This window comes from Lynx rufus, unplaced genomic scaffold, assembly GCF_022079265.1.
Source record: "Lynx rufus isolate CCGP_SWC_20201006 ecotype Redwood Valley unplaced genomic scaffold, mLynRuf1.p SCAF_10, whole genome shotgun sequence".
NCBI lineage: Eukaryota > Metazoa > Chordata > Mammalia > Carnivora > Felidae > Lynx > Lynx rufus.
Genome location: NW_025814824.1, coordinates 54,972,708 through 55,044,796, shown reverse-complemented (window position 1 = coordinate 55,044,796; position 72,089 = coordinate 54,972,708). Strand labels below are relative to the sequence as shown.

The 72,089-nt window shown below is 38.6% G+C and overlaps 3 protein-coding genes across 3 annotated transcripts; 2 read left to right on the top strand and 1 right to left on the bottom strand.

Annotated features, from left to right (window-relative positions):
• Positions 1–46,172: 46,172 nt before the first annotated feature.
• NDUFB6 (NADH:ubiquinone oxidoreductase subunit B6) lies at positions 46,173–58,436 on the top strand. Its single transcript, XM_047065245.1, has 4 exons — positions 46,173–46,463; positions 48,576–48,668; positions 54,826–54,870; positions 58,259–58,436. The coding sequence occupies exons 1-4, from the start codon at positions 46,284–46,286 to the stop codon at positions 58,325–58,327; spliced, it is 387 nt and encodes a 128-aa protein (XP_046921201.1). The 5' UTR covers positions 46,173–46,283; the 3' UTR covers positions 58,328–58,436.
• A 441-nt stretch (positions 58,437–58,877) lies between these two features.
• SMIM27 (small integral membrane protein 27) lies at positions 58,878–59,595 on the bottom strand. Its single transcript, XM_047065255.1, has 2 exons — positions 59,444–59,595; positions 58,878–59,097 (listed from the first exon to the last, which is right to left on the bottom strand). Exons 1-2 carry the CDS (start codon positions 59,486–59,488, stop codon positions 58,975–58,977), a joined length of 168 nt encoding a protein of 55 aa, XP_046921211.1. The 5' UTR covers positions 59,489–59,595; the 3' UTR covers positions 58,878–58,974.
• On the top strand, positions 59,372–71,405 carry TOPORS (TOP1 binding arginine/serine rich protein, E3 ubiquitin ligase). Its single transcript, XM_047065234.1, has 3 exons — positions 59,372–59,489; positions 61,023–61,217; positions 67,853–71,405. Exons 1-3 carry the CDS (start codon positions 59,487–59,489, stop codon positions 70,781–70,783), a joined length of 3,129 nt encoding a protein of 1,042 aa, XP_046921190.1. The 5' UTR covers positions 59,372–59,486; the 3' UTR covers positions 70,784–71,405.
• Positions 71,406–72,089: the final 684 nt, after the last annotated feature.

The following is a 72,089-nucleotide window of genomic DNA, read 5'->3' as shown; positions in this document are numbered from 1 at the left end:
CAGCTTACCCACAATTTCCCAGAACAACTACCTCTCACTTTTCAGAGTTATTTGCCCAAATATTATCATCTTAGAAAGATCTTATTTGACAACTCTTTCCCTCATCCCTGGCATTCCTATATCCTTTATTCTGCCTTATTTTTCTTCTATAACACTTTTCACCACTTGACATATATCTGTTCACTTATTTATTTGTTTATTTTTGGTCTCCCAATTATTTGAGATTCAAGGACTGGCAGACTATATAATTCCAACTTTACCTCCGATTGAAGGAAATTAAAAAAGCTGAAACACACACACACACTTTCATGCATGCATTGGAGACCGAATGAGATAGTAAGAAATTAGAACAAGGAAATGATTCGAGTTCAAAAAGGTGAACCAAAGGAGGACTCACTGGTAGTCAAAAGGAAACTGAAAGGGAGAGCTACACTGAGAACTTGAGAAATGACCCACACTGTATTTTGGAACCCTAGGGCTGACATTTGGCAAACCACTGGAAGCAGCTGAGACATAGAACAAAGGTTTTGAGAACTCAGTTGCATGAAGGTTTGAGGATTGGTATTCTACCGCCTCAAAGACAGAGAGGCCCTACTGTAATATCTGTTCCTCTTGAGACACTCAAAGGCTACAACCTGGAAGCATGGGGTTTTTCCAGCCTGCAAAAAAAACCTCAAAGCTTTGTCCCAGACTGCTAAAATACTCGGGTATTTTGCAGAGAAAAAAGGATAGTTTGTTGGGTCTCAAACTATCACTAAATATAATTTTCATTTGTCCAGCCAACAATCAAATATTATAAGGCAGACGAAGATTCAAGAGAAATGGAAAATACTATAATTCCAGACCACCTCTCCATTTAGCATATGAAAAGATGCTCAACATCATCAGTTATCAGGGACATGCACATTAAAACCAAACAACATATCACTACCCATCAAATAAAAAATTAAAAAAGCAACTTATAACACACAGAGTGCTAGTGAGAAGACAGACCAATTGGAACTCACATGCATCACTGGTAGGGATACAAAATGTATACCCACTTTAAGAAAACAGTTTGGCAGTTATTAAAAAGTTGAACATATACTTACCAGATAACCCGGCAATTCCACTTCTAGATATTTATTTACTCAAGAGAAAATAAGATGTATATCCACACAAAAACCTGTTCATAAATGTTTAAGTGGTTTTATTCATAACTGGAAAAAATCATAAACATTTATCAATTGGCAAATGAATGAACAAATTGCTATGAACACACAATGGATTACTAGTCAGGACTATTTACAAGGAGAATCACTTTTTAAAAAAATGATGTTTTTTGGGGCGCCTGGGTGGCGCAGTCGGTTAAGCGTCTGACTTCAGCCAGGTCACGATCTCACGGTCTGTGAGTTCGAGCCCCGCGTCAGGCTTTGGGCTGATGGCTCGGAGCCTGGAGCCTGTTTCCGATTCTGTGTCTCCCTCTCTCTCTGCCCCTCCCCCGTTCATGCTCTGTCTCTGTCTGTCCCAAAAATAAATAAAAACGTTGAAAAAAAAATTAAAAAAAAATGATGTTTTTTGAAACATAGTTTTAAAAACAATGTTTTTGACCCTTTCAGAACTGGTGTGATATTTCAGTCACCTCTGTGGTTGGCTGATGAAACACAGGAGCTCTTAAGAGGGAGAGGATGATAAACTTTTAACTCGGGGCAGAGCGGGCAGCCCTATCACTTACATTTCTCCCTTCCCTGTGGCCCTCTCAGTACCTCATCTGACTTCATGCTTTTTCCAGATGTTCCTGCTGTCACCTGTGGTTGGGCTCATGGCCCCCTCCCCCGCCCCCCCACCCATGATACAGCCAGACAGCCAAGGATGTTTTCACAGGAAGGGCATTTGCTGTGGACTTAGCTGCTTCACTAATTTGGCCAGTGTTTCACATTACCCACAGAAGGAAAGAGAAATAGACTTGTAGCTTGAGGTCAGGACCTTGTTCTACAGTTCTTGTAGCAACCCAGCATTGCCAAGTGCAGAACCTTATACATGGTGGGTGCGCAATACACATTTGCTTTGTGTACAGATCTGGTTTCTTTTTAAGATACTAACGTTAGTTCCTAGTATCCGCAAGAGTACTGAATGCTATACTAAAATTGCTGTGGCAGGAGCCATACTTAATTCATTGGAAGAGAAACAATAACCGTGATGTCCTCAGTTTTTGAATATTAGCTATGTGATATATTTTTATTCATTCATGTATTCAACAAATATTTATTGAATGCCTACTATGTTCTAGATTCTATGCCAAATTATTTAGATTAATGGGATGTGTATCCAAGAACAAAAATTAATTGTTAATTACAAATTTCAGAGATCTTGGTCTTTGCATACTTTGCTTCCTAGAGAATTTATTTTTTGCTTTCATTGTTTTCCCCTGTAAGGAAGCAGATGTTTTTATGTACAGATGCTCTAGAAGAGTGATGAGCAACTATGTTTTCTGTTCCAGTATACTTGGAGGATTTGGTTCATTTCCATGAGTAACAGTAGATCTCCTGGGGAGAACTTACTACATAAAGGAAGGATTGTTGGGGATGGGAGTGAAGTATCAGAATTCAGGAGAGTTGGGGGCACATGTGCAGCTCCAAATCATCTATCCACCCTCCTTTTGCCACATCATGACCAACAGCTGTTTTAGTATCTGTTTTGTCCAGAAGAGAGATGTTTCCCATTTACTTCCTTTTTCTTAACAAGAAAGATTCTATTGTTTGACTTTCATGTTCTTGCTGCTTCAAGTTTTCATTGAACAGTAACTGTATTCAGGATGTTAAAGATACATAGTTAAGTTTTCTCTATTGGTCTGTTGTTGCTACCTGTAGTTTGTTTCTATCCTCCCTCTCTCCCTCTACCCAGAATACAAGCCCTTCTTTCTTCCTATGTTTTGATGATTTTGATTTTATTTTGTTTTGTTTAGCCTTGAGTATTGACATTGATTTTTAGAAATTATTGGTGGGAATAAGCAGGAATGAAACATTGTTTCATTTGTTTGGAGACTTGCATATGGACAATCAAATCATGTTCAGTTTTACTTGATGCTAAGGGGTGACTTTGAATCATTTGGGATGTTTTGTATTCAGTAAGTATTTCACTTGAAAGATAGTTTCAGTGTTTTTTAATGTTCATTTATTTGTGAGAGAGAGAGAGAGAGAGAGAGGGAGAGAGAGAGGGAGGCAGAGGATGTGAAGCAGGCTTGTGCTGAGAGCAGAGAGTTTGATGTGGGTCTCGAAGTCATGAACTGTGAGATCATAATCTGAGCTGAAGTTGGATGCTTAGCTGACTGAGCCATCCAGGCACCCCCAAAAAATAGTTTCAGTTTTAGTTTCAGTTTCAGTTTAAAATTCATGTGTTTTTATTGCTATTGCTGTTATTAAAAACATGTTTCTTTTTCTAAAATTTTTTTAAAAATTTATTTATTTTGAGAGAGTGAGGGCAGGGGAAGGGCAGAGAGAGAGGGAGAGAGAGAGAATCCCAAACAGGCTCTGTCCACACTATCAGCATAGAGCCCGACATGGGGCTAGAACCCACAGACTGTGAAACCATGACCTGAGCTGAAACCAAGAGTCAGATGCGTGACTGACACACCCAGACACACCTTAAAACATGTTTCTTGTGTATAACTAAGCATAAAAAAGTTGTCACATGTAAATTTAAAATACAAATTGCTTATATTATACATTCATCAGTTAGCCATCCCAAAATATTCGAAAAATAATCTGAAAGTGCTCCAATTTACATATCATAAAGCCAATGTAGTTTTTCATACGTCTTTGCCCTGAGTCGAATAGGATAATTTTAAATCATTTATTTCCATATATAGAAATAAAACCTGACTGAAAAACTATATTCAACCTACACGTGAATATTTATAAACCATGATTTGGAGAGATTAAATTCTATTTATGGATTAATAACTCCACTCTAATGGACAATATTTATATTTTAAATAGAATTTTTCAATAAAGAAAAATTTTGAGAAATAAGGTTGCTGAGAATAACAGAAGAATCCCCAGAAGAATTCTCATGAATTCTTGCTATGAATTCCCATTTGCAAAGCACACACACACGCGCACACACACACACACCAATCGCCTTTTTTTTTTTTTTTTTAATTTTTTTTTTCAACGTTTATTTATTTTTGGGACAGAGAGAGACAGAGCATGAACGGGCGAGGGGCAGAGAGAGAGGGAGACACAGAATCGGAAACAGGCTCCAGGCTCTGAGCCATCAGCCCAGAGCCCGACGCGGGGCTCGAACTCCCGAACCGCGAGATCGTGACCTGGCTGAAGTCGGACGCTTAACCGACTGCGCCACCCAGGCGCCCCCAATCGCCTTTTTTAAAAAACCTAAATAACTGTTTTGCTTAAAGAGTATTTCCATTATTAACTATTACTACCACATGATTTTTAAAAAGTGATCTGTATGTCTTTTGATTTAAACACATATTATTAATTTCCTAAGGGAAACAAAGAAAAAGAGAAGCAATTCTTAATATAATTGTTAAGCACAACAGAACAAGAAGAAAAGGAATCAAGAAAAAGTGGGAATATTATTTCTTCAAGTACAAGAAGTGAGAAAAAAGTGTCTTAAGACACAAAGCCACTCAACCGTGGATTCCAATTTTCAACAGACATCTGAGTAATACGCCGTATCTCGTGTCTGTGATTGTCTTTGTACTGAGTCATTGCAATGTAGTCTGCTACTCATACATTCTGTCAACCACACAGTTACTATGGCCTGGTAACCAGAAAACCAGAGTGGTCAGCCTGTTGGTGTCACCCTGAAGTGGTGGTATGAAGGTGACCTCACTGTGGTCCACTGGGATGTCTTCCACAAGTTCATTTCCAGATTTCTGTGTCTTTTAGATACACAGGAATCGTTTTAAGACTCCTAACTGACCCCATATCATCCTGGTTCTTGGTGTCCATTGGGAAGTGGAGATAATAAGTGGCAAGTTTGGGACATGGGTCATCTTTGGATGAGGGTCTTTGGATCAATAAATGTTCTCTTTAGCCTTTTGGTAAGGCCAGTTGATGTCCTTTCTGTGTCACTTGTCATCAGAGAAGAGATCTTCTGATTAGGACTGTGGAAAACTTTTTGTCAATCTCTTCATTGCCCCCTTGGGGCAACCCTCCTCCAGCATCAGCAATTTGATAGGCATCCTGTGTGTGTGTGTGTGTGTGTGTGTGTGTGTGTGTTTTAAATACTATTAATCAAGTGGTTTCAACTGTAGCTTATCTTTTCATATTTTGCTAATTTTACTTTCTTACTAATTTTACTTTTAAAAAGACATAATGTAAAGAAAACTGTGTAACATAGTAAATATAAGTATATGCAATGTAAGTGGCAGAGTGGCCCCAGGGGAGTTTAGATTCTGATACAATGAATTTAGCTCATGTTCTATCTCAGCCAGGCTTTCAGGCAGGGAGGTGAGATATGGTGAGTGGGAAAGAAAGGAAGTCAACAGACTGCCGTATTATCTCAGGAAATGGGAAGGCAAAAAATGGGTTTCTACATTCTCATTATTTTCTGGGCCCAATATCCCTGGGTAAAATGGAGCCAGTTAATCAGAAGATGTCTGGAAGCACTACTGCTATTCCAGAAACTGCAGCCCAGGAATGTTTAAACTGGAGTGGGTTACTGCCACCAGGTAGCAGCAAACTGTAGTTAGGACTAGATAGGATTTGGGTCCCCAAACTGGACCTTAACTCCAGGTAGGGGTCATTTCATTAACCTCACAGTAAAGGAAACTCACATCTTGGACCACTGAAATTTTTTGGACTTTACTTATAATATTAAGGTCAAGTTTTACAGAATATGTAATATATATATTACATATATATTATATAACATATTATATATATATATATATATATATAGCTTTGCATCTTATTTGGCACCCACTAATATGTCTTGAAAAGCTTTCCATAGTAGTATACGTAGATCAATGGTTTTTAATGGTTGCATTGTATCCCATTACATAAATGTGCCATAATTTATTTGACTCACCTAATGAAAAATAGGATTTTTTCCCCCTGCCTTTGCAGTCGTTTTTGCTATTATTACAAATAATGTTTAATGAGCATTCTTGGATATATATATTCTGACATTTGAAAGTAGATCTGTAGGGCAAATTCCTAGAAATGGGCTAAAGATTATGTACTCAATAGAGCCCACTAACAGAAGGATGAGATTTGAAGCCACAGGAGTTGACTAGAAGAAGCTGTGGTCAGAGCCTCAGGAAGCATTATGTATAAAGTACGGGAAAGAAAGGTACCTGCTGGTAAGTACACATTACATTGAATTGAGAACAAAGTTAGAAATGTTGAGAGAAGTGACAGACCAGAAGTTAATGATATCATGGAAATTGTCTTCTATGGTTTTCACCTACAGGAGTAGAAAATATCTTTTGGGAGGAGCGGGGAGAAAAAAAAGAAAAAAAGAAGACAACTGAGATACTCATTGATTGATAGGGACTTAGTTAAACCAGTTCTGGCATAGAATAGTCATGAAACAGTCACATAAGAGAATATTATTCAGCTATTAAAAGTAGAAAATGTTCACAATATATTAAGCAGAAAAGCCAGGTTTCAGAACTTTAAAAACAGTATGACATCAGGAGAGACTGTTAGCTGCCTGCCAAATAGCCTACTTCTTTGAATCAAGGGACTCTTTTGTTTAGCTAAGCACAATGTCACTCAGCTAAAAGGTGTATTCCCTGCCTGCCTTGCAAGAATGTGGCCATATGACTAAATTCTGGTCAATGAGGTATAATCAGAAGCTTCCTTAAAAAGGACAGTTGTATCCTTATTCCTCACCTTTTCCAATCAGCTGCTTGGAATGTAATGGCTGAAATTTGGACCGTTTTGTACCATGAAGATAAGAATCACACTGTAGGGACAATAGAATGAGAAAATGGAAGGTGTCAGGTTCTTGATGACTATGAAGCCATGATATTAGTTCTGGAATACCTACCTCCTGTTTTGTTTTTATTTTTGTTTTTGTGTTTTTGTTGTTGTTGTTGTTATCTTGTGAGAGAGAAATGAACATTTATTTCGTTCAATTGTATTTTTAAGAGTCTCTGGAAATATGGCCTTTTGTAGCAACATGGATGGAACTGGAGAGTGTTATGCTAAGTGAAATAAGTCATACAGAGAAAGACAGATACCATATGTTTTCACTCCTATGTGGATCCTGAAAAACGTAACAGAAAACCATGCGGGAGGGGAAGGAGAAAAAAATGTTAGAGAGGGAAGGAGGCAAACCATGAGAGACTCTTAAAAACTGAGAATAAACTGAGGGTTGAAGGGGGTGGGAGGGAGGGGAAAGTGGGTGATGGGCATTGAGGAGGGCACCTGTTGGGATGAGCACTGGGTGTTGTATGGAAACCAATTTGACAATAAATTTCATATTAAAAAAAAAGAGTCTCTGCTATATATAGCCAAATCTAATCTTAACTGGTACAGATCCCATTTGTGTTAAAGATTAAATATGTTCACACATGCACACACACTTGTATAGGACAACTATGTGTGTGTGTGTGTGTGTGTGTGTGTGTGTGTGTGTAAACCATATATGCATAAAGTATCTGTAAGTGTATAGAATAAACTGGTAACAGTGTTTATCTCTAGGGGTATGGGATTATAAACAGGAGGTATGAGGGGGCTATTAATTCCTTTGTATTTACATGAATTTTAGCCACAAACATGTATTCAAGAAAAATTAAGATATTTCTATTTTTATGAAGAAAAGAAAATAGCTCTTGACTGGTAACTCCTTAAAATCAAATCACTGGTTGGGCGCCTGGGTGGCGCAGTCGGTTAAGCGTCCGACTTCAGCCAGGTCACGATCTCGCGGTCCGTGAGTTCGAGCCCCGCGTCAGGCTCTGGGCTGATGGCTCGGAGCCTGGAGCCTGTTTCCGATTCTGTGTCTCCCTCTCTCTCTGCCCCTCCCCTGTTCATGCTCTGTCTCTCTCTGTCCCAAAAATAAATAAACGTTGAAAAAAAAATTTTTAAAAATCAAATCACTGGCTGACTTCCTTACCTTTCACTGTCTCCTCGAAGGAGTGCCATTACTATCCTGCCGGTCTCCCATCTACTCTTCAATGCTTCCAGCTTCATCTGGATTGCTTTTTCTCCATTCTGAATACTTGAGGTCTCTTCTAAATATGCGTCAGCCTGCTTCTAATACAGACAGTGTAAGAAGAAGCTCCGTTTAAATTGCTTTGGGCAGTATCAACATTTTAACAGAATTTGTTCTTCCAATCCGTGAGCATGGAAAGTTTTTCAATTTCTTTGCGTCTTCTTCAATTCTTTCATAAGCTTTCTATAGTTTTCAGTGAACAGATCTTTTACCTCTTTGGTTAGGTTTATTCCTTGGTATCTTATGGTTTTTGGTATAATTATAATTGGGATCAATTCCTTGAATATCTCTTTCTGCCTTCATTATTGGTAGATAGAAGTGCAACTGATTTCTGTACAATTATTTTGTATCCTGCAACTTTGCTGAATTCATGTGTCAGCTCTAGCAGTTTTTTGATGGAGTCTTTTGGGTTTTCCATATAGAGTATCATGTCATTTACAAAGAGTGAAAGTTTGCTGATTTGGATGCCTTTTACTTCTTTTTGTTGTCTTATTGGAAGAACAAATATTGTTAAAATGTCAATACTACCCAAAGAATCTACAAATGCAATGCAATCCCTATCAAAATAACACCAGAATTCTTGGGGCACCTGAGTGGCTCAGTCGGTTGTGTCCAACTTCGGCTCAGGGCATGATCTCACAGCACGTGGGTTTGAGCCCCGCATTGGGCTCTGTGCTGACAGCTTCGAGCCTGGAGCCTGCTTCAGATCCTGTGTGTGTGTGTGTGTGTCTCTCTCTGTCCCTCCACTGCTCATGCACTATCTCTCTCAAAAATAAAAAATAAATAACTAAAATTTAAAAAACACCAGCATTCTTCACAGAATGGAACCAGAAAAGACCCCAAATAACCAATGTAATGCTGAAAAAGAAAACCAAAGCTAGTGAGGCACCTGGGTGGCTCAGTCGGTTAAGCCTCCGACTTCAGCTCAGGTCATGATCTCCTGGTTTGTGGGTTTGAGCCCCACCTTGGGGTCTATGCTGACAGCTCAGAGCCTGGAGCCTGCTTCAGATTCTGTGTCTCCCTCTCTCTCTGCCCCTTCCTCACTCACACTCTGTCTCTCAAAAATAAATGAACCATTTAAAAAACAAAAAAGAAAAGAAAACCAAAGCTGGAGACATCACATTCTGGACCTTAAACTATATTACAAAGCTGTAATCATCAAGACAGTATGGTACTGGCACAAAAATAGACACATATATCAATGGAGTAGAATAAAGAACCCAGAAATGGACTCACAAATGTATGGTCAACTAATCTTTGATAAAGCAGAACAGAGTATCCAATGGAAAAAAGACAGTCTCATCAGCAAATGGTGCTTGGAAAACTGAACAGTGACATGCAGAAGAGTGAAACTGGACCACTTTCTTACACCATACACAAAAATAAATTCAAAATGGCTGAAAGACCTAAATGTGAAACTGGAAGCCATCAAAATCCTACAGGAGAAAACAGGCAGCAATCTCTTTGACCTCAGCCACAGCAATTTCTTACTTGACATATTGCTGGAGGCAAGGGATATAAAAGCACAAATGAACCATTGGGACCTCATCAAGATAAAAAGCTTCTGTACAGTGAAGGAAACAACAAAACTAAAAGGCAATCACAGAATGGGAGAAGATATTTGCAAATGATACATTGGATAAAGAGTTAGTATCCAAAATCTATAAAGAACTTATCAAACTCAGCACCCAAAACACAAATAATCCAGTGAAGAAATGAACAGAAGACATGAATAGACACTTCCAAAGAAGCATCCAGATGGCTAACAGACACATGAAAAGATGCTCAATATCATTCATCATCAAGGAAATACAAATCAAAATTGCAATGAGATACCATCTCACACCTTTCAGAATGGCTAAAATTAATAATTCAGGCAACAATAGGTGTTGGCAAGGATGCAGAGAAAGGGAACTCCTCTTGCACTATTGGTGGGAATACAAACTGGTGTAACCATTCTGGAAAACAATAGGGAGTTTCCTCAGAAAATTAAAAGTAGAATTACCCTACAACCCAGCAATTGCATTACTAGGTATTTATCCAAAGGATAAAAAATGTTGATTCAAAGAGGCACATGCACCCCAATGTTTATAGCAGCGCTATCAACAACAGCCAAATTATGGAAAGAGCCCAAATGTCCATCGACTAATGAATGGATAAAGATGATGTGGGGTGTGTGTGTGTGTGTGTGTGTATATATATATATATATATATATATATATATATATAATGAACACTACTTGGTGATGAAAAAAGGATGAGATCTTGCCATTTGCAACAACATGGATGGAACTAGAGGGTATTATACTAAGCAAAATAAGTTAGTCAGAGAAAGACAGATATCATATGATTCCACTCATATGTGGAATTTGAGAAACACAACAGATGAAGATAGGAAAAGGGAAGGAAAAATAAGATAAAAACAGAGAGGGAGCCAAGCTATAATAGACTTTTAAATACAGAGAACAAACTGAAGATTGCTGGAGGGGAGGTGGGTGCGTGGGGTGGGTTAAATGGGTGATGGGCATTTAAGGAGGGCACTTGTTGGGATGAGTAGTGGGTGTCATATGTAAGAGATGAGTCACTCAGTTCTACTCCTGAATTTAAGACTACACTGTATGTTAACTAACTTGAATTTAAATTAAAAATAAAAAAGAAACTCCATTTAATAATGGAATGAATAATTGATTCAGACAGATAAGGCACACACACACACACACACACACACACACAGCTACTTTGACAATAAGAGTTTTCTTCCAAATAAGGCTTCTTTTTATCACCAACACTCAGTTGTTACCATGGCTACGTGTTAATCCCAAAAAGTCAATCCCAAAAAGAAAGGATCCTTCACTTCTCCAGATAACTGGAGTAGGTTTAAGCAAGATTTGGAGAAGAACTTGGAAATGCTTGGAAACATTGGAAGGCCAGAGACTGCTGATCTGAGTATGACAATACCTCAGCCTGCTTGTGTTCAACTTTGTAAATAGCACAAAGAAACAAACACATGCAACATAGAGGTAAGTGACAGGGAACCTGGTACCCTAAAAGAAACCCAGTCAAGGAGCTGGAAGTAGGGTAATGAAAACATTGGTTAATGATATGATACAGATTCAGAATTTAAGTAGAGAAAGATCTTCATAATAAGTTGTTAATTCCAGGGCTGCCTGAGAGGTATGAAATTATTCTGCTTACAATTTCAAACTGTAGATGGCATGTATACATACATAGTTATATCTCTGGGTGCCAATAGATATTTATAAATTGAGAGACAGATGGCTAAGATATCAGAGGCTGAACACTTGAATCCTAGTCCCTACCAAATACCAGTCCCTGCATGATCCCAAGAAGAAATAGCATATATACACAGAGGACAAGCCTGGCAACTGGAGAGTTTTTATTTGACTCTGAGGATGGGTCCCAAGCCCCAGAGAAGAACTCCAGTTAGGCTGAACCACACAGAAGACTCCTTTCAAATACTGTACCTTTTTTTTTTTAATTTATATATTTTTTAAAGTAATATATCATGGAGCAGGGTGTAAAGCAGAAAGTGAAAGTGTCCCATAATTCTAGGCCACAAAGATAAACATTATGGCCAATTTGGTTTGTATCTTCCAGGCATCCCTTTTAATTCCTTCATACAATGTCATTGGAGGGATGTGCATATTTTATTTAACTAGTCCCCTATGCTGATGAGCATTTAGACTGTTATCAATTTTTCTCTGTTATATATAACTCTATAAGAGATATCTTTACACATAGATCATTGTGCTCTTAATGGGTTATTTCCTTAGAAGGAATGCCTAGAAGTGAAATTTGTAGATCATGAGTTTGGAAATTTTATATTTGAATGCATATTGATTGCCAAATTACCTTTCAGAAAGCTCACTTAAACTTCACCCAAAATTAGTTTAACAATGTTGGTTTCCCTATGCTGTGCTTGTAAGAGTAAAGATTTGTGTATATAAATTAGGTATTTTCTTTTTTATGTGAATTGCCAATTCACATGTTGTCAGGCTGTTGTTCTAGTTATCTATTGTTTATCCAATTGTTTAGCAAATTACCCAAAATAAAACAACAACCATCTTATTATATCTTGTGATTTTTGTGGGTTAAGAATTTAAGCAGGACTCAGTCAGATGACTCTTCTCCCATATGATGTTGACTGGAGTCATTTGATGGTATGGAGCTGGCACATGGAGAGGGTTCAGTCTGGCTTTACTCATCTGCTTGGCATTTTGGTGGGGATAGCTGTTAGGGTGCTCAGCTGGGCTCAGTTGGCTTCTCTGTGTAGCCTCAGAGCCTCTATGTGGACTCTGTAGCAAGGTGGTCCAACTTCTTACATGTGGCTCAGGCTCCAAGAAACCAAAATAGAGCTGCTGGTCCTCTCAAAGGCTAGACTCAGAACTGGCGCAGTGTTACTTCCATCCTTCTAACTGGTCAAAGCAGTCACGGGTCATCCTATATTCAAGATGAGGCCAAATAGACCCTTCCTCTCAATAGGAAGAATGTCAAGGAATTTGTGGCTATTTTTAGTTTGTCGCAAATGTCAATGTTAGTATATTTCTTAATATTAAAAAAATCTTCCCATTTCTTGGGGAAATCCTATTTGAAATTCCCTAAATACATTTTAAAGTTTAATTTGTAGCTATTTTACCCAATATTTTTGCATCTATATTGATATGTAAGTTTGGTTTATAATGTCTGTGATTGTTTTAAGTGTTGGTACCAATATAATTTTAGTTTTTAATAATTAATTAAATAAGTCTCCATGCTTTTACAAAAATCTTTGAAGCAATTAACAAAGGATGAGAATCATGTGTTTTTTGAACATTTGAAAGTCTTACCCACAAGGCTACCTGAGGCTAGGAGGTTCTTTTGGAGGGAATTCTCTGATCATTTTTTGAATTTTGTTATTGGTATTCATACTAGATAACTGAATCAGTTATGGTCATTTAATGTTTTGTTTGTCATATTTAAGCCTAAAGCTGTACATTGTGGCTATGTATGTGAACTTGGAAAGTACTCTGAAATACTGTAATGAGGGAAACAAAGTGCTCAAGAAACATGGGAAGGTAGTACCTTCTGTAAAGTTTTGTTGCAGGCACAAAGAGCTAATTTTAAACCTCATCTTAATTTTTTTCATAAAATTCAAGAAGATATAAACTCTTTAAAATTAAAAAAAAAATGAAGGATAAAGTTTATGAGATACTGAGATGACCCAGAAGCCAAGTCAGGGCTCTTAGGAGCATCCTTACTTCTAGCAATAGGAGGGATCAAAACATATTTGTTGGTGAACATGTGAAGAATAAATGGATGAATGAATGATAAGTAATATCTCTTCTCACAGTGTGGTTTGGTCTCACAGACCTCACAGACTTTGGGAATATACTCTGAACACTGCTGTTGTTAGCATGCTTGGCTCACTGTCCTCTGTACCCTCTTAAATTATACATGTTTATTCTCCATGCAAAAGTTCAAAATGATGGACTCTTGGTTTTTCTCTTCCCATTGCTTGCTGCCACTCTCCTGGCTCACCTTTTTCTATCCCTGAGTATTGCACAGGCCATGGCTTGTTTAACCACTTAATTTCCCCAGCAACTATTCAGGTATATCCTCAAATTCTAGATTTTCCCAGGTTACACAGCAAATGAAAAACACATTTAGACTCATGGAAGACTACATCTAGAAGACATTAGGGGACATCTGGTGACACCCATCTCATTCCATTTTGTGGACTGAGAACAAATTCATTTAAGAGTATATTTCAAGAGGCCTGAATGTGGAAGCACCTGGGAGGCTCAGTCAGTTGAGCATCAAACTCTTGATTTCAGCTCGGGTCATGATCCCAGGGTAATGGAATTAAGCCCATGTTGGGCTCCATGTTGAGTGTGGAGACTGCCTGGGGATTCTCTCTCTCTCTGTCTCTCTTTCCTTCTGCTCTCTCCCAGTGCTCTCTCTCTCTAAAAAAGAAAAAAAAAAAAAGGAGGAGGCCTGAACATGGTTATCAGAAAACAAAAGACACCATTTGAGGTAAAGTTATCAGATCTGAAGCAGTCATGCTATGAACATGAATATATGAGAAGTAAAAAGTCATGAACTTGTCAAAAAAAAAGTCACAAACTTGTCAAATAGGAGAATAACTATCAGTAGAATCTGTGTTACACTTTGAAAATCATGAAATTTTAAATGTTCTACTTAACTTATCCAATCCACTATGTGGAATCAAAAAATCCTTTCAGTGAAATTTTCCTTGACAACCTGTAAGATGTGAGCCCTTGGCAAACAGGAGAATAGGTATTTTTATCTCTGGTATCTCCAGTACCTACATTGTCCCTGGACCTAGGTTGGTCCTGCTGAATTAACCCAGTTGAAGATATATGGGTATGCATGTTACTTCCACTGGCCTTTTAAAAGCATGAAATTTATGTATTGTATACCTGAAGCCAATATAACATTGTATATTAATTATACTTCAATTTTTGTCTTTTTAATTTAGGTATTTAATTCAATTTAAATATTTATTTATTTATTTAAATTCAATATATTTATTTAATGTTAAATGAGTTAACATACAGTGTAGTATTGGTTTCCAGAGTAGAACCCAGTTATTCATCACTTACATGCAACACCCAGTGCTCATCCCAACAAGTGCCCTCCTCAATGCCCATCACCCATTTAGCCCATCCCCCCACCCACCTTCCCTCCAGCAACCTGCAGTTTGTTCTCTTTGAGAGCCTCTTATGGTTTGCCTCCCCCTCTGTTTTTATATTATTTTTCCTTCAAAAATAATACAATTCAATAAGTCTCAGTAAATTTACAGAGTTGTATAACTATTACTACAATAACAATTTTATACATTTCTATCACCAAACACACACACACACACACACACACCCTCAACTGTGCTCGCTTCGGCAGCACATATACTAAAAGCAAAGCAAAACAAAACAAAACAAAACCCTCATGCTTATTTGCAATCAGCACCCTGCTCTGCTACCCTGAAGTCCCAGGCAACCACTAAGCTACTTCCTATCTCTGTAGATTTGCCTATTCTGAGTATTTCATATAAATGGAATCATACAATATGTGGTGTTTTAAATGTGTTATATATATATATATATATATATATATATATATATGTATATATATGTATATATATATATATATAGTATAAATATACCACATTTTATTTATCCATCTGCCAGTTGATGAATATCTGAGTTGTTTCCACTTTTTGGATATTATGGCTAATGTTCCTATGAACATTCGTATACAGTCTTTGTGTGGACATAAGTTTTCATTTTTCTTTGGTAGATAACTAGGAGTGAAATTGTTGGGTCACAAGGTGATTTTATGTTTAGCATTTTTTTTAAATGCTTATTTATTTTTTGAGAGAGAGAGACAGACAGACAGAGTACGAGTGGGAGAGGGGCAAAGTTAGAGGGAGATACAGAATCTGAAGCAGGCTCCAGGCTCTGAGCTGTCAGCACAGAGCCTCACAAGGCGCTTGAACTCATGAGCCACGAGATCATGACCTGAGCCAAAGTCCACACTTAACAGACTAAGTCATCCAGGCGCCCTGACTATATTTAGCATTTTCACAAAGTGCTAAATGTTTTACAGACTGGTTGCACCATATTGCATTCCCATCAGCAGAGTACAAGACTTAGTTTCTTTACATTCTCACCAACACTTGGTATTGTCTATTTTTTATCAGTTGGCTTTCTAAGTATTATAAAGACTGTGTGGTACCCCATGCCACCTTCCCAGATCATTAGGTGAAAGCTGCTATCCTGAACCACATTTCAAGAAATAGATTAATTATCCCTTGTAGAAGCTTAGAACTTACATATACATGTCAGCTGTTGTATTAAAATCCAGAAGTTCTAGTACTTTTGTGAAAATATCACACTACTTAAAGCTTAGTGTGTGTGTGTGTGTGTGTGTGTGTGTGTGTGTGTATGGTCAAACACTATTAATTATACCCCGATATCCAGTCTTCCCTTCTTACACAGAAATAGAATTAACCAAAAAGTACATTACTTAGCCCCCCCTTGCAGCTACATGTACTATAAGACTAAGTTGAGGTGAATGGGCTATGGACAAAAACGTTGTGTACTCTTGAACAGAAAAATTAAGTCCACCTTTTACCACTCTCCACATCTTTACTGCAAAGTGGAGATGATGGTAAAGATTGGAGTAGCCCTCTTGAACCAAAGATGGTCACCATGTGCTGAAGTGGGAAGGCCATTAAAATAGAGGAAGCCTGGGTCTCTGATGGTTGCAGGGCCACCCCAGCCCTGGATTGCTTACCTGAACTTTAACATGAAAGACAAATAATCTCGTTTCACCAGGGTTATTTTGGGGTTGTCTGTTATAACAGCCAAAATGTGAAGTTACCAATATGTAGAAAGCCTCTGTAGAAACATGGCTATAACCTGAGAATCTCCACTGATGAATATGATGACACACGGAAAGGCAGAGTAAGGCAGTAGAAAGAACATTGGATTTAAATTAAGGTTATTGGAGGTGTAGTGTTAATTTTATCTACTGTCAGCTTTGTGACCTCAGGCAAGTGGCCTTGTCCATAAAGCAAGGTGGTTTTATACAGTTAAAAATAAATTTTTTAAAGGAATTTCAGATTTTTTAAAATGTTTGTTTATTTTTGAGAGAGAGAGAGATAGAGTGCCAGTGAGGGAGAGGCAGAGAGAGAGGGAGACACAGAATCCGAAGGAGGTTCCAGGCTCTGAGCTGTCAGCACAGAGCCCGATGTGGGGCTTGAACTCATGAACCATGAGATCATGACCTGAACTGAAGTTGGACACCTAACCAATTGATCCATCCAGGCACCCCAAAAATAATTTTTTTTAATTTGAAAATAAAAAGCATCTGGTTTCAGAAGTACTTCACTATACTCATTTTCGTTGGTAAAACAATTCAAGAAAATATTTAAATGTATCAACTTTAACCTTTTATATCACCCTTCTCTAATAAAATAGTAAGATAATAATCATCTTCAGCAGCTGCATCATTTGCACAGGGCTAAAAATTCCCCATATATTAGCTTTTTTAAAAAATTTTTATTTATTTTGAGAGAGAAAGAGAGAGAGTTCATCTGTGTGAATGGGGGAGGGGCAGAGAAAGAGAGAGAAAGAGAATCCCAAGCAGGCTCCTTGCTCATAGTGCAGAGCCCAACTCGAAACCCAAAGTCATGAACAACAAGGTCAAGGCCTGAGCCAAAATTAAGAGTCGGATGCTTAACCGACTGAGCCACTCAGGCATTCCCCGCTCCCCCCCCCCACCATATATTAGCTTTTTAAATATCCTCCCAGTTGGTACCATTATTATCCCCATTTTACAGATAAGGAACCTGCAGTTCAATGAAGGTAGGTACCTTGCCCTGTCATGCAGTTAGTTGGTGGGGCCAGCATTTGGATTCCTGAGTGCTTAACAAATACTACTCTGTCCCCATACCTGCACCTAACTAGTCATTGTGAAACATCTCAGGAAATCAATAGTAAAGGTCATTGGCCTCTGTGTCCTCTTCAGCCATTGTGACTAGGAGGCATTATTACACTTTAAAATGAATAAACGACTCTTGCAAACTTGCTCAGTAGGTTAAAGTGACATGTGGAGCAATCACTGTGAATCATCTAAGGAACACAGAGAATTAAGCCAGTGGTAAAAACACACCTGCCAAATGCTGAAAAGAAGATAAGCAGCCTGCAGGAACCCATGACCTGCAACGCTGGGCAGTGTGATCGCTGAACTCCAAGGACCAGACTCCTGGGCCTGGCTGGCAACTGTGATTCAAGGGGGGGGCAGGCTCCAAGATGTGCTGTTTCCTGCCTATTGCATTTTGAAGAGGCGCATCAGAGAAGCTAAGCCTGATGGACTCTGAACACTGGTTGTTGTTGTTGTTGTTTTTTTCCCTGGCAACAAAATTAAAACTGCATCTAGGGATTTTTCCACCCTTTTGCTGATCTCGATGTGAACTGTGTGGTGAAATCCCTGTACACAGCACTGACTCTATCTCCCAGGGTGTTGCTTAAAATGTGGCTGAGCACAAATGGAAAACATCAAGTCTTGTTGAAGTCAGCAGACAGAATTAATCTCTAAAAGTAATGAAAGAATTAGTTTCACTCTGTAAGATAAATGTGAAGGATGGTAAAGGCAGAGATGTTCAGCTCAGCTGCTTTTAGAAGGAGACATCTTGGGGGACAGGATATTGTGTACTTGGAAAACATTTTAATACCCCTCTTATGTGATTATGAACATGCTTTGGGTTTCTTTTTTAAAATATATTTAATATATGAGGTTTTAAACCTGCAACTGTTTACCTTCAGGGCTTTTTAACATTGGAAAAGGTAAAAACTTAAGTGTTCCTCCCCTTTGCTTTTTAGCTCTTGGATGCATAAGTATATTAAGTAAATATAAAATTAGGAACAATCTTAATATTTAAAACCAGTATGAAGTAAGGCTCTCTGCTTTCCACTCCATCCTTAATTTTATTTTTACCTTGTCTTTGTGCATTGTGCTTTGGTTTTTATCTAAGTGTGGTGTGTGAACCACCTGCTTGGAATCACCAGCAGTGCTTGCTTAAAAGTTGTTCTGAGGGGCGCCTGGGTGGCGCAGTCGGTTAAGCGTCCGACTTCAGCCAGGTCACGATCTCGCGGTCTGTGAGTTCGAGCCCCGCGTCAGGCTCTGGGCTGATGGCTCGGAGCCTGGAGCCTGTTTCCAATGCTGTCTCCCCCTCTCTCTCTGCCCCTCCCCCGTTCATGCTCTGTTTCTCTCTGTCCCAAAAAAAAAATAAATAAAAAAACGTTGAAAAAAAAAAAAAAATTAAAAGTTGTTCTGAAAGTCTGGGGCAAAGGCAGTTGGATCAGATAACATCCCCGCTCACCCCAGGACTTAATGAAATGAACAAAAATACCACTTTTTAAAAGGCCAAAAATTCATCAGCAGTAATCAAAATTGAAAAGTGACTCTCAATCTTGCTCATCACACCTGCTTCCCAGAAAAAGAACTTGAGGAAAGTTCCAATATCCTGAATTGACCTTGAAGAGAAGTGGCCAGAAGGATGAGTAGGTGAGAAACTACGAACATCACTGCAGATCCTGGCTGAGGCATAAGGGCTGACAGGGTCAGCCATTCTCCAAGGTCGCTGCTGAGTTGGGGGAACCAGCCAGAGCCCTTGGATTAGGAAATGCCTGGCCCTTGCTGGGAAGACTGGCCCCAATAAAGGATATTCATAGGGACTCAGAAGGGGGGGAGGCAGTGCAGGATCCCAGCAAGGACTGCAGGCAGGTCCAGAGGGGCTCTTCTCCTTCCCACTCTCAAATCTGGGATATAGAAAAGAAAATAGAAAATGACATCTAGCCTCCAAGTTGTTGTCCACAGGGGTAATAAGTAGTTTCCAGGGAAGCTAAGAAGGTCAAGAAGAACTACTGTCAGGGTGCCTGGGTGTCTCCATCAGTTAAGCGTTCGACTTCAGCTCAGGTCATGATTTCATGGTTCAAGGGTCAGAACCCCCCTTCCTGCTCTGTGCTGATAGCTCAGAGCCTGGAGCCTGCTTCAGATTCTGTGTCTCCCTCTCTCTGCCCCTCCTCCACTCCTGCTCTATGTGTTTCTCTCTCTCTCAAAAATAAACATCAAAAAAAAAATTTTTTTTAAGTACTGTAGATCAGAGAAACTGAGAGCAAATCAAAATAAAGCACATGTCAACCTTGTAAATGTATCACCAAGAGGGGACGGGGGTGGACAGGGAGAGAGAGAGAGAGAGAGAGAGAAAGTACAGACACAAAGGAAATAGTCTGGAAGAAAACAAAAACCAAAAAAATAGAAGAAAATTTCCCCAGATTGCCTTAGTGCTAAAAAAAAAAAAAAAAAAAAAAACACCAAACAACTTAATAAAAGCATGCTATCATTAAAATAAGAACTCAAAGACAAAATGCTGAAACAACGGAAAGAGATAAAAGAGAAATTGCAGAGCTAAGGAAACCTATTGGAACCAAAATAATACATTACAGATCTAACAAATAAATTAGAAATTAAAGAACAGTCTAAACACAACTAAGAAGTGACTAGAATTGAAGACTTAAACTAATCACTATGAACACAGCAGAAAATTATAAAGAAATTAAAATAATGAGACCAAGTAAGGTGTTCATATGTAGATGACATAAAATATAGATAATTATTGTCCCTGAAACAGCATACTCAACAATAAAAGATAAGAATTATTCTGAAATATAATGAAGGAAATTTCTCTGGAGGCAAAGAATGAAATCTGCTATTTTAAGGGTACACCATAGACTCAGAAACTATTTAATATAAAACAATTGACATTGATTAAGATATTTACCTTCAGGGGTAAAGAAAGTTTTCCTAAGGTATCCAAGCAGAAACAGGGGGAAAGATCAGGCTGACCTCTTACTTTTCTACAGAAGACAGGTGAGCAGTATCTCAGTATCTACAAGTTTCTGCTGGAAAGAAAGTGGGATCCGATGTTACTGTACTAAGTCAAGTTGTCATTCAAGTTGCAATGCAAAAGACAAACATTTTAAAATGCACAGAAAGAAAGAAAGAAAGAAAGAAAGAAGAAAGGGAGGTGAGAAGGAAGGGAGGAAGGAAGGAAGGTGGGAAGGAAGGAAGGAAGGAAGGAAGGAAGGAAGGAATTACTCATTTTAAACACACACACACACACACACACACACACACACACCCATACACTTTTTTGACTATAAAATCAAGTCAATCAAGAGGTGAATTGTTCTATCAATTTTTTTTTCTGAGATTGTCAAGAATTCAGTTTTCAAATTTCAAAGGAAACCTCACCTAGTTGAGAGCATCAGGAAGGAGGAGGATTGGAATATTGGGAATAGGGGAGTGAGAAATGGGAACAAAAGCATAAAAGTCAAACTTTATAAAGTTGACAGTTTTGCATCAGATTAACCCTCCCTATCACCCATAGCCTCATTGATAAAACAAAGATAACAATCCTTGCTTCACAGGGCTGTTGGGAGAAGTAAAAGAGAAAAAAAACAACAACACTGAGACTGGACCTCAGAACCTGACATATGCTGAGTGTTTGGTAATTGTAGTCTTTCCTCCATTTCCATCCCTTGCTCATAGCCCTATACACTGTTGTTTTGTTTGGTTTTGTTCACTCAGGCTCACTTTATATTCTTTTGCTTCTGTACTTTTTCAAGTTGAGTAATTTATGTCTTAAAGTTAAATGTTTGCTAGCAAACTATTCTTAAATTAGCATGGGAAAAATCATGGGCTTTGGCATTAGAATTTGGCTTCAATCCTGGGTTGCCTCTTTTATACATGTAATGGGAATATCTGAGGAAGAAAGAAAGAAAGAAAGGAACAGAAGCAATATTTGAAGTAATAATGACTGAGAATTTCCCCAGATTTTAATGTCAGACAGAAAGCCACAGATCTAGGAAACTCAGAAAACATCAAATAGGATAAATGTCCCTCCTGCCCCCCACCAAACTACACTTAAGCATATCACATTCAAATTGCAGCAAATCAAAGTTAAAGAAAAGTATCTTGAAAGAATCGAGCGAAGGTAAGAATTATATCCAGGTTCTCCTCAGAAACCAGTGAAGCAAGAAGAGAGAAGAATGAAATATTTAAAGTGTTGAAAGGGAAAGAAAAAGCCTGAAGAGTAACCTAGAAATCTGTATCTTGTAAAATTATCCTTCAAAAATGAAGGAGAAGGGCACCTGGGCGGCTCAGTTGGTTAAGGTCTGACTCTTGATCTCAGCTCAGGTCTTGATCTCAGGGGCATGAATTCAAGCCCCGTGTTGGACTCCACCCTGGGCATGGAACCTACCTAAAAAAAAAGTAAATAATTTTTTAAAATGAAGGAGAAATACTTTCTTAACTGAATAAAAATTGAGAGAATTTGCAGTAAACCTCACTTGCAAGAAATATTAAAAGAAGTTCTTAAGAGAGAAGCAAAATGATAGAGATCAGAAACTCAGCTCTACTGTAAAGAAGAGCATTAGAGAAGGAATGAGTAAAGATAAAATAAAAACTTTCATTTTTCTTATTCTTAATTTACCTAACAGATAGCAGATTGAGGTAAAAATAATGTATTTTATTATTATCATTTATGTATAAGTGAGGTAAATGATAGTAATGATACATGTGATGAGTGGAAAAAAAATAAGGAATATTTTATTATTACAGGTATTTACATTACTTGTGAAGTGGTATGGTGTTATTTGAAAGTGGACTTGGATTAAGTTGTAAATGTATACTGCAAACTTCAGGACAACAACTAAAAAAAGTAAAAGTGGTATTCATTATAATTGATTAGAAAGGAGAGAAAATGGAATCGTATAAAATGCTCCACTAAAACCAGGAAGTGCAGGGAAAAAATGGAAGACAAAAATAGGAACAAAGAACAAGACCAACAAAATAGAAGGTGGTAACAAACATAGTAGATATTCATCCAACTGGATCAATAATTGCTAAATGTCAATGGTCTAAATACATCAATTAAAAGACAGAGATTATCAAAGTGGATCAAAAAACAAGACTTAACTATATGTGGTCAACAAGAAATCTACTGTAAATATAAAGACATTTAGTAGATTAATGTTACTCTGCTCTGCCATCCTTCTCCCATGCCCCATCAACCTTCAGACATTGCTAGATCTGTTTTGCTCATTGGTTCAAGGTCTCCAACCAAAAGCACTGGAGTTTGCTCTTTAAATCCCCCTGCCTTCCAGTATTCTGGTTCATTTCTCCCCAAACAGGCACTCTTCTGTTGTCCTAAACATCCATATGTACAAATTAGAGTCTTCCAGGAGCATTTCCTTTTCTGGTTACTCTTAGAATCTTAATTACTTCCCATATTTCCCTTAGCACTAATGTTCTCATGCAGTGGCCACCAGCTCTTTGAGATGCTAGGAAGTGTATGTTTTATAGGTGTTTACAGTGTAGGGTGGTATTCCTTGTTTTAGTTAATAGTTCTGCCATCTACCTGGTCATACAGGCTACAGTCCATCAGTGCTGCGTTCACCATCTGTGATTTAGCATCCAAGAAATTCAGAGGCAAAATGGATCTTATGGTACCACAGACTGTGACCTACCTCTAGCCCAACTTCATGGGATGACCTCATTAATTAGACGTGATGATTCTGTTATGATTCCTCTGACAGACTGTTCACAAATGATATTAATTGTTGATGTATGCTTCCCTGATTCTCTAGGGGCCTGAATTTCCCTTCAATCTCTCTCTCTCCTTCACACTCAGTTCATTAGCAAGTCTTGCTGATGCTACTTTTGAAATATCTCACACATATGTCACACATATGTCTCTGCCACTGGTTTAGAGGAGCTCTTAACTCCTTAGAGCTCCTGACTGGTTCTTTTTGCTTCCAAGCTCTTCTTTCTCTTAGCTAACCTCCTTTTTCTCCCTTTTGGAAAAATTTTCTCTTTACAAACAAACTTTGTTACTCTGATTATAAAATCTGATGGACTGTTTACAGGAAAGCCCAAATTTCTTGATATACACAATCATTCGGTGTCTACTGTGTCAGCCTCAAAATCCAGCACCCTCTCATGCACCTTCCAGCCTCAGTGAGCATCTCCCCTTTCCCAGGAGGCCTCTCTCCTATTGTTCACATTTTCTCAAAATACCCTTTCCTTCCTTCTCCACCCAATTACTCAGTTTCAAAACCCATCAAGAAGTTTGCTACTCTGACATGCCCAGGAAATCTAATTCAGGAGTTTCTCAAGGCCAGTCCTAGGCTTTGCCCTTCTTCTCTCTATACTCCTTGCCTAGGTAATATCATCTATAACATAGCTTCAATTATTGACATACATACAATTCATATGTTTATATCTCTCACGCAGAGTTTTCCTCTGAGTTCCAGGCTCACACCTAATCACCTACACATTGCCTTTTTTTAAATATTCAAGAGCCCCTTTAATCTTCATAAAAATTATTATGTAAGCACTATTATTACTCTTATTTTGAAAACTAGAAAACTGAGGCTCATGAAATACATCGTGTAAATTTGCACAACTAATTATGTTTGATTGAATTTGAACCTAGGACTCTGTGCCCTTAAATTTTATGCTTTTATCCAACCTATCATTACTGCCTCTTAAATATTTATGTCAGGGAAACTGAGATAGCTTGTTTGAAATAATAATAATACTAATAATAAATAAAGGTATTACTGTTAAGAAAGAAACGGGACCAATTTATTTGAATAGAAATAAATCTACATTCTAGACAATTCAAAAACTTATATTATATAATAGAATCCTAGGGTTGGGTAAGATTTTGAAGATCATTCAGCCCATCCATCTTTCTTTCCTACTTGATTCTGGTACATGTTTCAGTTCATAGTTGTTGTGTGTTTTTTTTAAGAAATTTTTTAATTTTTCATTTGAATGAATTAGTATTGCCTTTTCTGGGAAATGAGGAGAGAAAATGAGCCACATTAAAATTATTTCAGCTTCTATCTTCAGCTGTGTCTGATGACCTATCTGCATGATCTTTCTTTTGCAATCATGTGCATCATTAACCCTCCCCTTTTTTGTTTTTTAACTCATTTGAGTTGGAGGCCTCTCACTTACCTGATATTGCCTTTTGGATGTCTCAAGCCATTTCAAATTAAACAGGTTGAACACTAAAATTCATGATTTTCTCTGCCAAACTGGCTCTTTCCTAGTGTTCCCTATCTTAGTGATTGGCACCACCATTGGTGCAGTTGGGCCAGTCAGAAATGGAGGCGTCATCCTAGATCCACCTCTGTCTCACTTTCCACATCTGCTGTCATCACAGCCTGTCCTGTATACTTTCTAAATAGCTCTTGATTGTCTTTCTGTTTCCACTTCCACTGCCACCACTTGCATCATCCTCTGGCCTGGATCATTGAAGTAGCCAAGTAACTGATCTCTCTGCTGCCATTTTTTTTCCTTCCAATTTGTTGTCCAGAGTGCAAAGTAATCTATTTGACACACAAATTCAATGGTCACTCCTATATTAACATCTCATAATGGCTTCTCATTGCTCCTGGAAAAGTTGAAGTCCTCTAATGTGGCCCTAGTGATGCTGCATGGTCCATCCTACGTTGAGTGCCTGACATGCATCACGCTTCCCCCTACCATAGGACCTCAGAACATTCCATTTCCTCTGCTTACAGCACACTTTCCTCTCCTTTTCACCCAATTAACTAAGACTCACATTCCTGCTACAAACACACAAAGGGGGAGAAGGCCATTTCTTCTCCCCACATCCAGGAAGGTGCATGATCTTAGCCTGGACAAGAAATACATCTTGAGGAAATGCTGTAAAACCACAGGGCTAATGGATTATTCTTGGTTGGGCAGAGTTGGCTGGGCAGTGTTATGATGGAAAGTAACCCCATAATTAGCCTCTTTAGTAGAGTCTTGACTATGTCTGGCTTCCTTCAGTTCCTACCTTAGTCTGGTTCTCTAGTATTTCTACCAATTCTGTGAGGTGATTGATACTCTTGCAGGAGGTTATTTTTCTCCTTACTTGACCAGAGTCAGTTTCATTTTTATAACCAAGAATCCTGCTGAATAGTACATTTATGAATGGCCGTTTCATCGCCAGGAGAGGGAGTTCTGTGGCTATCTCGCATATTATTGTATTTGAAGATGCTCTTCCAGTGCCTGGAATATAATTAGTATTTAATAAATGTTTTTTAGATGAATAGATTCCTCTCAAAATTTCAGTAGCACTCTGCACTAATTTTTTTGAATTGTAATCCTGGTTTTGCCTTTAAGGACACATGCCTTTTCTGTCATCTTTGGATTTTTCCTAGGGACTGACACTCTGCTCAGTCCCTGCCTCTTAATAGGTTCTCCAGGTGGGTATGTGGATTTAACCACAAGTTATCTTGCTTTATAGAGTTGGCTGGGAGATGCCTATTTTAACATCATTGGAGAAATTCACATCTCCCCAACTCACCCCCATCCCAGGCATCTGAAGCAGGTCACATGTTGGACCATCTTTTGTACCTCCATTATTCAGTCCTCTCTACCTTGTCCCTAAAATAGTATAGCTACCTATGCCTGTCAGATGAAACTTTCCAATTGTCTAGGAGACTCATCATTGGAATTCCAAATTATATATGTATATTTTGTCACTATCCTTATGCAATGGGCCTTGCAGATTTTTGACCTCTCTATATAGTAAGAAACAAAGTCAAACCAACAAACTCCTGTTTTATTGAGGTATAACTTATACACAATAAAACCCAGCAATTTAAAGTGTACAATTTATTGAATACTAACAAATACCTCTAGTCATGTTATCACTACCATGATCATGCCACAGAACATTTCATCACTCCAAACAATTCCCTGTGACCTTTGCAGTCATTTCTTACCTCCTTCCTCTAGTCCCTGGCAATCACTGATTTGCTTTCTATCCCTATAATTTTCCCTTTTAGAGAATTTTGTATAAATGGAGTTATATAAGATGTAATCTTTGTGTCTGGCTTCTTTCACTCTGCATAATGCTTCTGAGATTCATCCATGTCACTGCTTGTATATCAGTAGGTTGTCCATTGCTGAGTCGTACTCCATTACCTGGACATAGCATCCTTTGTTTACATGTTTACCAGCTGATTCATTAGGGTTATTTGCAATGATTGACTATTATGAATAAAGCTGCTATAAATATTTGAGTACAAGCTTTTGTGCAGACAAATGTTTTAATTTCTTTTGGGTAAATCTAAAAGTAGAATTGCTATGGTAAATGTATGTTTAACTTTTTAAGGAACTGCCAAGCTGTTTTCCAAAGTGGCCACACCATTTTGCCTTCTCACCAGCATGTATGAGTGTTGTGATTACTTTCTTGTAACATCTGGCATTATTGTTCTTTTTACAATTGCATTATGTATTTTTTTGCATTTCTCCAATGACTAATGATTTTGAACATTTGTAATGTTTCTCTGATAAAGTGTGTATTCAAAACTTTTACCCATTTTTTTTAAATCAGATTTTTTTGTTACTATTGACACAAAGTTGTAAAAGTTGACATGTCATTAAAAACCTGCTAGTATTTTGGCTGGAATTGTGTTGACTCTATAGATCAATTTGCAGAGAATTGTCATCTCAGCAATATTTAATTTTATGTTCCATAAACATGCTTTATCTTTGAATTTATATAGGTCCTTAATTTCTCTCAGCAGAGTTTTATAGTTTCTCAGTGTATAGCTTTTGCATATATTTTTTTAAGTGTATGCCCAAGTATTTAATATTTTTGATATTATTGGAAATCATGCTTTTTATTTCAACTATATTCTAGTATATAGAAAAACTAGTGATTTTTATATATGGACTTTGCATCCTGTCATCTTGCTAAATTAATTATTTCTATTTCTAGTAGCTTTGTTGGTCTGCAAATATGGACAGTTTTACTTCTTCCTTTCTGATTTGTGTATATATATATATATATTTTTTTTTTTTTTTTTCTCAACCTTATGGCATTGGCTGGGGCCTTCAGTACAATATTGAATAGAAGTGGAATGAGCAGTCGTCCTTGTCATGGTCCCGATCTTAAGGTGAAGCATTTAGTCTTTTTCCATTAAGTATGACATTAGTTGTAGATTTTTCATAGATGTTTTTTATCAGGTTTAGAAAGTTCTCTTATTTTCCTAGTTTGATGGAGTTCTATCATTTTTTTAAAAATCATGAATAGGTGTTAAATCCTGTTAAATTCTTCTTCTTCATGTAGTAAAGTGATCATATGGATTTTATCCTTTAGTCTGTTAACACATTGATCAATGTTTAGGAATAAACCAAAACTGAATTCTTGGGACAAATCCTATGTAGTCATGATGCTTTTATCATTTTATATAATACATGCTGTGATCTGCTAAATTTTGTTCAGAGTTTTTATGTCTATATTACAAGGGATGGTGGTGGTGTGTAATTATGTTTTCTTATAATGTCTTTGGTTTTGGTATCAGGGTACCTCATAGAATGATTTGGGAAATGTTCTTCCCTCTTCTATTTTCTCAAAGGGTTTATATAGAATTGATATTATTTCTTTGTTAAATGTTTGATAGAATTCACCAGTGAGGCCATATAGGGCTGAAGTTTTCTTTGGGGAAATTTTGTTTTTGTTTTTGTTTTTTTAAGAGAGAGAGAGAGAGAGAGAGAGAGAGAGAGAGAGAGAGAGTTTCAAGTAGGCTCCATGCTCAGCGTGGAGCCCGACATGGGACTTGATCCCATGATCCTGGGGTCCTGACCTGAGCCAAAATCAAGAGTCAGAATTTCAACTGACTGATCCACCCAGGTGCCCCTGCTGCTTGTTTCTATCACCTACTGATTAAGGAGTGCTGAAGTCTCCAGCTGTAATTATCTATTTATTTATTTTTCCTTTCATTTATATGAATTTTTCATGATGTATCTGAGGCTCTGTTATTAGATACATACACATTTATCATTATTAAATATGTCTCTTTGTTCCAGGTAATATTCCTTGTTCTGAAATTTACTTTGTCTGAAAATACTGTTTTTTTGCCTTGTATACCTTTTTCATTCTTTTACTTTCAATCCTTCTGTGTCTTTATATTTATAATATGTTATAGTGTATCTGAACTCCGATGTCACATATTGATTTAGTGTCCCTCAGGTCACTGATGCTTCATCTATTTCAGTATTTTTCTTTCTGTGGTGTTCATTCAGGACAGCTCCTATTACTGGGTTTTAAATTTACTAGTATTTTATTTTATACTGTTTAAGCTGTTGCTATTCTCATTCATTATATTTTTCATTTCAGATATTGTATTCATATTGCCTAGAAGTTCCATGGATTGTTTTCATGTCTTTCCTTTTTCTCCTGATCATTCTCATGTTTTCTCTACCTCCTTTAACATATGGAACATGTTTGTGATAGCTTTTAAAAACATCCTTGTCTGCTAATTTCATTATCTCCATCACTTTGGGCTCTATTTCTATTGATTGATTTTTTTTTTCTCGTTAATGGATTTTGTTTTCTTGATCCTTTGCACTCCTGGTAATTTGTATTATTATTATTGAATCCTGGACATTGAGTTATTTACTTTTTTAGATGATGCATTTTGTTTTATGCCTTACATAGTATTGGACTTTTATTCTAATGTATAGCTAATTTACTTGGAATTTACTGGATTGTTTCAAGGTTTGCTTTCAAGCTTTCTAAGGATGTATCCAGAGTTAACACTACTGCCAAGAGGGCAATACTTTTCTCAGGTCACTTGATGTCTTTTGTAGTTTGAGTTCTTTTCACTCTGGCTGGTAGGAAAATGAACTGTTTCCATCCCTGTGTGAGCTGCAGGGACTGTTTGGTGTACAGCTTTCCTGGGTTTCTTTCTTTTCTCTTTCTTCTACTCTGGTAGTTTTCCTTCAGATGCAGAGATCATTGCCCAGTTGAAGACTTCAGAGCTCTATTAGTTGTCTCTTTTCAGAGGGAAAGTCTAGCTGTCTTGTCCCCTTCAAACTTCAGTCTTTATCTTCCCATCTCAGTGAGACTGCTGTGTTCTGTTTGGGTTATTGCTTCCTGTACTAGGAATTTCTTCCAGGCAGAAAACTGGGGCAATTATAAGGCTTATCTCATTTATTTCCCTTCTCTCAGTCCTTTGTGGCCTGTTGTTCAATGTCTGAAAAACATTACTTCATCCATTTTTTTCTGACTTTCTAATTGTTTAAGGCAGAAAGGTAAATCTAGTGCCTGTTACTTCATGGTCAGAGGTGGAATTACACACACATTAGCTTGGCTGTATTTAATCCCTCAAGTCTCTGGACACACAGATGTGCAATTTTTGTGGTCTGAAATTTAATGGATAAGGAAATACATGACTGCCATAATTTGGGAGAAACAGGATGGGAAATGTTTTCAATTTAATATTGAAGATAACCCAGATGACTACAACACTGATGGGAGATTATTTCAGCCTGAATGCAGTATTCTGATTTCTCGTCTACAATTGTTGATGTGTATTAGAATGACTTAGTAATGTTGAGTGTAGTGTGAGGGCTCTGTCTAAATGTAGTAAGAGCCCAGAAGAATGATAGGAGTGGAGAAAGAAGGCTCTGGTGTTGACTTCCTTTGATTCTGGGAACAAACCTATGTTGCTACTATCAGATTTGCTTAGAAGGATGATGATAGCAGAAGTGGTAGGAAACCTCAGCCTTGATCTCCTTTCAGCAGGACTGAGTGTTGGAGAAGGGAGGGAAGGGAATGGGCCTCTGTCCATTTCCTTGAGTTTCTTTATTTTTAATTAGATGAACTTCCTTCTTACATTGAGACCTAGCACCTGATAGCAGAAGATGCCAGGATTAACGGATGCATGGATAGGAAAAAGAGACATTAGTGTCTTCTATTCTTTCTTGTCAGCAATTCTCAAGATGTTTTATAATGGCAACCACAAGGCTCTAGTTGCTAAATACTGGGTTTGCAGCTTTTTATTATAGTCATCCCATTTTAGTTTCAGAGAATATTTTAATTGGATGGTTTTGACTTATTTGGAGTTGTCAGAATTCATACAACATAGTAGAATAACCTTAGGGATTTTGAAATGTGTGTCTCGAAATAGAGCCGGAAAAAAAAAAGAGGAATAGAATCTGTGTTGGTATTAAAATCCACTTGAAGCAAGGGAAATTTACAGCGTGGGTTGCTTTGTGGACTCTCCCGACATCACTGCTGAGTCTGCACTTTGGGGGACAGGCTGTCATTTAAGTACTGCCAGGTTGTTCATTTTAAATGATCTGTTCTGAACAAAATAGTCTCTATTAAAAAAACTTTGGGCTAAATTCTTTTACCAAAACAGGTTCCATGTCATACTAAAAGATGAAATTTGCCACATCAATAGTATTTTAGAAAAACCAGCTACAATTGGTAATGAAGTGCCCTAAATACTTGAAAAGGTATGAGAGTTGCAAGTCATCAGAAAGCTGTTCATCTTCAGCTTTGTAATATTTTGAAATAAGGCCATCTAGTGGAAATGTGGGTCATCCCCTAACTGTGAAACCGTGAGTGCATCCTCTAAGACCTTACATTCCCGTTTTTAAAATATGTTTTAATGCTTCTGAATCCAAATTACCTGTTCCTATATAAATAAATAGTCTGCTCAGAAATACATTTCCTCTCAAGTTCTTGAACTGATTAATTTAGTAATATCATAAGCTGTCAATAGACATTCAATTAGGTTTCTCAAAGTTCTAAGTTGTTAACTACCCACCCCCCCCCGCCTTCTATGAAAAACAGCCCTTTCTAGTCGGCTTCCTTCCCACTACCACCCCTTTCACCATGAAATCTTATTGAAGAACTAACATGCATGTGGGAGACAATCTGAGAATTATAAGATGTTGGTTACAAATGTAACTGGAATGTATATGATGACATCAAACACATTGTTGAAATTGTGTGACATGTCAAAGTGTGTTTCCTTGGACTGGTTGAAGACTAAAGACCTCTAAGGAAAGATATATATAAATTTCTCCCTAATCAAATAAGATGGAGAGTTTGTTCATCAAACTAATTTTGTTCTCTTCCTGGAAATATAGCTAAATTACATTTCTCACTGTCCCCCTGAAGTTAAGTGGGGTCCCGTGCTTGAGTTCTGGCAAATGGAATGTGGATGGAAGAGATATATTATCCTTTCCAGTTCTGGCTCCTAAAATGTCCTGCATCACCATTCATGTTTCTTTTGCCTCCCTTCCTCACCCTCCAGCCAGTGGATGTGATTGCCCAGGCAGACCATGGAAGTCTTTATCAGCCTGGGCCCTTCGATGCCTCTGTGGAGCCTACACCTGCTTCCTAATCCCCACAACCTACCACAAACTGTGAAATGGACATGAAATATATTTTCAAAACTTTTAGCCATTGATATTTGGGGATTGTTTGTTCATTACCCTGATTAACACAGGAGAGAAGAAACAACTGGAAGAAAGAAAAGAAGATGATGTGAAAGAAAGGCAATAAGGTCCAAATTTCCTTCAGAGACATTTGTGAGCATTATGACTCTTCTCCAGGTTTCAGAGTAAGCATGTGGTTGATAAATTCTAAAAACATCTAGCAGAACAGCAGAAAGTAGAACCACAGAGTGCTTTCTGACAGGGTTTGAGCTTATGGTGTCAGGAAGGTGGGCTGTGGATGGAGATGATGAAGTTTGAATGGAGATGCCTCCCACTGCTTGAGACATGGTGAACCCAGGGTGAAGTGATTACAGTATGGGGTATTTGGGAACAGGGCTTGCACAGCTTTAGCCAGCAGACATTTACTAACGTCATACACTGTTTTATGCTAATTAAACTTTTCAATGAACTTTATTCCAAGATGTCCTGCAAGATATGATATGTGCCATTTCCATATAATAGGTATTCCAGGTATATTCAGGCTAGCCAGAGTGGGATTTTAGCAAAGTTGTTCATCTGAACCATTTGTGGAAGCAATAGATGGCACAGGTTTAACACTCAAGGAGACTTTTAAGTGGGCAAAAGAAATAGAAATAATTGGACCAGGGCACCTGAGTAGCTCAGTTGGTTGAGTGTCTTACTCTTGATTTCCACTCAGGTCGTGATCTGAGGGCTGTGGGATTGAGCCCTGGGTTGGGCTTTGCACTGAGCATGGAGTCTGCTTAAGATTCTCTCCCTTTCTGCCTCTCTCGCCTGCTCATTCTCTCTTTCTAAAAAAATAAAAAAGAAAAAAGAAATCATTGGACCACAGAGGTCAAATTTTGTAGAGGATGTAGGACTTAGCTAAACTGTCAACTGGCAGAGAGGAAGTAGGCAAGTGTGACTGGTGTCAGAAGGCAAAGAGAGATTAGAGAATAAGGAGATATTGTTGGTGGGGGGCAGGTAGAAAGGCGATTGGTCCTATAATGTAGGACTGAGGTAGAGGAAGAAGGTGAAATTAAGCAGCATAGACAAGAAGAAGGCAAATCACTAAGAACCTTGAAAGCCATCACAGGAATTTGGATTTGAAGCTATAGTCCAGAACTACCAGGCCAATTAAATATGATTAATTAGAAAGCAGGACTGGTCTTATCCAAACATTTGTTCTGGTACCTGTCATCACTCACCCCATGGCACACACATGGGCATTTCAAACTAAGAAAGGGTCTGAGTGAACACACAGCTCCTCCATCTAAACATTCAGAGATAATGAAAAGTGTTAGTTTATCCTCTTCCTTGACTACCCTCTCTCCTTGTCTGCTCACTGACACTGTCTCATCCCTCTAGATCCAGTTCTATCAAATTCTGTACTTTGAAGCCTCTTCTGAATCCTCACCCAGTAGTTGATCGACTTTGTGCAGCCATGGTACCAGACATATGCCTCTACTATCTCCTGCTATAGGTAGTTATTACTTATCTGGATCTCACACCAAATTGTGGGATTCCTTGAAGACAGGGGCTGTGTCTCACTTAACTTGTATCCCTGACATTGAGGTCAAGGCCTGTCATTGGGTAGGTACTCAAGATTGATAGTGATAAATGCAAAGATGGATGGATAAATGAAAAGTAGATAGGTTTATTTTTCCCAAGGCTGGAGACTTCATTACACATTTTCTATAGTCATTATGTAAACTTATTTGTCTACATATCTGTCTTTCTTATTAGAGTGTGAGGCTCCTTGAGTCTTGTTCATAAATTTATTCTCAGCACAGTTCAGTGTCTGGCATATATAAAACACTAAGTAAAATGTTTACTGAATGGATGGATGCATGGATGGCTCCTGCTATAAACACAAATTACCAATATTTGGTGGTATGATATTTTGGAAGGAATTTGATATATGGAAAATATGAATTATTATAAATAAATAGTTGCTACATGGATGGAACTGGAGAGTGTTATGCTAAGTGAAATAAGTCATACAGAGAAAGACAGATACCATATGTTTTCACTCTTATGTGGATCCTGAGAAACTTAACAGAAGACCATGGGGGAAGGGGAAGGGGAAAAAAAGTTACAGAGAGGGAAGGAGGCAAACCATAAGAAACTCTTAAATACTGAGAAAAAACTGAGAATTGATGGGGGCTGGGGGAGAGGGGAAAGTGGGTGATGGGCATTGAGGAGGGCACCTGTTGGGATGAGCACTGGGTGTTGTATGGAAACCAATTCACCAATAACTTTCATATTAAAAAAAATAATTGCTAGAAGAGTGCTTATATATTTGCATAAGGTAAAACACAAACTTGAAGTAAGACACAAACTTGAAAGTAGAGCATATTTGGGATATTATTATGATATGTTGCCTGAAGTAACCAAATTACAGAAAACTTTGCACCTTGCCACAGGGATATTTTGGGTTTGATACTGAAACCTTTTCTCCCTGAATAAGAGAAACCAAATTGATCTCATTGCAATTAGTCTCTTGCTTCTCTGAGTAGTTCCTGTGAATAAACAGGCCAATAAAAGTAAGCTAGTCCTGATGTAGTAGTCTTGAAGGATATGGACCAGTGAGGAACTGACCTCCATCTGATAGAAATAGGTGTGCTGAACCCAGCCATGGCAGGGACAGTAGAAGGAGGGTACATCCCATTAATTCAGATGATTTGTACTTTGAAATTCAGTGTGACCTTGTGACTTCCACTTTCCAACCAAAAGGAATCACTAATCTTGCACTAATATCCAACCATATTCAAGACCAGTAGAAAATGTCTGCATAGGTGGTTTATTTTCGTTCTTGATCTACCCAAAGAAATACACAGGCTGCTTTCCTCTCTTTAAGAAGAGCGTGTTAAAAGTACTTCATTGATTATAAGTAACTTGGGAAGAAATGAAATAGACCATTTTCTCTGACCCTAATTTCTCTAAACAACTCAGAGTCAACAAAAAACACAGACTCAAAAAGTTATTGTGAAATTAAATAAGATATATACAAGAAAGTACTTTATAAACTGAAAAATTATGTGCCAATAATGGGTACTATAGTTAAGATCTCACAAAATGCACATTATTTTCACTGAATAAATATTGATACAATCAATGGGTGTAATGTTATTTCCCTAAAAGATGCAGATAAAAAGTTCAAGTATCAACCAATGAATTGACTATGTTAAGAAGCACTGGCATAATTCTGGCTAAAATAAATAGTGAGGAAAGAATTTTATCCAGTTTTGTGTCTCAATTCTACCTTTTATTGGGCCCAGTGTAGACATACTGCTTCTTAATTTAAAGTCACCAGGTAAATAAATTGATGATAGTGGATGTGGTGTTATCTGAAGGAGGCAGCATCTATTTGTGTGTGTGTGTGTGTGTGTGTGTGTGTGTGTGTGTACATGAACAAAGAAATGGGGAGAAGAACAATAACTCTTCTGGATTATGACCACTGCATCATCATGCTAATGAAATGCATGAGTACAGAAAAGAGAACAAAAGCCATTCAAATGAAATGTTCCCAGCACTCATATCATTACAGATACCCATGAATACACCAAAGCAGGTGTGTAGAGATCAAAGATAACTTATGAACAGAAAAAAAATACAATGTTACATCAAAAATGTAAGACAGCTGCATTTTCATAATAATGAAGGGTCTTATTGTTAATTAAAAAAATTGTTAATAATACTTTTCCTTTTCATTATTAATAAGGACTTTAAGATGTTATGGAAAATCTATTAAGTAAAAAGATAAGGTAAATTTTATCAATTATTATGTAAATTTGCATTATAATTAGCTGGGATGGTTGAGATTCCACCTCCTTCCCTCCAAAAGCCATGTCTTTTATCCAAGAAAATCAACTAAAATTAATTCAGGGAAAGAAAAGATAAAACTAATTGCTCCTTGGGGCGCCTGGGTGGCGCAGTCGGTTAAGCGTCCGACATCAGCCAGGTCACGATCTCGCGGTCTGTGAGTTCGAGCCCCGCGTCGGGCTCTGGGCTGATGGCTCGGAGCCTGGAGCCTGTTTCCGATTCTGTGTCTCCCTCTCTCTGCCCCTCCCCCGTTCATGCTCTGTCTCTCTCTGTCCCCAAAATAAATAAAAAACGTTGAAAAAAAACAAAACAAAACAAAACTAATTGCTCCTTGGGGGAAAAAGGAAAAGAAAACAAAACAAAGGAAAGAAAAATTGTCCTTCTGGGTAGAGTTCAAAAAATTTTAGGCTTAAACACTTTGTGCCAATGTTTGGTGAAATGTATAACTTATGAAGTATTATTTACTAGGCTGAAATTATGGGATGAACTATTACATTTAGGAATATTAGAATTTATAGAAAGTTGTCAATCTAGTCCCCAAAAGGCTGTACATCTGTTCTTATGAAGACATGCTCACTGTTTTTTCTTTAGTTTATTCCCTGTTGGTCATTAATAATTTTATAAAAAAGAAAAAAACCTGTATATTCTGTACAAATTTAAGTAATGTAATAATACCTTTTAAAGGAGGAAAAACAAATTCTTGCATATTCCTAGAATAAAGTAATTTCCATTATACCTTTATTTAAATATTTACAAACACAACTTACATATAAACTCATTGTCTATACTCTGTTTCATCTATGCAATGGATATTAATTTACCAATTATGTGTGAACAAAAATATAAGGCTAAAAATTTGAATAATAAAACAATAACAATGATGTGTTAAATAGTGGAAAGATGCATTTTGGGGTTCTCTGCTTCATTGTGTATTACTGGAACATTATTTGAGTTATTGAGCATTGTTGTTTTTTCCCTTTTAAACGACGTTAATTTCAAACCAATTCTTGTTTTGTTGGCTGATCTGCTTACTAGCACCCTACAAAATGCAATAGAAACAAAATACTCTAACAAAAAGAAGACATAATGAAAACTTTTTCATTTTACTTGTTTATCACCTCACTGAATCAACTGTTGCTAGTCAATACATACAAAGATGGAAACTTTGCTGTGAGGTGCTGTGTGCTGTGAGGTGGCTCCATTCACCGCTTCCCTACTTCTGAATGACTGAGAAACTTGTATTCCTACAGTGCCATAACATCACGTGGTGTCCACTTGGCTCCATGCAATTGTAAACACACATGCAAATTTGAGTATTTGGTTATGAGGTGGTTATCCAAATGATCTAGAATGTGCTTACATGAAAAGTTTTAAATTATTGTTGAAAGGAAACACAAAATTTAGAAACTCTGGTAGAGAACTCGAGGGCGCCTTCTATGATGCAGAGGTAATGATTTTAATCTATTGTTTTTTCTAGAATGTGTCTGTTTGCCATCACTTGCCACTGAAAGTGCAGGGATCCAACTAGAAGTAACAGCTTGAGGAGATGGACACTGTCTTGGACTACTTACATGCTTAAGAAGTCAAACAACTTATTCTGCCCTACTAATTGTAGGGTATTAAGACAGTTGTAGTCTTGCCAACTGTGCCTCACAGATGGAAACTATATAATGTTCAGCTCAGAACTCCATCTCTGGCACACAGTTTGTGACCTTCTGCCTGTGTAAGTAATGAACTTTGTCATGAAGCTGTGGATTATATTAGTTTCTGTTTACCTCTAAGACACTGATTTAAAAAAAAATTCCAAGTAGGGACTTCTAGAATGCTCCCTCTTGCAGATCTTCTAATCAACATGAGTAAGTATCCTTTTCCTCTTTGCGTCCTTGGAAATAATGATGCCTTGTGTGGTAGAGTGATAGATTATTATTTTTTTTTTAAAGCAAAAGAACAAGAGGAAAGAAACTTACGAAAAGGTAAAGGAATTTATAGAAAAAATAAATACGCTTAAATAAATGAAGATAGCACAAAAGCTTTTAAATTTCTGACTGGCAGTTTGAAAGGGAATTTTGATGGTGGAAACTGAATCTCAATTCCAGGTTGCAAATTCAGTCTGGTGGTAGAGGGTCCTGCACTCAGTTCGGCTCTCTGTCCCTCATCACCTCAAATCAATGGTCTCAATCTCATCTCTGCTCCAACTGGTGTACTCTTCCAGGGCTCAAATCAAGTTGGCCTTTAAAAACATACTTGGAAGTATTAGACCCTTATTAGATCCCAAGTTTATTGACAGAAGACAACCTCTCACCTTATCTCCCAGCTCCTTCTTTTCCCAGCCTTCTGTTCTGTAGCTCCTTCCTGGTTTTGTGGACTGGTAAATGAGACCTTATAGAAAGCTCAACTTGACTGTACAGGATTTATAATTTCCCACAAGCTAGAGTGCCCTCTTGTGGATTATCCAGGAGTTAAACCAGGTACTACCATCTGAATTTGTGAGTCCACATTTCCCAGGTGTGGTAGGTGAACTTGCTCCCCCACTGTGTTTTATTTTTAGAACCCATCTTCTTCTTGGGTTTCATAGCTATATGTAAATGGGAAGGGGTAGAAATACAGTAGACAGTAGGCAGTGGTGTAAGAATACATTTTCCAAAACAATATTGATTTTCTTTCTTTTTTCTTTTCGAGTGTTGTGGTGGCAGGAGGTGAGGAAAGTATAGTAATTTTCCAGAGTAAGTCAGAATGTAGCTCCCAAATTCAATAAATTACTAGATGTCTTTAACTCTACTCACCAAAGAAACATGTATGTGGGTTATCGAATGCCTCATTGAGGATCTCTATCCTTCCTGGGATGATTAAGCACTCTTCCTTGACTATCAGTTGTTTGCATCTCATCCTAACAGGGTTGAGAGCTCTAACCTAAGAAGGATGCAGAATTTTAGTCTAAAATGTAGCTATTATAAGATAGAATGAGGATTAGTAATAGCTTAAATGCATAGTTTACTTATTACTTCAAGGCACAGATTTTTAAAAACTTATTATTTGGAAGAACTTCAAATATATACAAAATAGTATGTGAGAGGAGTATAATTACTCCCCCCATTTACCTATTAGACAGTATCAACAATTACCAACTCATTACTAATCTTCTTTCCTCTAAACCTCTTTCCTCCCTCTCCAATTATTTAAAGTATTTAGAAATCATGTACAATTATTTAGAAGGCATTGTATTCTCTCACCCATAAATATTTCAGTATGCATCTGTAAGAGATAAGAACTCCTCTTTAGAAATATAACCACAATGTCATCATATAAAAAATTAACAACTATTCCTTAATATTATAAAAGATCAAAGTAGTGTTCAAATTTCCCTCATTGTTTCACACTTTAAAAAAACTTGATTGTTTTAGTTTTGTGTGTACAATAATATTGAGAAAAAGGTACAGAGATTTTCCATATCCCCCTGCGCTCTCACACATGCATAGCCTCCCCCATTATCAACATCACTCACTAGAATAGTACTTTTTTTTTTTTTAACCAAGGATGAACTTACCTTGATACACTATAATCACTCGAAGTCCATAGTTTACCTTAGGGTTCACTCTTGATGTTGTACATTCTATGGGTTTGGGCAAATAACATATATCCATCATTACAATGTCACACAGAATATTTTCCTTGCCCGAAAAATCCTCTGTGTTCTGCCTATTCATACATTACCCCCTGCCCCCTGGCCTGGCAACCATTGATCTTTTTTTTTCAACGTTTTTTTTGTTTTGTTTTGTTTTTTGTTTTTTTTTTAATTTATTTTTGGGACAGAGAGAGACAGAGCATGAACGGGGGAGGGGCAGAGAGAGAGGGAGACAGAATCGGAAACAGGCTCCAGGCTCCGAGCCATCAGCCCAGAGCCCGACGCGGGGCTCGAACTCACGGACCGCGAGATCGTGACCTGGCTGAAGTCGGACGCTTAACCGACTGCGCCACCCAGGCGCCCCAACCATTGATCTTTTTATTGTCTCCATAATTTTAGCTTTTCCAGAACGTCATATAGTGTGAGTCATACAGTATGTAGGGTTCTCAGATTGGTTCTTTCTTAGTAATACACATTTAAGTTTCGTTCATGTCTTTTCATTGGTTAGTAGCTCCTTTCTTTTTAGTGCTGAATAACATTCTTTTTTAAATGTTTTTATTTATTTTTGAGACAGAGAAAGAGAGAAAATGAGTCGGGGAGGGGCAGAGAGAGAAGGAGACACAGAATCCGAAGCAGGCTCCAGGCTCTGAGCCTGATATGGGGCTGGAACTTGTGAACTGTGAGATCATGACATGAGGTCGGTGCTTAACCAACTGAGTCACCCAGGTGCCCTGGTGCTAAATAACATTCTATTGTCTGGATGTACCGCAGTTGTCCAATCACTTATGGAAGGAAATCTTGTGTGCTTCCAAATTTTGGCAGTTATGAATAAAGCTGCTATAAACATCTGTATGCAGATTTTGTATGGACATAAGTTTTCAACTTCTTTTGTTAAATACTGTGGCATGTGATTGCTGGATCATATATTAAGAGTATGTTTAGTTTTACAAGAAACCACCAGTCTTCCAAGGTAAGTGATATTTTGCATCCCACTGAAAATGTATGCTGTTGCTTCACATTCTCACCAGCAATTTGGTGCTGTCAGGATCCCAGATTTTGGCCCTTCTAACAGTTGTATAATGGTATCTCATTGTTCTAATTTGCATTCCTTGATGACATATGATGTGGAGCATGTTTTCATATGCTTACTGGCCATCTGTATATCTTCTTTAGTGGGGTGTCTATTAAGATCTTTGGTCTATTTTTTACTCGAGTTGTTCATGTTCTTATTGTTGAGTTATCTCTTTTTTTACCTTCCAAATTTTTATTTAAATTCAAGTTAGTTAACATACATTGGAATATTAGTTTCAGGTGTAGGATTTAGTGATTCATCACTTACATATAACACCCAGTGCTCGTCACATGTGCCCTCCTTAAGACCCATCACCCCCTTCACCCATCCCCTCACCCACCTCCACTTCAGCAATCCTCAGTGTGTCCTCTACAGTTAAGAGTCTGTTTTATGGGTTTGCCCCTCTCTTTTATCCCCTATGTTCATCTGTTATATTTCTTAAACTCAACATCTGAGTGAAATAATATTGTTTTTGTCTTTCTGATTTATTTCACTGAGTATAATACTTTCTAGTTCCAACTACATTGTTGCAAATGGCAAGATTTAATTCTTTTTTATAGCTGAATAATATTCCATTGTATATATATACCACAACTTCTTTATCCATTCATCAGTTGATGGACATTTGGGCTCTTTCCATAATTTGGCTATTTAAAATTTTTTAAATTTAAATTATAGTTAGTTAATATACAGTGCAATATTGGTTTCAGGAGTAGAATTCAGTTATTTGTCATATACCACACCCAGTGTTCATCATCATAAGTGCCCTCCTTATACCCATCACACATCTAACTCATCCCCCACCTCCCTCCCTCCATCAACCCTAAGTTTGTTTTCTATTAAAAGTCTCTTATGGTTTGTTTCCCTCTCCCCACCCCCCCATATGTTCTCAAATTCCATATATGAGTGAAATCATATGGTATTTGTATTTCTCTATCTGACTTATTTCGCTTAGCATAATCCATTCTAGCTCTATCCACATGGTTGCAAATGGAAAGATTTTATTCTTTTTGATGGCTGAATAATATTCCTGTGTGTGTGTGTGTGTGTATGTGTGTGTGTGTGTACTACCTCTTCTTTATCCATTAATCAGTCAATGGACATTTGGGCTCTCTCCATAGTTTGGCTATTGTTGATAACACTGCTATAAACATCAGGGTGCATATACCCCTTCAAATCTGTATTTTTGTATCCTTTAGGTAAATACCTAATAGTGCAATTGGTGGGTCATGGGGCAGTTCTATTTTTAAATTTTTGAGGAACCATGTAGTTCTCCAGAGTGGCTACACCAGTTTGCATTACCACCAACAGTGTAAGAGGGTCCCCTTTTCTTTGCATCCTCGCCAACACCTGTTGTCTCTTGTATTAATTTTAGCCATTCTGAAAGGTGGTATCTCATGGTTTTGATTTGTATTTCCCTTATGATGAGTGATGTTGAGCATCTTTTCATGTGTTAGACATCTGGATGTCTTTGGAAAAGTGTCTATTCGTGTCTTCTGCTCATTACTTCACTGGATTATTTGGTTTTTGGGTGTTGAGTTTGATAAGTCCTTTATAGATTTTGGATACTAACCTTTTATCAGACATGTTATTTGTAAATATCTTCTCCCATTCCATAGGCTGACTTTTGGTTTTGTTGATTGTATCCTTCACTATGCAGAAGGTTTTTATCCTGATGAAGTCCCAATAGTTCATTTTCGCTTTTGTTTTCCTTGCCTCCAGCGACACGTCTAGCAAAAAGTTGCTGTGGCCAAGGTCAAAGAGATTGCTGCTTGTTTTTTTCTCTAGGATTTTGATGGTAGCCTGTCTCACATTTAGGTCTCACATCCATTTTGAATTTATGTTTGTATATGGTGTAAGAAAGTGGTCTAGTTTCATTCTTCTGCATGTTGCTGTCCAGTTTTCCCAGCACCACTTGTTAAAGAGACTGTCCTTTTTCCATTGGATATTCTCTCCTGCTTTGTCGAAGATTAGTTGACCATATAGTTGTGGGTCCATTTCTAGGTTCTCTATTCTGTTCCATTGACCTATGTGTCTGTTTTTGTGTCAGTACCATACTGTCTTGATGGTTACAGCTCTGTAATATAGCTTGAAATCTGGAATCATGATGCCTCCAGTTTTGTTTTTCTTTTTCAGTATTGTGTTGGTTATTTGGGGTCTTTTGTGGTTCCAGAGTTATCATCTCTTTTAATCTATGGGTTATCATCCCCCACCCCCCCACCCCACCTCTCTCTTTCTGTTTTCCCTTCAATATATTTTTGTTTAAGAAATGGAGTTACTTGTCTAGTTTCTACGGTATGGATTTTTCTGAATGTATCATTTTGGTGTTGTATAGGAATTACAGGAGTCTGTCCATGTATTTCCTTTAAATGATCTAGAAACTTCCTTTAGATCTAGAAACTTGAACAGATTCAGGTTCAATTTTTTTTTGTTTGGCAAGGTTACTTCACAGGCAGTGAGGCACTCTTCCACCAGGAGGCGCACTTACTCTCTTTTTGAGACTTAGGCAGCTTTTGATGATCATTGCATTTACTCATTAATGGTTGCAGAGTAGTGATATTCTACTTTTGCCATCCCTTCTTCTTTTATCAGGTTATGCTTCTTTGATTAAATTTTTCCTTCATAAACTATTTTGTTACTCCAAGATGCAACTTATACAGAGATGCCAACTTACACAAAGTGCTTGATTTTTCCCTTTCACTTAACAGCTTTCAAAATAATGAGTTGGTTTCCTAACACCATAGAAAAATGACAAATGAGTTTTTTTTTTAACTCATCATGAACTCATGTATGTGAATCTCTTTGATATTTTTCATTCCACTGAGGTCATTATACTTATCGATACACAAATTCTTTTATCTTTGACCGGTGGAAGTCTATTCAAGTTGGCTCCTGAATCATTTTTTTTTAAGTTTATATATTTATTTTGAGAGAGAGACAGCATGAGCCAGGGAGGGGCAGGGGCAGGGAGAGAATCCCAAGGAGGTTCTATGCTGTCAGTGTGGAGCCCAACCCAGGGCTTGATCCCATGAACTGCAGGTTCATGACCTCAGCCAAAATCAAGAGTTAGATGCTCAACCGACTGAGCCACCCAGGCACCCCTGCTTCTGAATCCTTTTGACATGACCCAAACAGTCTTTAAAAATTTCCCTGCTTTCTGCTAAGCAAGATGTTCCTGACTTCTTTTACATTTCTTAACTCAGACCTGGAATTAGGTATTTCTCTAAGGCAGTGGTTCTCAAAGAGTGATCTGGGGACCCCTGGGAATCCCTGTGATCTTTTCATGGTGTTTATGAGGCCAAAATTATTTTCATACTAATACCAACATGCTATTTTCCCTTTTTAAGTCTCATTCTCTTACAAAAGTATAGTTTTACAAGGGATATGTGGTGTATGATATTATGATCGAATGTAGAAGTGGTTTTAAAAATTCTGCTGTCATTATTAGGCCAGACTTTAATGAGATTTACAAAAATGTAAAACAATGGCACTCTTCTCACTAAATAATTTTTGTTAATAGATATTTTGTTATTTTAAAATCTGTTTTGGGGCGCCTGGGTGGCTCAGTAGGTTAAGCCTCCGACTTTGGCTCAGGTCATGATCTAGCAGTCCGCGAGTTTGAGCCCCACATCTGGCTCCGTGTTGGCAGCTCAGAGCCTGGAGCCTGCTTCAGATTCTGTGTCTCCTTCTCTCTCTGCCCCTCCCCTGCTCATGCTCTGTCTCACTCTGTCTCTCAAAAACAAAAAATAAAATAAAATAAAATAAAATGTTTTAATTTCTAACATCAATAGGTATAACCCATACACACAAAACCTCTTTGGGATCCTCAACAACTTTCAAAAGTTTAAGGAAATTTGAGAAGCAAAATGTTTGAGAACTGCTGTTCTGAGGAGTCCTGGTTTCTTCTAATGGAAAATGGTATTTAGAAATCACACTATAGGTGCTAGAGATGTTTATGGTTACTGGATTGGCCATTGTTTTTTAAGTCATTTCAGTGGGCAGAGCTAAGATACAATGATATCTATCTATCTATCTATATCTATCTATATAGATAGATAGATATATCTATATCTATACATATATATGTATATATATATACATATATATAAATATAGATATATATATAGAGAGAGACAGAGACAGATAGAAAGTGCACGCACACGTGAGCAGGGGAGGGGGCAGATGGAGAGAGAATGTTAAGCAGGCTTCATGCTCAGCATGGAACCCAGTGTGGGGTTTGATCCCACGACCCTGCGATCATGACCTCAGCCGATCATGACCTGAGCCAAAATCGAGTCGGATGCTCCTCACTGAGCCACCCAGGTGTCCCAAATAAACATATTTAAAGATAAAATACATCATGAATTGTTACTGAGTTTTTTATTCAAATTCAGGCCTTCAGAGTTTTTACTTAAAGTCATACAATTTACATTTGTAACTCCTTTCTCCCATTACAAAAATTCCAGTGTAAATGTTTACTTTCAGTGTCACATTAATAATACCACCACTACCAATATATATTACCTAAAATAATTTAAGATTTTTTTTGAAGTTCCTCTGTCTTTGAGGCATACCTCTCTATAGACGTACAGTAATTTGATGGATTAAATTTACTCAAAATGGTGTGTGTTTTGGGGGTTATGCCACCTGGCAGATCAGTTAGATTCATGTGTTTTTAGTTTTGATTGTTAGAGGAGATTTTATAAATTTAATTTTGTTTTACAAAGTATAAAATGTTTACATGGTTCTAGAGTCAAATCCGTTACATAGGATATATACAGAGATGCCTAGCTTCTATCCCTATCTCCTCTATCCTATTCCCTTTCTCCCCCAATAGCAATAGTTTCCTTCACATCATTTTTCAAATTTAATTGAAAATTAAATTTCCCTCTTTGGATAAAAGGTAGCATACTATATTCACTTCCCTCCACTTAGTTTTTTTTTTCTTCACTTAACAGTAGATTCTAGAGATCACTCTACAGTTGTGTATAGACCAGAGAATTGCATTATTGCACCATAATTTCTTCAACCAGCCCACCATTGAGGAATTTCCAGTATTTTATTGTAAATAGTGCTGCAGTGAATATTCGTGCACATTCTTTTCATATTTTTACCACTGCATCTTTTGGATACAGTCCTCGAAGTGGAATTTCTGGTCAAAGCATGAACGGGTCCAATTCTGTCAGATATTAAGCTACTCTTTTTTTGACCCCGCAGTACAGATAAAGAAACAGATTGAGACTGCTCAAGGTCACTTTACCAGTCACTGACACAGCTGGCACTTAAACTCGGAAGTAACGTTCTCCACAGACTCTCAAGTATAGTCATGGGAAGAGGAGTACCAAGGTGGGAGAGGGAAGTGAAGAATTTGCATGTGGACGTCCCATTCACTGAATCACATATTCTCATCCTTCCAAGTCTCAGCACACCACTCTAGCCCTCCGACCTCTCTTGCTTCTTTTCGTCACTTTCCCCCCCTCCGCCCACAACTAAGGCGCACCGACCATCCACCCGCAAGTAACCTGGGCGGATAAAGATTTCGTGCAAGCCCAGCCCCTGCGCCGAGGTTGGAGCCGCTGCGGAGGCAGGACCAGAGTGACGTCATAACGGCGCGCCGCTCCCGAACGTCCGCGCAAGGTCGCCTCAGAAGGGGGGTGGCGCGCGCCTAAGTGAGAAGACCCTGGTCGGGGAAGCGCCGTCTCCTGCCTCGGTACCAGGGGCGACATGTCGGGGTACACGCCAGATGAGAAACTGCGGCTGCAGCAGCTCCGAGAGCTGAGAAGGCGATGGCTAAAGGACCAAGAACTGAGCCCCCGGGAGCCGGTGCTGCCCCCGCAGAGGGTGTGGCCTATGGAGAGATTCTGGAATAAGTTTTTGCAGGACCAGGCCCCCTGGAAGAAGGTGGTGAGTGGCAAACCATCCTCGCACTGATACACCCCGCCGCGACCCCCAGCCTGGCCGCTCGACGCCTGCTCATTATAGACACACCAAGGACTGACATCGCTCTGGGCCCGCAAATTCCCGTAGTTCCCTGAGGGAGAACCAGGTTCAACCGAGACTCAGGTTTAATAGGGACGCTATCTTGTCCCAAGAGTCCTGGGCTGGGAGTTCTGGAGTTCAGGAGTGTGTATGGCTTCGAGAGAGCCCTTTCGCTGTCATGTGTGATGAGAAGGAGGCGAATCTTTGCTTAGGTTTTACAGAATGATAGGAGGATTCCTTGAGTGAAAATTATGTGATTTTAGTATTTAAAGACACCTGCCTGCTTTTTCAAAGTTGAGGTTATAGAGACTAACACTACACCCAACTGACCAGAAGGCACAATGACTCTCTAACTGGTAGTACAGCCCCCATGTGATCACCATAAAAGATAAGAGTCCTACTTGTATGCTTATTGAGTAATATTCAAGAGCCACTCTTCTGAACAACCACTATGTACTTCTGACACATTGTTTAATTTGCAAATGCCATTTCTGGACTTCACACTGGAGAAAATCACTCATTTAAGAGCTGTCTTTATTTTAAGGGTCTCTGGATATTTTCTTGAAGTTATTCATTAAATTACATTAGTTTAAGTGATGAACACTATATCTCAGAATTGCTTTCAATAAGCTGTAACATTGGCTGATAATGATGGTAATAATACTATTAAGTAACACTTGGGTGCTAACTTTCTGCCTTGGATTTTGCTGAGCATTTCTCATGTGTTACTTTCTTTACTTCTGTAAGGTAAGGTAGACACTACTTTTTTTTCTTTTTAATTTTTTTCTTTTTTTTTGGTGTTTATTTTTGAGAGAGACAGAGTGTGAGCAGGGGCCGAGAGAGAGAGACAGACAGAATCTGGAGCAGGCTCCAGGCTCTGAGCCATCAGCTCAGAGCCCAACACAGGGCTCAAACTCACAAACTGTAAGATCATGACCCAAGCCCAAGTCGGAGGCCTAACCAACCGAGCCACCTGGGCATCCGGGTAGACACTACTTCTAATCCTTATTTTAAATGTGTGGAAAATGAGGCCTACAGAAATTGAATGATTTACCCATAGTCACAGAGCCAAGAATTGAAGGAGTTCACATTGAGATCCTCGTGTATCTACTTGTTCCTGTGCTACCAAGTCTTATGCACATTTTTCTCAGAAAGTCATATTAGATACTTATTTATGGTGGTAAAATTAAATTGATTCAACCCTCCTCTCACCCTTTGTATCCCTGACACTACTTGTTGATTTTGGCAGCTACCTGGTTGGAAGTTGACATTCCACCCATCAGCCAGCGATGAAAGGAAGTAAATGATTGTTGAAGTCTGATTTACCTTCCTTTGAGTTAATTTTTCTTCCATAATCAGATGTACTGTAATACCTAGAGTCTAGTTAGTCCTTTCCCTGGTAAGATAGGTGTGTTGCAGTCAAATTGGCTGTCATGGAAAAATTCCATTTTTACCTCTATTTTGCCTTTCTCTTTTAAGATAGTGTTCCTGAAGGCATCTCAAAGTGAGCTTGGAACACCCTGTCTCAATATGTAAAACATCCTTTTTCGAGCTTTGGTGTGCTCAAGGTTGTCTGTCTTACACCTAGAATGATGCATGTGTGTTGACTGTGGATGTCTGAAATTGATATGTAAATTGACTTTACCTGAAAAATTCTGTAGGTTTGATTACTCTAGTTAAATCAATTAAAACTATTCTTTCATTATTTTTGCCATGTTTTATCTAACAAGCTTATATTAAGGATGTTTTTTTTTGTAGTCTTTAAAATCTCTATATATCTATAAATATCTTACTGTAGCTTTGCAAAATGTTGCTTGCCTTAAGCCTTGTTTGCTCTGAACTCTGTAGATATCCCCTAGCAGGCCCTGTGTTTAATAAAAATATTTGAGTGGGTGAGGTTAATTACAGACTGTAGTAAATATGTAGTATGTAGGCATTTAAAAATAATCATGACATTATTATATCATTGATGCTTTTTTCCTGCCACAGGCATAAAAAAATGGGATATCTGTTTATGTATGTTTCTTTTCCCTCCAGATTTATAAGGCATATGGACACAGTATCTTTGCTTTTACTCATGTACTTATACCTGCCTGGATTATTCATTATTATATCAAATATCATGTGAATGTAAGTATGTTTTAAGTATGTATTTTTCAAAATTTATTTTTGATATTATACAAAATTATTTCCCATGTGGGCATGCCTTACCCTGCTTTACTTAGTGGAAATAATCTGCACTTATAACTGGTTTTGAACTACTTTGAACCCTTTTAGGTAAAAGGTTTAATGAAACTTAAGTATGGTTTTTCAAAAAATTAATCTTTATATTAGTTGATTACAATGTGAAATGAGTTTTCTCATAAAAATAGTGTTTAAATGATCAGAATGTAGTTGACCTAATAATACTGGTGTGAACTTGGGGTTCCAAGTAGGAAGCAAGAAAAGAATTTCTGCTCCTTTGTTTGAACATAGATGTGATATAAGATACAATTCAAATCAGACAAAGGTTATCTTTGTCATCATTCCATTTCTCTTTTCTTCATTCTATCTGATTTTTCATGATTTTCTTTCTTTAGAATCCATGATGCCCAAAAGCTTGAACTTTGTCGTGAAAAGATCTTGCATGTAGTGATTGAACTGAGCCAGTTGCCACATTTTAAAGCCGAGGGATAGTCTGGTATAGGGTGTTGGATCCAAGGCAGGGTGAGGAAGGATTGCGCTTGGGGGAGTGGCATGGAGGGGAGAGGAGTGGTGGCTGCCCAGCATGGGATGTCATAACCCAAATAGAGTGAATGGGGCATTCTTGTACCCACTGAAGATACTGGGTCCTGGGAAGAGGGAAAGTTTGGAGAGGGAAGGTTAGTGAATATACTTGTTTGGAGAGCAGCAGTGGTCATTAACCTTGGGTAGGATATTGGAACCTGAGCAAGGGGAAGAGGACATCTGGAAGAAAGGTGGTTTGGGGCAATGATGGAGGAGGCAATCTACGGTAAGATCTCAGGACTGGAATGAGGTGAGGTTATTTATACTGGAGTGTGGTGGTAGTGACAGGAGATTGGTTATAGGAGAATGATTCAAATAAGTACATACATTGATGATAATGAGACCCGGAATTCTCATGTCAGAAAAGGGACTTACACACGTGGAAAGATAGAAAACCCTGCGGTACTGGAATGGAATTGGAATTTTTGGTATAAACTCAAGGTTTTGAATGTGTATTGATACAGAATTCTATATATAAATGTGGGTATTCCCTAGGTCTGTCCACTGACAGGCCTGGTTGCTGTGCTACCACATGGTAATTAACATATCTAGCAGCCTGGTCTTATTTTCTAAATTCTCCACTGAAAGGATCCTGAGCTCTTTGGAGAAATGGCCAATTCCAGAGCTGGGGCAGGAAAAGTACAAAGTGAACTTATTGTACTCATCTGCACTCCCACAGGACAATGTGAGCATCAAAATAACTAATGATAGGGGTGCCTGGGTGGCTCACTTGATTGAGTGTCCAGCTTCAGCTCAGGTCATGGTCTCATGGTTTGTGAGTTCAAGCCCCACATCGGGCTCGCTGCTGCCAGCGCTGAGCCCACTTTGGATCCTCTGTCCCTCTCTCTCTCTGCCCCTCTCCCACTCATGCTGTCTCTTGCTCTTTCTCTCTCTCTCAAAAATGAATAAACATTAAAAAAAAATAACTAATGATAGTTATAACTGAATAAATAAAATGCAAAACCATGAGTGCACACACATACAAAAAATTAATAAACGGGTAGAGGAGACCATTTTTTTTGTACAGGAGATTGCTAAATATTAAATGGACAAGGACTGACAATTAGAAAAGTCACCACTTGAGAATCATCAAAGTAACATTTTCTTCAGCCAGAGAACATCAAAAGTTGCACGTTAATCTCAAAATACCTATCTTCACCATCCTTATTTGTTACAACTAATGGGACAGACTGGAAATGTGTACTGCTTGATAGGGTGCAGTGAGAAAACAGCATCAAGCATGCGCTATTCCTGCCAAAAATGTATAACCTGAATCTAATCATAAGACAAAAATGAGGGACTTCTCTGTGTAGTAATTGGCTTGTTACCTTCCAAAGTATCAAGATTGTGAAAGTTAAAGAATGACTGAAGATTTGTTCTAAATTGAAGACTTAAAGAGGCATGTCAGCTGAATGCAGCTGTTGATTGATGGCATAATCTGCTTAGTTAAAAGAACAAAGATAGCATTGGCATTCAGAATTTTAGAACCTACCACAATGGAGAACAAGTTCTGTAAGAGAGGATTTTCTGAGAATTCCAAACAATTATTGAGACAGTTGGTAACATTTGAATGCGTTCTTTAGACTAGATAGAAGGTAGTAAATGTATCAATAATGAAACAGATTAATTTCTTGATCTTGATGTCTGTATTGTGATTAAGAATATTATTCTTATTTGTAGGCAATACTAAAGTAATATTTGCAGCTTACTGAAGTGATTCAGGAAAAAATTATTTTTATAATTCCTTTTTTTTTTTTTTAAGTTTTATTTATTTGTTTTGGGACAAAGAGTAGGGGAGGGGCAGAGAGAGAGGGAGAGAATCCTGAGTAGGCTCCACACTGTCAGCACACAGCCTGATGCGCATGAACCGCAAGATCATGACATGATCTTGACATGAGCCAAAGTCAGATGCTTAACTGGCTGGGCCACCGAGAGGCACCCCTATTTTTATAATTCTTACAGCTTTTTGTAAGTACAGAATTACTTCAAGATAAAACAAAAGTTAGGGACTGCCTAAACAAATTGTAGATAATCCAGTTGAGGTTTGCTTTCTGTTAGCATGTTGAAAGGAGGGTCAAAATAAATAATTGGTATTCTCAGAAAATTCCCTTTAACGTAACTTGTTCTCTCTTGATTGCATGGTCTCTTTAAATTCTGATTGCTGACATCATTTTTGTTCTCTTCACTAAGCAGATTATGTTCATTAATCAACAAAAACTGAGTGCCTAGTATATCATCTTCCTTTATTGCTCTGGAAAGAATATACAAGATAAACTTCCTGACCTTAAAGAGTTTATAGTGAGGTTGAAAGATGGGTAGGATTTGGGTAAGAGTATGGAAGAGAAAAGATCCTAGCTAGAAAGAAAGATAAGGAGTCGGTAGTGTGCGTATCATATCTACCCAAGACTGAGGAGGCAACTGGAATAGCAGGTCTCTTGGCTCAGTGGGCTGGGACCATTTAGTGGAAACTCTTGAAAGCTAGGCAGAAGAGGTTAAACCTTATCTGGTAGGCAGTGAGAAGCTTTCCATTTTCAATAGTGATTGGTAAAAGTGCTATATTTAGGAAAACCTAAAAAAAAAACCACATTGATATGATGGGGTAATTGGAGGGAGGAAAGTACCAAAATCAGGCAAATCAGCTAAAGGCTCTGTTGCAGTTTTGTAGGTGTTAGTTGATGAGAATCTGGTTAGGGTGAAGATAGACAGCAGGAATGAAAAAGAAAAGTAGAGGCAGAAGACATTTAAAAAAAATTTTTTTTTTAACGTTTATTTATTTTTGAGACAGAGAGAGAGCATGAACGGGGGAGGGACAGAGAGAGACAGAGCATGAACGGGGGAGGGTCAGAGAGAGGGAGACACAGAATCTGAAACAGGCTCCAGGCTCCGAGCTGTCAGCACAGAGCCCGACGCGGGGCTCGAACTCACGGACCGCGAGATCATGACCTGAGCCGAAGTCGGCCGCTTAACCGACTGAGCCACCCAGGCGCCCCAGAAGACATTTTTTAAAGAAGACATAGCTCAAGTTAAGTTGGGGATGAAACCAAAATTCAGAGACACTTGTGACTAGAATTTCTAGCCTTGGAAGTTCTAAGTAGTGTTTTGGAAAGGAGTAAATTTGTGTGGGAGCATGTGCTGCCACATCAGTTTTAGGGATATCCGAGTAGACATGGCCTGTCTTCTGTGTTAGAAACATGAAATTAGTGGAGGCTAGTGGGAATTAGAGTTGGACTTTAGTGTTTTCACTTTGTAAACCAACAGAAAATCTTTCTGCAACTGTTAAGGGGTGGGGGGGGTGGCGGCTAACAAATGTATATGTCTAAGGGTAAGAGTATAGCTTATGTTTCTCTTGTTGCTGGTCTTAAACAAAATTTTATATTTATGTTCATCTTCAAGTCCATAGCCCATTTCATATCATTATATGTCTGTTATTTTTTTCACTGTCTCAACATGCAAGACTCTACAGAAGAAAAAAATGTTACTACTTTCTTGTCAGTGCACGTTTTTTTTTTAACATCCAAGAGTGGTTTTTATGCGCAGAAAGAACTGTTCACAGTTACCTGGAATATAAATTAAAATTCATTTTGTTAGTTTCAAATTTAAAAACAATTCTTTAAACTCGGTTTTAAAATTTTATTAAACTATTTGTACATCTAGTAAAATGTGAAGTCTCCTTTCTTCTTACTATGTTTGGATTAATTCAAGTTGAACTCAACTAAAACAATTCCACTTACAAATATACTATATTATATGTTTTAAGCTGCATTTATGCATTTGTATTTATATGTTGAATTATATTTTTAAGCATATATAGGGCAAATTAATGACCCTAAAAAGCAAAATCTTTTTAAACTCACAATCACAAGCTTAAATCAATTATCCATTTTAACTAGGATCCTAAAACTGATTTTTTAGAACCTCTAATAGCCAGACTGATTACCGTAAACATTACACATGTTCTAAATAACAGACTACTGTATATGGATTATGCCCATGCTTTAAGAATGTACTAAATTTGACATTTACTTGTTTATACTCTAGGTTTAATCTTTGTTATATCTATATTTAACTAAATTTTTCTAGGATTGAAAAGTCATTTATCTCCTAAGAGAATTTAACAAACTGCAGTTACTGGGTTGACAATTCATGACATTAGTATGGTTGCTTATCTGAGGTAGTCCTACTTCCAGGTGATTTTTCCTGAGCCACAAATGGACATGATTAGTTAAAGGTTTTGTTACTAGAGGTCCCAAGGCCTCTCCCTTACCTTATTCTTCCTCTGGATTTGGGCAGGTCTGCATCCTCATTAATGTTGCAGCCAGTTTGCTTCAGCTAACACCTTTAGTGACTAACTGAATTTTACATTCTTTCGAGGCACATTTCAATGTTTTCTTGCCTCTGGCCACAGTACTTAAAGACATTTTAATGTATTTACATTGTATTTTGAGTTTATCTCCTGCATTTGGCTCTAGTTTCCTTTAGTCTTACATTATGTCAATGATCTTTTAGTAAAATTTTGTTGGTGTGGTATCTTGTGCAAATGTGTATACTTAATAAATACATTTATTTAACAAACATTTATTTAGCATCTCTTATATGCAAGGCACTGTTCTAAACACAGGGATATAGCAGTGAACAAAGCAGATTGAGTCTCTACCCTCATGCACTGTTTAGTCTTGGAGACTGGCAATAAATAGATAAACAAAGAGGCATGTAATGTTATAGGAGGTTATAAATCTATAGAAGGAAAACTAAGCAGGGTAAGATGAGGCCTCTGTGGGGAAGTGCTGTTTGAAGAGAAACATAAATGAAATGAGGATATGAACCAAGCAGGTATCTAGAAGAGCATTTCAGGTAGAGGAATCATTAATGTATAAGGGCCCTGTGGCACAAGCAGGCCCAGCTGATTGGACGAATAGCAAAGGAACCACTGTGGCTACAATACAGAGAAAGCAGAGAGACATCAGAGAGGTAACCAAGGGCCAGATTGTGTAGGGTCTTAGAGATCACAGCAAGGACTTTGGCCTTTGCTGTAGAAATTGACAAACTTTAAGCAGAAGATTGGTACATCTTAAAAGAATCACTCTGCCTCCGTGTTGGGAACAGACTAAGAAGGCATGCACCCATGCTGGGACACTAGCAGGTGAAAAAAGTGATAGAGGCTTGAACAAGAGTAGTAGTACTAGAGGTGGTGAGAAACAGTTGGATTCAAGATATAATCTCAACATTATAAACTCAACAGGATCTGCTGAGGAATCGAGGTTTTTGGTCTTTGTAACTGGGAAAACGAAAGTGCCATTTGCTGCAATAGGGGACCATTTGGGGCTGAGAGATGTTACAAGTTGGACCTGGTTAAGTTTGAGATGACGAATAGAGATAGCCAAGTAAAGATCTTGAGTAAACAATTGAACGTATGAGTCTGGAGTTGGGTGAAAGTTTGGGACTTAAGTTAAAAATCTGGAATATGATTTATTTTAGAAGAAACTCTAAAACCATAATTAACAGAGCATTACTTTTATTGCAGGCAAAACCATATGCCATTGTTGAAAGGAAGCCCAGAATATTCCCAGTAAGTCTTAATGTCTCTGATTTTTCTTTTATTAGTTTTCTCTCTTCTTTCTCTCCCTAAGTGATCATTAAAATGTTCCTTTCTTCTCAGTGTCATTGTAAGTGCCTGTTTTGTATATTCTTGTAAAGAAAAAATAGGAAATATTGTAAGGCAGAAGGTACAGTTGAAAATGGGAGGTGGAAACATTTCTTTTGAAGCTGGCTATAAAACTTGTTGTATGACCTTTGTAGTCCTAAAGTGAACTGAAGGTACCAACAGTTTTTCACTGGTACCCTGTTTCATGTAGAGTTGAGGACTTAGGGCACTAGCCTGAGCAGACACTTGGGCATAGTAACAGCAACTGAAATCCTCCTTCAGTAATTCCAAACTATTTTTTCTGGCAGTTGACCGTAACCTCTCCATCTGTGAATTTAAAATGTGTTAATGTGTACTTTAAGTTTTGGGATGTGAATATGTAAGCTATTATCCTAATTTAAAATGAGTGTTTTCAGCATTAAAAGATTACTTAACCAACAGTTGGTATTTTTACTGGTTGTCTGTGAGGTTATTGTTTAGCATGGCAAAATACAGATTATGTTCTTGTCCTATTTCTAGTCATAGATAATGAACTACCATCAATCTCTAAGTTCTATACTTTAAAAAAACAGAACTGTGTTGGTTCTTGCTTCAACCAAATGACACAGTCACAATAATCCATTATCGTCTGCAAGAAGGGAATTTTAGGGTGAACCATCAAAATTGGCTAACCCTTCAGTTGGAAATAGGGAATTTCTTCTATATTTCATTGTGTATAATTAATGTGTGTCAGGGCCTATGTAGTCTCAAAATAGGAAATTATCTTACTAGTTTCATCAGTTGGGTAATTTATTTAATCTTCCATTGACATATCTGTTTATTATTTATTTTGCTAGTACTGTTCAAAAGAAAAGAAGGGTGAGGCTCTTTTTAGAAGACCAAAGTGATGGTCTCCTAAATGCTATGGAGCATTTAGCATGCCTAGTTCTGTTTTGTTTTTTTGCCACTGTGGTTGTTTCTGTGCCATTGATCCCTTTAAGAAGCTTCCTCTGTGAGGACTTAAAGAATGATCATTTGTACATATATTAGAATAGGATAGGCACTAACCCTCAGATGTCAGTGGCTTAACAAATCAACGGTCTGTTTCTTACTGACAGCACAGACTGATGTCCATCATGCAGTCCTCCACAACCATATAGGTATGCCATCTGGAATATGAGCTTCTAAAGATCATGTCAGGGAAAGAGAGGGGTGGATATCTCAGGAGGATCTTAAGGTCTAACCTTGGAAGTAGCTTACATCACTTCTCTTCAGATCCTGTTGTCCAGAACTCATTGTTATTGTTCCACGGATCTCTGTGCTTTTTTGTATTTCCCAGCCTACCATGCTTGGAGTCAGTGCCAGTCCACCCTTCTCATTACTGAATAGCTCTTTGCTTCCTTCTCCCTACACATAAAACACAGTTCCTTTCTGGAGAGAAATCCCGCAGTCCCATACCATCACTGCCAACCAGCCCCAAATGCATGATCTCCAGATGTTGCACAGTAGTATCTGGTAGGTTTAGATGTGACTTCTCTTGGAGATCTGAGGATTAGTGAACTAAGAAGGTTACTTAACTGTATCCCTTCTTTAACCCCTGCCACCCATTGTTCAGTGGTGGAATTCGGACAGTAGAGCAGTCACTAGTTCTTGGCAATTCTGAAATGCCAGTGATCAAACATGAAGACTCCTAACCCCCCGTGTGCAGTAAGTTACCTGAATGGGCACTAATTTTGTTTCTGGAAGGAATACCTTTGTTCATTGTTCTTCCTGGCCCCTGGCTTTGTTTAGGGTTTGTTTTGTTTTCTTTTCCATTATCAACCTAGACCATGTCTCAAATGCGTACTGGGAAGTATGCTCTTAGGGTTGTACAGCCTTTAAAATCTGCCTTCTGCTTAAGGTTGAGTGCCAGAGGCTTTTGTTGCCTTTGTTTGGCTTCTTTGACCATCCAGTTCCCAAAACAGTTGGTAGGCATGGAAAGAAAAATACGTGATGGGAGCCCATTTGCTTGTAGTCAGTCCTCTATGCATCTGTGCTTTGTGTAGTTACGAAGTTCTCTCATTTCTTTGATGTTCATGCAACTGCATCTTCAACTCCATGGCAGCTGTGTGGAGGACATCTGAGACACTGAGTCAAGATCTTATCTTTGCCATAGGAGAGTTCTTCTGTTTATTGAGTTTTACTGGGTCTCTGATCTCAGGATCTCTTCAGTGTTAGCTCTCAGTGTTTAGAGATTCAGAAGCAGTATGATTTTGCAATACTGCAAGGTCCTGAATTTTTTTATTCTTTCCATTTTTATTCCTCCTCTTAAATCAGCCACTTTTTGCCTAAGCTCCTGTTTCTTAAAGTAAGTTCCCAAGGCAGCTGGTAGTAATCAAAGACATACTGTAACTTTTTTCAGCTACTTCTCCTAAGACCTCAATTCACTAGAGGCTCTGCTTCCAAGTTACCACTGCCTTTTGTTTCCATCTTTTAGCCTCCCATGCCATTGTCCTTGCCTCCACTGTTCAGCCAGTGCAGATTGGTTCGATTTTTATTACAGTGGCATTAGTACCACTTCAGGGTACCAATTTCTGTGTTAGGATAATGCTAACTGTGTAACAAACTACCCCTCAAATGTATAATGACTTCAACAGTAAAAGTGTATTTCTTCATCAGATAACAGTCCTGAACATTACCAGGTCAAGGAATGGCAAGGGTGGGGTTGGGGTAATTCTAGTCTACCCAGTTATTCATGGACTGTGAGACTGACAGAATCTATTTTAAAACACAAAGCTGGAACTAAATCTAAGTAATTTGCCTAAAATTACACAGCTTCTTAGTGAAGGTTCCAGGATTCTTACCACCTGGTTCTGGCTCCAAAGCCCATGCCCTTTCTCCCATATAGATTGTATTTAGGTTTGAAAAGATGCCTGAACCAGCTACCCTGGCAAAGTTTGCATTCTGTCCCTCATATCTGAGCCTAATGGTAAACTGGTGATTGCCTAACACATTCAGTTGCTGGGAATACATAACTGCTGTTTAGGGCTTTTCCTTTTTCTTGGGGCCATGCAAAATAAACATCTCTGTCGCTTTGTGAAGACCACTTTCATGCCCTTTCTGGACGTTTTGTTTGAGTGAAACTTTCCCGTATACTTCTTTCACTTATGCTTCCCCTTCACTTATACCTTAAGATTTTGAATGTTGCTCATCTTTGACAGCTTCTACTTTGTCTAAGTCCTTTTCAAAGTGTGAATGCCAGAACTGAACTACATTTTCCTTGTGAGGTCTGACCAAGTGGAACTATCACCTCTGCAGGCAAGATTTTTCTACTAATTCATCTTTGTTTTTTTAGGGTGATACAATTCTGGAGACTGGAGAAGTAATTCCACCAATGAAAGAATTTCCTGATCAGCATCACTGAAGATTACTTTAAAATTTCAAAGGCATATGAGCCCAAGTTTGTTGCTGCATTACTGTATTTACTGAATATATTTTCTGGAAAAGTAACTTTAATAAAGTTTACTCTGAGATATGTGTTGTCGTTTTCTTCCCAAATATTGTACAGTTTGCAACTCTGAATTATTTAACAATAAATAAAAACTTGACAAGCTAAAAAAAAATATGAGCGATCACCGTTTTCTTCTTGAAAAACAGGATGTAGAAAAGTAGTCACATAATATTTTTTTCTTGCTCAGTACTTAACCTAATCTTATGTGAAGGTGTGCAACAGAATGAAATGTTGCAATAAACAAATATAAGAACGACAATTCCACACAATTTGTTTTAAAGAAGACTTTCTGAGGCATTTTAAAAGAGGTACTTTAGAAACTCTAGGTGGAAAAACAGGTCATTCTACTTAGGATCCAGTTCTCCCATGCTGTCAGATCTAGGTTTTATATAAGAATGTAAAAGACAAACCTCTGTGAAAATTAGATTAGTGGTTATTATAAAGCACTTATACAAAAAAAAAATTGGAAACTCTGCATAATGGATTTTACTTTAAATATACACACGTGTCATATAAGCATGAGGTAAAGAACTATATGCACAGAATTAAATCCAGAAGAATTACAAATTCTCATTCATCCCCAAGATTTTGTCTGGGTATTTCTTGCTTAGCTGTCGTCGTGCGACTACTGTTGATGCATAGATGACATATCCCCAGGAGAGCAATACGATCGCGAGAAGCAACTAAAAAAATGCAAGATGGGGAGTAAGAGCAAAAAAAAAAAAAAAAAGTTACTGTCAGTGGTACTTTTCTCCCTCCCCTCGCCCCAACAGGTTGCCGTGTACGTTGCTAAGGTGGGAATTACAGTGAACAACTGGAATAAAGGGTTCCGGAGGCGAGTACACCCAGCCGCCCTTACGTAAGAAGCGGAAGAGCGTGTCTTCCAGGAAGAGGCGGAGTCGAGGTGAGAGTAAAATCCTTAATACAGGAATGGATTTTAGAGTTTCTGGGCGCTGAAGAAATAGGGGGCCTTCCGCCTGCGGGCCTAGGGAGTCGACACCGTGGAGCCCCCCCAGACTAGGGACCTACCACTGAATAAATCCAGTCCAGGGTGCGGCGACTCACTGGCTTCATGGTAAGGAGGCTGCGGCGTTCAGCGGGAACGGAGGGAAACTGCGGGCCTTAGAGTAACCTCCGGGGCGGCGGCTGCCGAGCGGTGGCGGCCATCTTGCAGCCGGGCATCAGCGCCCGCCCCTCGCCTCCAGGAGCGTTTCCCTTCAGCCGGGCCGGCCTCTTCCGCCCGGAGCTGGGGACAGGCTCACGTGACCTGCGGGCCTAGCTCGGGGTGCGGGGAGGGGATGGGATAAAGGAGAAAATGTTGAAAATGGCTTTTTTTTTTTTTTTTTTTTTGGTTAGAGAGATGGGCGTGCCTTAACCGGTCTTTCAGTTGCAGTGCTGTATTCATGCAAGATAATGAACCGTCTTGTGCATTTAAACATTCATTTGAAAAAATAATCCTTATTTTAAATACTACACTGGTTTCTGACGCTGGAGGGATTAACGTTTCCTCCCGCATTTGTTTCCACATGATACAGATAGATGTTCGTGTATTCATCATTGGCTTAAATAAGAGTGTCACCCATTTTTATATAACACAGGGACAAATCGTTATGGGAGTCCCTGTTCATTGAGCCCTTCTGCCAGAAAACAAAGTCTTTGAGAACTTAGTGGCTTGTGAATGTAAATGATACTTCTAAGAAATAACGTAGCGCGCATTACCTGTCATAATGTACGTGCCGATCAACAAGTGTCTTTTTGAGCGTATGTTATGTGTTTAGAACGGTAGCACATTATCAGATATTAAGCCAAAGACAGCATTTTGTACCTGGGCCGTTGTACCAAGTTTAGCTTGAGAATGTTTGGGACGCTCCCATCTGAGGCCTGTGGATAGAGTGGAGCAATGGGCCGCTTCAGGCTCAGGCGTTGTGTCTATACATCTCAGGTATCACCTAAAGAGCGTTTTAATCCAGATACGGGGAAGGGGAAAAGTGTTCTTTTGAGAAAAAAACGTTACCAGTTTTGGGAAGATTTCAAGGTCCTCTTTTTTTAGGCAATCCCTGTTTATCCTTAGACTGGAGTAGATTTAGGAAGACTGCGTAGGACACTGGTTGGGCTCTGGCTTTGGATTCCATTCGAATTCCAGTGTTATTTCCTAGCTGTGCAACCCGAGGCGGTTACTTCACCTCCATATAACTCAGTTCCTTTATGTTTACAACTAGAGGTAATTTTAGTAACTTTTCGCAGAGTTTGGTGAGGTTTAAATGAAACCAAGCTGGTTATCGTGTTTTTCGGGTAAGTTAAATACGAAAATTAAGTAGTGGGCCTGTAACCCCCAGAAACTGGTGATCACAAGAATGACGGTGATAGTAATGATTTGTGCCTGGAAGGATCTCCGAGCTCCCCTTCGGGGAGTGGAGGCGACGATGGGGGAAGGGCCGGGGCTCGGCCGAGAGTTCTTAGGCCCCGCCCTCGGTGCCGGCGCCCTTCTACTGCGCATGCGTTACGCACGCGGGTGTTGTGTTTTGACGCGCGGGGGGCTGCGGAGTGGGTCTCGCTTTCTGCCGCCGCCCCCCAAGCTGCCATTGGTGATGAGCGCTTTACGTCACAGGGGTCGCAGCAGCCGCCGGGGTCTCCGCTGTCTCGCGAGGAGGGTGAAGCGCCCCCGCCTGCTCCCGTTCCTGAGGGCCGGCGGAGAAGTCGTCGAGTACGCCTTCGCGGATCCTGCCGTCATCGACCTAGCTTTTTGGGCCGCCGGGAGCTTGGCACGAGCGCCCCAGCCGGGCCTGCGCCGGCGTCCTCCGAGGTGAGAAAGATCCGAAACAATGGGGCGCGGAGGTCGGAAGGGCTGGGCTAGCCGGCTCTCCTGGCCTGGAACGAGGCCCAGGGACCAGGGAGCTGCGATCGGGGCCTGAGGGGCCGTCCGGGCCTCGGCGGGGCGGGGCTCCCGGCGGGCGGGCTGGCGGCTCTGGTGGCGCACCTGTGGATTTGTGCGGGTGGGCGGGGAAGGGTTGCGTTTCCTGGAACCTCTCCCGAGGGGCGCGAGCCTACCGGTGTACTGGAAAAAGCTTGCTCTCTTGGGGGCGGGGGGTGGGGGGACCCCACACAAAACAAAACGTTCGCGTCTCACTAGTGGCATCGCCACTATCAGAGGTTTTGCCAGAGGTTAGGTTCCCTAATCTCTCCGCCTGTCTGTAAAATAGGAGTAAATGTGTTTTAGTTCGTTGTGATTATGTAATGCACGTGGTGCTTATCAGCGATCCTGGCGAGTGGCACTTCTCACCCCGAGGAAGCCACTATCACCGTGACTATTGGAGTTGTCTGTGCTGTGTTACACATTGTGGGTTGGGCTCGCCTGCCTGTGGTTTTTCCAACCATCCAGTCAGTGTAGCTTTCCTCGTGGGCTGCTGATTCGTAGACTGGAAGGGAGCCGTACTGAGATGAAGCAAACAATGTTTTAAAGGCAAAAGAGAATAGAATTTTTGGTAGGTAATGTTCAAGATTATTTAGGATAAATTAATTGTTATCCGAGATTTAAGTTAATGGTGAAGGTTGGGGTCTTTTTAATTTTGTTTTTAGTCAATGAAATTAAAAGCTTTAGGCAGCCAAAGCAGTAATGCTTACCTGGAGTGAGTGGCTTTAGAAGGAAATGGTTCCCAAGCAGGTTTTTTTTATGGCTGGAATTGGAATTAAAATTCATAGCTTCTGGTCAGTAGATCCTGTAAGATCCATGTGATCCTTGGGAACTGAATTGCAGATCAGAGAGGTACAGCGGTTTTTAAGGTCATAAGAGGTAAGACCCAGATTACTTTTATTTTTATTATTATTTTTTAATGTTTGTTTATTTTTGAGAGAGAGCATGAGCTGGGGGGCAGAGAGAGAGAGGGAGACCCAGAATCTGAAGCAGGTTCCAGGCTCCCAGCTGTCAGCACAGGGCCTGGTGCGGGGCTCGAACTCAGGAACCATGAGATCATGACCTGAGCCAAAGTGGGACTCTTAACTACTGAGCCACCCAGGCACCCCTCCAGATTATTTTTAATATTTGGGGCTTATTCTAGTTCATCTACTTTTCAGGTGGGTACTGTTATTTAACCCATTTTAGAATTGGGAAAATTTGAAGGTTTTGAGAAATAATTTCCTCCAGATCACACCGCTAATAAGTGGCTTTGATTTTCAACCCTGGCTCAACATTAGAATTAATAACATCACTCCCCTATATGTAATCACCATTTTTTAAAATAAACTCAATTTATTTATTTTCAGAGAGAGAAAGAGATTGCATGCACGCACAAACTGGGTAGGGGCAGAGGGAGAGAGAGTGAGAGAGAGAATTTAAGCAGGAATTCTCTGACTTGGGGCTCAAATTCATGAACCTCAAGATCATGACCTGAACCGAAACCAAGAGTCAGAGCCTTAACTGACTGAGGCACCCAGATGCCCCTAATTAGCACCATTTTTAAATGTCCTGACATAATTTATAGACTCCAGTCTCTTGATTCTTTACCCCCTCTCACTCATTTTCCCTAAGTAATACATACTTGTTAAATATCTGCAATTACCCCAAAATGTGATAGGAAGGATTCTTACCTCTGTTAAAGCCAGTAAATTTGAAGATTTGGGGAAGGTTTGGTTTAATCAGTGTGTCCTAAAGGTGGCAAAGTTTATTTAGAATTTGGGAGGCAGTTCTGGAAAAAGGATCAGAAGAATTGATTTCATCTTTAGCCCTGTGGGGAAATTAACTTCAAGTCCCAATTCCTAGAGTGCGAGGACAGAGAAACCTTTATCACAAGGTTCTAGAATTTGAAGCACTAAATCCACCATCAGGTCCACCTTTGCTACCTAAACCCAGAATTTGTAAACCTATAAATCTTAATCTGTCTCCTAACCACTCCTGTTTTATGCCTTAATTCGTATTTTTATTTTTATTTTTTTTAATTTTTTTCAACGTTTTTTATTTTTATTTTTGGGACAGAGAGAGACAGAGCATGAACGGGGGAGGGGCAGAGAGAGAGGGAGACACAGAATCGGAAACAGGCTCCAGGCTCCGAGCCATCAGCCCAGAGCCTGACGCGGGGCTCGAACTCACGGACCGCGAGATCGTGACCTGGCTGAAGTCAGACGCTTAACCGACTGCGCCACCCAGGCGCCCCAATTCGTATTTTTAAAACAGCTTTGTTGAAATAGAATTTATATTCCATCCATAAAGGTCACCTGTTTAAAGTGTATAATCCAGTGGTTTTGGGTATACTTACAGAGTTGTGTAACTATAATTGAACATTTTCATCATCTCAGAAATAAACTTTGTAATCTCTCTCCCTCCCCCAGCAACCACCATAAATTTTCATCCATAGATTTGCCTATTCTGGACATTTCATATGAATGGCATCATGCAACATGTGGTCTTAGCGACTAATTTTTTTTTTTTTCCATTTAGCTTAATGAAAATTTTCATCTATATTGTAGCATTTATCAGTGCTTCATCCTTTTTATTGCCCAGTTATATTCCATTGTATGGATATACCACATTTTGTCTTTTCATCAGTTGTTGGGATTGTTTCCACGTTTGAGCTATTGTGACAAATGCTGCTCTGATTATTCACATCCAGGTTTTTGTGTGGACATATGTTTTCATTTCTCTTGGGTAGGTGTTGAATTCTGGGTCATATGGTAATTCTACCTCATTTGTATCTCAGCAAATATTTTGGCGAATTAAAAAAAAAAAGTAATCTCTACACCCAGTTGGAGCTTGAACTCATTACCTCGAGATCAAGAGTCACATGCTCTACTGACTGAGCAAGCCAGGTGCTCCATTAGCAAATGTTTTAATTTCAGCATTAGTGATGTTTTTGAAGGAGTAAATCTCTTATTTGATGATGTACGTTCATTGCCATTGTTTGATGTTTCTGGTAACTTCCAGTCTTTATATCTAAAGATAGAGAAATACAAAACAACTCTTTTCTTTTTGTCTATTGTAAATGACATTACTGATCATTCTTTAGCTTTATGCTGTGCTGTCAAAGTGGTTAACAGGCTTATAAAACTAGGGAAGGGAAGACTTAAGATTCCATTTTTTAAAACAAATCCTACTTAGTTGATATTTTGTTTTATTTGAGCTTCAAGTTTACTACCTACTAATTTCCTTTAATAAATGCATTCAGGGTTGTAATTTTTAAATTAAATTTTTTTTTTCAACGTTTATTTATTTTTGGGACAGAGAGAGACAGAGCATGAATGGGGGAGGGGCAGAGAGAGAGGGAGACACAGAATCGGAAACAGGCTCCAGGCTCTGAGCCATCAGCCCAGAGCCTGACACGGGGCTCGAACTCACGGACCGCGAGATCGTGACCTGGCTGAAGTCGGACGCTTAACCGACTGCGCCACCCAGGCACCCCTGGGGTTGTAATTTTTATGTGAACTGCAAATGTTCAGTAAATACTAAATGTCTGTATTTCCAAGAAATAAACTAAGATACAATGTATTAGCTTTAAATTCACCAGTCTTTTTTAAAAGTCTAGTAATCCCTTTATTACATAGGTGTACAGACTAAAATCTAGAGCTAATTGGATATCTCTAGTTTACAGAGTTATTTTTAGGGGAAATTTGCTTTTCAGTCCAGGTTCTCTGTGAACCTCTCCAGTTCCCACTCCACTCTTCATTCCTTCCCCTAGTGCACAAACTGATCATAAAAATGTTTATTTTTAGGCTTTTTTTTCCCTGGGGGAGAATAAAAATGTTAGAAGTAGGGGAAAATGCTGAGAGATTTATGCAATATTAAGGTTTCAGAGTTTAAATATAGTAACAATTAGTACTGTATTATTTATATAGCTCTAAGCAGTTTGCAATTCTATGCTGTAGAGTGTTGATTTTTGTATTTCTGGTCTAGAAAATAGAGGACTAGAAATATTTAGATCCCTGGAGAAACATTTGTTCAGCATTAATTGATTTCCTATTAAGTTATGTCTTGGAGAAAGTTAAGATACCCTAGATGAGCAAGTTTAATTTGAAATCTGTGATGAAATAGTTACATTTCACAATCATGGATTTTTGTCATCGGGTTTGTTAGAGTTTGGTATGGCCAGTGTTTAGAAAGTTGTATTATTTGGCTGACTTGAAAGCAGTTGACTGCTGATAGAACTCCCTATAATAGAGGAGGTGAATAAAGATGAATAATAGGCCCAGGAAACATAAAGGAAGAACCTAATATTTAATATATATTTAGTGATTAGTATAGAATATAGCTAAAGAGAGATAAGATGATAAAGCCAAAAATATAAGGCACACCAAATTTCAGCTCTGGCAAAATCATTTTGTAAGTTATGGGTCAACATAAACTGATAAAGAAAACAAAACTAATCTTTAAGATTTTAGTGATCCTTGTGGGGAAAAAATGAGACTAGAAGCATTATTTCAAGAAACTTTGTGGGTGACTTTGGATTAAATAAAAAAATCTAAGCAAGGCTTTTAGGGGATTCTGTAAGGAGTCAGTGAGGAACTGAAAATAATAGTGTAACAAATAGTAATAATAATAACAGCATCTAACGTTTATGCAGTAGTTGCTGTGAGCCAGCAACTACCTTTGAGTGCTTTTACATATTTCATTTAGTCTTCACTAAAAGATACTTTTGTGTGTGTGTGTAAGAATCTTCCACTAAAGACTACAGAATTGGTTTAAACTGGTGAACTTTGTGGTATGCAGATTATCTCACGACAGTTATTTTTATTTTTTATTTTTTTGAGAGCATGAGCAAGCGGGGGGAGGGACAGAGGGAGAGAGAATCCCAAGTGGGCTTCATGCCCAGCATGGAACCCCACTGGGGCTTGATCCCACAACCATGAGATCATGACCTGAGCCAAAACCAAGAGTCAGACGCTTAACTTACTGAGCTACCCAGGTGCCTGTCACTACAGTTATTTTTAAAGGTGCATATCCAATACTTTCCACAAATAAAATAAATCAGTCTGTATTGTTCAGGGCATTTGTATCAATGATATAAAACCATACATGGAAATAACACCAACTGAGGACTGTGGTGATTTGGGTTTTTGTTTTCTAGAGAGGGATAGGAGAAGATAAGGGATATTTTAAAAAATTTGGAATAACCATGAAAAATGTGAAGTTGTTAAATCTGGGTGGTGGATACATGAGTTCTTGGCAGATTTTCTTTTGTATATATCAAATTATTTTTAGTTCTCTATTTTTTTTTTAAGTTTATTTATTTTGAGAGAGAGATTGTGTGTGGGAGAGAGTGAGTCTGGGTAGGGGCAAAGAGAGAGAAGGAGAGAATCCCAAGCAGGCTCTGCGCTGTCAGTGCAGAGCCCCATGCAGGGCTCCATCTCACGAACTATGAGATCATGACCTGAGCTGGAATCAGGAGTTGGATGCTTAACTGACTGAGCCACCCAGGTGCCCCCTGTTAAATTCTCTTGAAAAAGAATAGAAAGTTAGGGGCACCTGGATGGCTCAGTCAGTTAAGCATCTGACTTCGGCTCAGTTCATGATCTTGCAGTTTGTGAGTTGGAGGCCTGCATTGGGCTCAGCGTTAACCATGCAGAGCTTGCTTGGGATTCTCTCTCTCCCTCTGTCTCTGCCCCATGCTTGCTTCTCTCTCTCTCTCTCTCTCTCTCTCTCTCTCTCTCTCTCTCTCAAAATAAATAAACTTTAAAACAATTAAAGATAGAATGCTGTATAGTACTTGAAAGCTTACTATATATGATAATGTACCTTTTCTAAAGGTTTTTATTTTTTTAAAAATTTTTTTAAATGTTTATTTTTGAGAGAGACCGAGTGTGAGTGGGGGAGGAGCAGAGCAAGAAGGAGACACAGACTCCAAAGCAGGGTCCAGGCTCTGAGCTGTCAGCACCCAGCCTGATGTGGGGCTCAAACCCATGAACCGTGAGATCATGGCCTGAGCCGAAGTCAGACGCTTAACCGACTGAGCCACCCAGGTTCCCCTTTATTTTTTTAATGTTTATATTTTGAGAGAGAGAGAGTGAACACAAGCTGGGAGAGGGGCAGAGAGAGATGGAGACAGAATCTGAAGCAGGCTTCAAGCTGTCAGCACAGAACTGGACGTGGGGCTCCAGCTCACGAGCTGTGAGATCATTACCTGAGCCGAAGTTGGATGCTCAACCAACAGAGCCACCCAGGCGCCCCTCTGAAGGCTTTTTATATCTTCACAAACACTGTGATGCAGGTTCTATTATCACCGATCTAGTCACGCTTGCTAGTGTGGAATCAGAATTCAATTCAGGATTCAAATACCTGACTTTAGTGTTTGTGTTTTAAGTACTATGCTATGCTGCCCTTGCATATTACAAAGATAATGAGCTACTCAACTACTTTCACCAAAGAATGTCTCATAGTCATTATTTGCTTTTTTTTTTTTCCAGGTTTAGTTTCTTTTTTATCAGATTACTGATGTATTTTTTTCCCTTTTACAGATAATGGCATCAGCTGCTAAGGAATTTAAAATGGACAACTTTTCACCTAAAGCTGGTACTAGCAAATTGCAACAGACAGTACCAGCTGATGCATCTCCTGATTCTAAGTGTCCTATATGCTTGGATAGATTTGATAATGTGTCTTACTTAGATCGCTGTTTACATAAGTTCTGTTTTCGCTGTGTACAGGAGTGGTCAAAAAACAAAGCTGAATGTCCACTGTGTAAACAGCCCTTTGATTCTATTTTCCATTCTGTGAGGGCAGAAGATGACTTCAAGGAGTATGTCCTGAGGCCTTCGTATAATGGTTCTTTTGCCACCCCTGATGCTCCACGATTTCGCTATCGTACAACTATGACAAATCGAAGTACTTCTGTGTATTCACCTAGTAGTACCGTGAATAGAAGAACAACAACTCCACCAGATAGTGGAGTACTATTTGAAGGGTTAGGCATTTCAGCAAGACCTAGAAATGGTGAAATTCCTCAACTTATGAGGCAGATTGCAATAAGGAGGCCAACTACTGCAGATGAAAGATCTTTGCGAAAAATTCAAGAACAAGATATTATTAATTTCAGACGAACTCTCTATCGTGCTGGTGCTCGTGTTAGAAATATTGAAGATGGTGGTCGCTGCAGGGATATTTCAGCTGAATTTTTCCGTAGAAATCCAGCTTGCCTTCACAGATTAGTCCCCTGGTTAAAACGTGAACTTACAGTTCTTTTTGGAGCTCATGGATCTTTAGTGAATATTGTCCAGCACATCATCATGAGTAATGTTACTCGCTATGACTTGGAGAGTCGGGAGTTTGTATCTGACTTAAGACCGTTTTTACTTAATCGGACTGAGCATTTTATACATGAATTTATCAGTTTTGCTCGATCTCCCTTTAACATGGCAGCTTTTGACCAGCATGCTAATTATGATTGTCCTGCTCCTTCATATGAAGAAGGTAGCCATTCTGATTCTTCAGTTATAACAATATCTCCAGATGAAGCTGAAACCCAAGAGTTGGATATCAATGTAACCACTGTTAGTCAAGCACCATGGGATGATGAAACTCCAGGGCCATCTTACTCAAGCTCAGAGCAGGTACATGCTGCCATGTCTTCCCTTTTAAATACTTCTGATAGTTCAGATGAAGAACTTGTAGCAGGAAGAGCTACATCTCAGATACAAGGAGTACAAAGTAATGAAGACCTAAATAATGACAGTGATTCTTCTTCAGATAATTGTGTCATTGTTGGGTTTGTTAAACCACTAGCTGAGAGGACCCCAGAACTTGTTGAACTGTCCTCTGATTCTGAGGAGTTAGGCTCTTATGAGAAAATGGAGACAGTGAAGACACAAGAACAATCCTACAGTTCTGGTGATAGTGATGTTAGTAGATGTTCATCTCCACGCTCTGTCCTTGGAAAGGATGAGCAAATAAATAAAGGTCATTGTGGTTCTGGTAAAAGAATCAAGTCAAAGAAGGAAGAGAAACACTCAACATCATTGTCATCTCCTAGAGACCTGAGCTCATCTATCAGAGGAGATAGAGTATATTCCCCATATAACCGTAGACACAGGAGGAGGGCAAGGTCAAGAAGTTCAGATTCACGTTCCCAGAGTAGAAGTGGGCATGATCAGAAGAATCGTAGAAAGCATCATGGGAAGAAAAGGATGAAAAGCAAAAGATCCAGAAGCAGGGAGAGTAGCAGACCTAGAGGTAGAAGAGACAAAAAGAGATCAAGAACTAGAGATAGCAGCTGGTCAAGAAGAAGCCAGACTCTCTCTCTAAGTAGTGAAAGCACAAGCAGATCAAGATCTCGTAGCAGTGATCATGGTAAAAGAAGATCACGGAGCAGAAATAGAGATCGTTATTACTTAAGAAATAATTATGGAAGCAGATACAAGTGGGAGTACACTTACTATAGTAGAAACAAGGACAGGGATGGCTACGAATCATCATACAGGAGGAGGACTCTGTCCAGAGCTCATTATTCCAGACAATCTTCAAGTCCAGAATTTAGAATTCAGTCCTTTTCTGAAAGAACAAATGCAAGGAAAAAAAATAATCACAGTGAAAGGAAGTATTACTACTATGAAAGGCACAGATCAAGGAGCCTATCTAGTAATAGATCAAAGACTGCATCTACAGGGCCTGATTGGGTAAGAAATGAAAAGCCTGGGGGGAAACGAAAATACAAAACGCGCCATTTGGAGGGTACTAACGAAGTGGCCCAACCTTCTCGTGAATTTGCTTCTAAAGTAAAGGAAAGCCATTACCAAAAATCCTCGTCAAAATTAGATGGAAACCACAAAAATGAGAGTGATAGCTTTTCAGACAGCCGGTCATCAGACAGAGAGACAAAACACAAGAGGAAAAAAAGGAGGACCCGGAGCTTGAGTGTGGAGATAGTTTATGAAGGGAAAGCTACTGATACGACTAGACACCATAAAAAGAAAAAGAAGAAGCACAAGAAGAAGCATAAGAAGCATCATGGGGACAATGCTTCACGCTCACCAGTTGTAATTACCATTGACAGTGATAGTGATAAGGATTCTGAAGTAAAGGAGGATACAGAATGCGGTAATAGTGGTCCTCAAGACTCTTTACAAAATGAGTTTTTGCCTCCCCCCTTCGAACCATTTGAAGCTAAAGATGTAGTTACAATAGAAGATGAATTTGGCATCCTAGACACGGAGTGTAATACTACCACGCTTAATAACAACTTGAATAATGCCAACAAAACTGTGGATAATATTCCATCCCAGGCAGCTTCAGTTGAACAAACTCTTGATGTAAGAGAAGAGAGTACCTTTGCCTCTGATTTGGAGAACCAGCCCAGTAATGTCTCTATTCAAACTGAGCCATCAAGGCAATTGCCATCTCCACGGACATCATTAATGTCAGTGTCTCTTGGGAGAGACCGTGATATGTCTTAAAACTGCCAAAGCATCTCATTGAGAATTCTGATGGAAAACAAAAACAACAGTTAACAGTTTCATCTGCTGCAGTCTATTTAAAGATGACTTTTGGTGAAAACTTTTCCCCCTTAAAAATATTTTAAGTGATTTTTTTTTTTTGTGTTAAAAATTTGTAAAAATCATTATTTGTTCAAAAAGTATGTATGTCCCACCCTCAGAGATATGCACTTTTAAGTGAGGAAAATGATATTGCTAGCAGTTTATTTAAAACTTGGGGTCCTTTTTAAATAAAAAAAATATAAATTTTAGAAGTTATTTCATAAAGCCATATGGTATCAACATATTTTTAAAGTAGTCAATGAGTATTTTTGAATTTTTTTTTGAGAGTTATTCTGGAAATGTGTTATAAGCTAGGAGAATCCCTTTGGACAGTCTTTATTTTTCTTCTTAAAACTTTGTATGATTCAAAACCATTTCTTCAGGTTAAATTAAGGCATTTTAATCTGCACAGTTTAGACATCTGCCAAAAGAAAATTTAAATATTTCCTTTATATACTTGTTTATCTGGACTGCCAGTAAAACAGATGTGTATTCGACAAAATAAAAAATAAAACAGTAACACTTTACAAGAATCCAGAAATTTTTCTATGTAGTATTGCCTTTTTTTTTTTTTTAATTTTAGTAGAGCTAAAATCTTGAAAATAGTTAAGGATATACTTGTTATAAATAGTAAATTTTAGATGATCTGCATTTAATTTCACAGTTTTAATTATTTTAGTTCTTTGATTATAAGGAATATCATACTTGTTTTCTGTCTTCAGTAAAATGCAGTTATGTAGCATTTAGCCTATTAAAAACAAAATACCCTTGCCAAACTTCTACATTGGTAGTTCTTGTATGCAAAGTGGTTATGTTTATGTTTTATCCTTGTTTTAGAGATGATAAAATAAATTGCTCTCTGTCTAGCCTGATGTAAGATTGCCAGGGAAGAACAGAATTTGGATTAAATCTAATTTAGTCGCCTTCAGCTTGCCTTGTTACCATATTCATTCATTGTTCAACAGAAGTTGGAATGCCTGCTGGGTGGCAGGTTCTATGTTTTATGTTTTTAGGGTTTCAGTGATAGAACAAAGTAGATACGATCTCTGTCCTTGGGGGACATATATGTAAACATTAAAAACCATAAATTCTCAGAAGAGAAAACATAATTTCCTATAAGAGCACACAGTGGGGGCCTAATTTCACGTGGAAGTGATAGCTGAATTGAAATTGAGAAAACAAGTAGCTATTAGCTAGGAGTAGAGTTGTTCTTCGCAAAGGAAAA

Excerpts from the sequence above, each read along its gene's own strand:
- SMIM27 (XM_047065255.1), bottom strand. The coding sequence starts at position 59,488 with ATGAAGCCAGTGAGTCGCCGCACCCTGGACTGGATTTATTCAGTG. Across the intron at positions 59,098-59,443 it reads TGGACTGGATTTATTCAGTG|TTGCTTCTCGCGATCGTATT; the intron begins GTAGGTCCCTAG and ends GCATTTTTTTAG.
- TOPORS (XM_047065234.1), top strand. Across the intron at positions 61,218-67,852 it reads CTGCGCCGGCGTCCTCCGAG|ATAATGGCATCAGCTGCTAA; the intron begins GTGAGAAAGATC and ends TCCCTTTTACAG.
- NDUFB6 (XM_047065245.1), top strand. The coding sequence starts at position 46,284 with ATGTCGGGGTACACGCCAGATGAGAAACTGCGGCTGCAGCAGCTCCGA. Across the intron at positions 46,464-48,575 it reads AGGCCCCCTGGAAGAAGGTG|ATTTATAAGGCATATGGACA; the intron begins GTGAGTGGCAAA and ends TTTTCCCTCCAG. Across the intron at positions 54,871-58,258 it reads GGAAGCCCAGAATATTCCCA|GGTGATACAATTCTGGAGAC; the intron begins GTAAGTCTTAAT and ends TTGTTTTTTTAG.